The 71105-nt window shown below is 42.8% G+C and overlaps 3 protein-coding genes and 2 pseudogenes across 3 annotated transcripts; 4 read left to right on the top strand and 1 right to left on the bottom strand.

Moving 5' to 3' along the window:
* Positions 1–14921: 14921 nt before the first annotated feature.
* LOC142853562 (protein LSM12 pseudogene) lies at positions 14922–19743 on the bottom strand (annotated as a pseudogene).
* A 2520-nt stretch (positions 19744–22263) lies between these two features.
* LOC142853595 (putative HLA class I histocompatibility antigen, alpha chain H) lies at positions 22264–25875 on the top strand. The gene is made up of 6 exons (XM_075978757.1): positions 22264–22433; positions 22640–22909; positions 23207–23482; positions 24046–24321; positions 24445–24552; positions 25813–25875. Exons 1-6 carry the CDS (start codon positions 22349–22351, stop codon positions 25854–25856), a joined length of 1059 nt encoding a protein of 352 aa, XP_075834872.1. The 5' UTR covers positions 22264–22348; the 3' UTR covers positions 25857–25875.
* Positions 25876–41822: 15947 nt separating this feature from the next.
* On the top strand, positions 41823–43948 carry LOC142853561 (class I histocompatibility antigen, Gogo-B*0102 alpha chain-like; annotated as a pseudogene).
* Positions 43949–49874: 5926 nt separating this feature from the next.
* On the top strand, positions 49875–51949 carry LOC142853560 (class I histocompatibility antigen, Gogo-B*0101 alpha chain-like). The gene is made up of 5 exons (XM_075978720.1): positions 49875–49956; positions 50151–50420; positions 50577–50852; positions 51401–51676; positions 51786–51949. The coding sequence occupies exons 1-5, from the start codon at positions 49875–49877 to the stop codon at positions 51947–51949; spliced, it is 1068 nt and encodes a 355-aa protein (XP_075834835.1).
* A 7676-nt stretch (positions 51950–59625) lies between these two features.
* On the top strand, positions 59626–63312 carry LOC142854119 (patr class I histocompatibility antigen, A-126 alpha chain-like). Its single transcript, XM_075979218.1, has 5 exons — positions 59626–60148; positions 60382–60660; positions 61356–61631; positions 61745–61855; positions 62917–63312. The coding sequence occupies exons 1-5, from the start codon at positions 59854–59856 to the stop codon at positions 62961–62963; spliced, it is 1008 nt and encodes a 335-aa protein (XP_075835333.1). The 5' UTR covers positions 59626–59853; the 3' UTR covers positions 62964–63312.
* The last annotated feature ends 7793 nt before the right edge of the window (positions 63313–71105 follow it).

Genomic DNA, 71105 nt, shown 5'->3' with positions numbered 1-71105 from the left:
AGAACTGGCCGGCAATCTAAGGTCACAATCTAAGGCTGGCCCTCCAGTTGTCCTAATCTCATTTGCTTTGATCCATGTAAATCCAGGGAGATATTTTTCTTTCATTTTATAGGTGGTTTAATGGCACTACATAAACTTCTTTCTGAGGTAGAAACTCTGGGGGTAAAACCAATTTCTTTAGCCCCTCAACTATGAGGAGCACATACATCCTGTTTTATAGAAGACATGTGCAATACAAAACGTTAAAGGTCACAGAAGCCCATTTGGGCAGAATTTGCAGTCATTTATCCTTCTCAGAGTGTGGAACAAGGATAGTATTAGTCAGAGATAAAGACAGGCTTATGAATTGGGTACAAAAACAATGGGGGCATTTGAGGATGCGTGTTTACTATCTGCCAATGCACATATTTTTTTTCGGGGAGGGGGAGTTTCAAGATAGAGTTTCTAGCCCTAGCTATCCTGGAACTATGTAGGCCAGCCTAACCTCAAACTCAGAGATCCTCCTGCCTCTACCTCTGGAAAGCTAGGATTAAAGACCTGTGCCACCATCACTCAGCAATTTTAGCTTCTTGGCTGTAGCAATCTTAGTGGGAAGGTGAATAACCTGTAAGAGAGTAATCATGACAAAATCTACTGGTACATGGAGTACCAGCTGAAGGTAAGAATATGTAGGTACCAACCAGATTGTGCAAATTTTTTTGGCAAACTCCATACTCATTATTGGGAGTAAACCTTATAGTGTCCACATTTTCTTTTGCCAAAATATAAGTTCTAGAAAGAGCAATGTTCTTAACAGCCTTAATAGAGCATTTAGCAGGACAAATCACTGGGAGAGGAAAGGAAAGAGTTAACTTCCAACTGCTTGTGGCCACAGATATCAGCTTTGCCAAGCTAAAGCTAAAGCTGTTGGATTAACCCTAAAGCAAGCTTCTCTGACAGGCTGACCGCGTCTGCTGTGCTAGCCAAGCCACTTATGCTAATTGGAAACTAAAAGATGATCCTTTCCTTTTATCCCAGCACTCAGGACCTATTTCTTCAGCTGTCTTCTCCAAGCCCTAGTCTCTCTCTCTCTCTCTCTCTCTCTCTCTCTCTCTCTCTCTCTCTCTCTCTCTCTCTCTCTCTCTCTCTTTCTCTCCTTCCCTCCCACTCTCTGTCTCTGTCTCTCTCAGTGTAGCTACGGAGCTCCCTGTTTCATTTACGAAAGTCGTGCGCATTTCAGGAAGTTTTCATTAATCCTATGGGGGGGGGGCATCATAAAGAAAAGGACGCGTTTCTTCTGTAATTTGGAAAATTCCAACAGGCCTTTCAATCCATTTGGAGACGTCCTAGATTAAAAGTCTTGTTTATCAGAACACTTATTCTTTGAGTCACTGCCTTTTCCTCTCCGCTCCCCGTTTAAAAATCTCTCGCTTTCTCTTGATTTCTGCCCGCGTCTCCATCCCTCCCCCTTCTTTCCCTTTTCCTGCGAACTGCATCAGAAGCGGCACCCTGTCTTGGCATGCCTCTGAAATTTGAACTCTCCAGTTCTCATCTAACCAAAAAAATTTTCTTCTGTACAGCTTGGAATAAACCTCCCCCACCCCTGTCACTCATGGAACTATTATTTTGGTTTCTTTATTGCACCTATTTTATTTCATAATATACGCTGTAAAAAGATTTATAAAATTAATAGTCTCCCTATATATTATATTTATGATTAAGAACTTTGGTTTCCATTTTAAAAGAACCTCAATTCAAAATTATTATTTTTAAGGATAAACCTAACAGGGATGGAACATAAAGTTCTAAATTTATAAAAGCAACTAAATTAAACTATAAACTGTTAAGGATAAATTTACTTGAATTATAAACTATTAAAAATAATTAAGAATATAAGTTAACGGGGCTGGAGAGATGGCTCAGAGGTAAGAGCATTGCCTGCTCTTCCAGGGGTCCTGGGTTCAATTCCCAGCAACCACATGGTGGCTCACAACCATCTGTAATGAGATCTGGCGCCCTCTTCTGGCCTGCAGGCATACACACAGACAGAAAGAATATTGTATACATAATAATTAAATAAATATTTTTTAAAAAGAATATAAGTTAACGACTAATAATCTAGTCACTAATTTACACTACAAACTGTTAAGGATAAGTTTTATTTAAATTGTAAGTTATTAAAGATAATTTAAAAATACAAACTAATGCTTGATCATCTTATAAATTATCAGATTCTTTAGTGTATTCAAAATATATTTGTAAACATGCTAAGTATTAATATGATCAATTTCTTACTCAGCCTCCCTTACTTAGCCTTCGGGATCAATTCCTCTGTCTGGTAAAAAGTGGGGTCCATTCCCCACGTTACTCCTTAGGAAAGTCTCAGACCTAGATTTAATAGCTAAAGAACATACAGACCTATGGGGGGGGGGCAAACATCTTATTAGCAAAGTGATTTGAGGTATATAAAGAAAAAAATAAATAAAACTTTAATAAGATACTAATCTGGTTCTCAAAAAATGTCACCACTATTATCACATGCATGAGCTCAGGATTTTATATTCCCTTTGGTTTTTTTTTTTTTTTTTTTTTTTTGGTTTTTTTGAGACAGGGTTTCTCTGTAGCTTTGTTGCCTGTCCTGGAACTAGCTCTTGTAGACCAGGCTGGTCTCGAACTCACAGAGATCCGCCTGTCTCTGCCTCCCGAGTGCTGGAATTAAAAGCGTGTGCCACCACCGCCCGACCCTTTGGCTATTTTTAAATGCAGAATTAAAATGCTTCTTACAATAAAAACATCTTCCCAATCTATAAACATCTACTCTTCTAGACACACACACACACACACACAATTAAGATGTTACTGGTCTATCTATCTATCTATCTATCTATCTATCTATCTATCTATCTATCTATTATCTATATATCTATCTATCTTTTTTTTTTTTTTTTGGTTTTTCGAGACAGGGTTTCTCTGTGGCTTTGGAGCCTATCCTGGAATACACTGTATAGACCAGGCTGTACTCAAACTCACTGAGATTGCCTGCCTCTGCCTCCTGAGTGTTGGGATTAAAGGTCTCTGTTACCCCTGTCCAACGATATTACTGCTTTTAGTCAAAATTATTTTTAGGTTTCCAAACTTTTAGTGTGACTGAAAATATGAATCTCCTCGTCTCTTCTACAGCATGGATTTCAACACAGCTACAAGCAATAATAATGCTAATTTATCTGACATTTTTGTCTTTTAAAGATGGTTCTTACAAGTTTCAGGAGATCAACCTGGATCCACCTATGCCCACAGGTCAAGACAGACTTGAAAAAAGTACTGCCAATCTATGGTTTGTTTCCCCACAGGCCTGTTTTCTTGGGTGAGTACCTCTCCCTCTCTGCCTGATTATTGGGATACCCCTCTCTTATCTGCTAGAACCATGGACCTGAAAATTCCTAATGTACACCTAAGAAAATAATTTTCACCCTTTAAAATTCCTTACCATCATGTTCTGACCAATAATATATATTTATTCCAGCAGATTTCTAACTATGTAAAAGTTACAGACTACTCTGCTGTCTTCTCAAGTGTTATGCCACCTGCCCTCTGCCCTGCAGTTCTTATTTTTTCTTTCACTTATTTTTTTGAAAAAAGAAAACAAATTATCTTTTTTCATTTTACACACAAATCCCAGTTCCCACTCTCTCTCCTTCCACCTACCCCTCAACCTCACCCCCATCCACTCCTCAGAGAGGGTTAAGCATATTGCTTTGGGGAAGGTCCAAGGCCCTCCCTTTGGTACACTTTAATATCATTGTCCCTAGCAGAGTGCCAAACACTGCACTATTACACCCATACATGCGTGCGCATGCACGCGCGCGCGCACACACACACACACACACACACACACACACACACACACACACACGTCCTTGCTTTACAGCCTGCACACCAAGGAGCCTCCCAGCTGCCCCTTGAAGTCCTGACTCACTCCCAGCTGTGCAGGCTGCAGTTTGCACTTCCCTGTCAGTCAGAGCTCTATGTTCAAGAGAAACTGACATTTTTATGAATGCCAATCACAAAATGTTAGTTTAAAAATGTTTATTACACTTAGAAATATAGAATATAGTGCACGATTTCTCTATTTTCTAGACTTCACGATAGTTGAACTTTATAGCCCCCTTTATAACCCTTTATAGGCTCTCTCCTTAGAGGATAACAGAGTGGCTGGATCTTCTTTACAGCTGCAGCTGCTCCACTAATTAGGAACCTGATAGATTTATCACACATGTGTTATCAGAAACTCTGCTCCTTATCATTTACTTTAGAAATGAAATGTAAACTTCAAGTGAACCTTTTATTGCCTAAGAATTTCTGTTGAATATATATTAGTTGTGTGTGACAAAGAGAGGGATGGATTCGGAGAAAGAAAAAAGAGAGTGACCGTTAGTACACATGCGCATCTCATTCCCTTTCTAAGACCCTCAAGAAAAAAAAATCCTAAGTCCTGCTACTCTGTGGCATTCTCCTGACAACCCAGGAGCAGCCTGGGAAGCTGGTCCTTCTGGTTGCATTAGCATAGGCTGACTCCCTAGAGGGCTTAGTGTGTCCTAGGGAAACTGTGGCATAGCCAATTATAATCTGTCTTCTAAAACTGCTTTCTAAGAGGCATCACCACAGAGAAATAAATCTGGGTTATTTGAAGAGGCATCCAAGAGCCTCTTGTTGCTTCACACCATTTTTATAACATTCATGCTGCGGGAAAGAGGATCTAGTCTAAGAGATGGATACAGACAGATGTAAAGTGTTAGGTGATATAAGATGATGAGGGATGTTGACAGGACCTCTTCACAGGAGGTCTCCTGGCCCATAGATACTTTGTCTTAAGGACTTGTAAGGGAGTAGACACCACAGCAGTAGGAGCTGGGGGGTGAATGAGGATCCTTGTATAAGAGGCTAGGGTTGTCAATCAGGATGACTGTTGCTGCCACTGCACACAGACACTGGGGTCCATTGTTGTGTTGGGGTCCAATCGTTGTGAAAAGGAAGGCACTAGATGGACCTGATAAGGGAAGGGCTGTCCAGGGAAGCTTTCAGCAATCATTTTCGTGGTAATATAGCTGAGAGGCTTATTATCAAAATCATTCAAACTGCAGTTCAGAGATATGGACGGTGCTGGACGTAGAGTTTCACAGGAAGCAGAGCTCCTGAGGGAGAGAGAAAAGATCCTGAAAGGGTGGGTGAGGGAGAACAAGAGAAAGGAGGCTTAGGAATCCATTAGTGGCAGCCAGCGTTTCCTAGAAATGAACCTGACTGCTTGCTGTTTGGGAGAATAGAGTGGACAGAAATATTCAGTGCTAGGCATTTTGAGGTGAGCTTTGGAGCTCGCCATGGTATGTTCTAAGCTAGAGCAGGGTTTGCAGCCACTGACTTTAAGATATAGAGGCTTCAGGGCCTCCTCATTCAACAGGAGCTTTCTGAACAATGAGAACATGTTTATCTTGTTATAAAACAAGAAATTATCATTGTATTATACAAAACTGGACCCTTGGGTTAAAACTGTAGAATCTGAACCATATTTAAGTATTGGTGAAAATACTGAGGGAGATTCATGGTATACCTGGGGTGTTCAATGCCAGGCTAATTTTCTCCCTCTAAATACAAAGCAAAGAGAAATGACAAGTAAGGGCCTAAGGGAATCTAAGAAAGATGAACAGAAGATGATCACTGTAAATCACTACACAGCAATAAGTGGGGATAAACAGAATTTATGGCACTTAAATATTTTATAATTAATGGACTTGTATCCATTTGTTCATCTTCCTTTGTTGAAAATGTTGGGGTTACAGGTGAGGAAGTGAAATTAGACATCCTGTTGAGAAGGGGAATTTTCTTCATCTTGTGAGAGGTGACCCTGGCTTCTAAGGGGAAAGCTTTGTTCCTTTCCTAGGCACCACTCATGAGTCTGTGGTCAGTGATGGTCTCACCCCCATGTGTGTGAATCCCATGCTGGACGATACTTCCTATAAGATGTCATTCTCTTCAGAGGGAATGTAGGAAGCTTGAGGTTGGTCTAGGGGTACAGAAATAAAATACTATTCTTTTTAAACAACTGGGATGTGAATTCAAGATGGACTCTGAGATGGACTGTTACTAGGATAATGAACTTGTTAAAAGGGTTGTTAATGTCATGGATAGACAGACAACAGCATTGTGGGTTCTGAGAGGAGTTCAGGCCCCAGCACCAGAAACAGATGACATGTCTGAGGCTTCTGAAGAGAGGAATAAGTGCCCACGTGGCAGAAGCAGGTGTACCATTTTATAGTTCTCTGAGAACTGAGATGGTTCCACAGCACAAACCTGCAGCCAGTCTCTGAATCCCAGCAAGAGGCAGAGAAGGAAATGGGGAAACAGAATGTGTGGCCACCAATACCTACTTTGACATAAACTCACTTCCTCCTGTGAGAAATCCTGATACCTGAAAGTCTATTATCCAGAGATTCACAGACAGGGTCTTGGTGGTACCTGGGGTGAGGATGGGGTTGGGGATGCTGCAGGAATTGTGGCCTGGAAGTAGCTGGATTCTAACGAGGCTCACTATATAGCCCTGGCTGACCTGGAAATTGCTATGTAGACCAGACTGGTCTGGAACTCACAGACCTCTGCCTCCTATGTTCTGGGATTAAAGGTGTGTGCCACCAAGCTTGGGCCTAATGTGACATTCCTACATCCTTATGATACTACCCTGGTGGCATTAAACTTCCATAACAAAAATGTTAAATGTTTAAATTTGTCTAAGAGTTGTGCTGGTGAGGCCGGGCGGTGGTGGCGCACGCCTTTAATCCCAGCACTTGGGAGGCAGAGGCAGGCGGATCTCTGTGAGTTCGAGACCAGCCTGGTCTACAGAGCTAGTTCCAGGACAGGCTCCAAAGCCACAGAGAAACCCTGTCTCGAAAAACCAAAAAAAAAAAAAAAAAGAGTTGTGCTGGTGAAAATCCAGAAACCTATGAGGCATGATAAGGGCCTATTGATACAGAGGAGATCTTACCTCAGATATCTTAACTGTCCTAACCATAGTCCATGTACTTCCCAGCAAGGGAATTCAGATGAGGGGCCAATGAGCTGGATCAGTAGGTGAAGGAACTTGCTAGTAGCACAAATAATAAAAACCTAGAGACAGCTATTGTGGTTCAACCTGAAAACCAGAACAACAAAGCAGCCAAGCCACTAGAAAAGTCTTACCTCTACCAAAGCTGGGCGACTGCAGACTAAGCTGACAGAGCCTCTCTCTCCTCTCACTTTATCTTCCCTCTAGTGCTGGGATTAAAGGTGTGAGACACCACCACCTGGATTTGTTTCTGCATCAGTATTGTGTAGCTCAAGGTGGTCTTGAACTTACAGAGATCCTTGAGGTGGAAGGGGAGAATCAACTCCCAAAGGTTATCTTCTCACATCTGCACATTGAGTGTGTACACACAGACACACATACACACTAAATTAAAATGTAAGGGTCCAGCATGGTGGCAGAGGAAGACTGATCTCTGAGTTCAAGGCCAGCCTGGTCTACAAAGCAACTTCTGGGCCACGTGGGCTCCACAGGGTTCCTATAAAGGAACCATTGTGCCACTTTATAATATAGACAGACTTTATGTGTTTCTATAGTCTCCAGAGAAAGCAGCTTTTCTGGGAGGCCTTTTCTTGTCAAAGTGGTTGGCAGGTTTGTATTTCTACCCTTACAGAAGCAGGCAATTGCACGTCTTTGTTCTTTATCAGAAATCCTCCTTCAATACATATTCATACAAGGTTGATACAACTAAGTGTTAGAGTAGAAAAAAATTCCTGGCAAGAGAGCAGAATCTCTGGGCTGGACGGAGACCCAGGATTACAGTTGTTCAGGATCGTTCCTTGGCCTAAGGACACACCTAGGAAGGTGTGCTCACCTTAATCCATGCTAAAGAGATAGGAAGAAAAATTAGTCCTCTAATGAGATACCATATATCTTTCTACCTAGAACCCTAACCCTCAGTGCAATAACTAATGGGCCACAGCCATGTAGGTTTCTAAGTTTGCCCGATTTCTGAATTAGTCCTTTTTCCTTTCTCTACCTCTTCTCCAAGCATTCTTTCCTTAACACTTTGGGTCTTCCCTTCACCATTTTCAGCTTCCTTACTCTTTCTTTAAAGCCTCCTTCCTTGCCATGTGACTGCTTGTCTGCCATGTGTCTGACCTCCATGCCAGTTTAAAACATCCTTTATCTCTTCTATGCTCCACTCTCCTCAAGGAAGCTTTTGAGGCATTGCAGTTTGCTTAACCTGAGATTCTCCTTTTTAACTGATATAATTGTCCCTGATCTTCTTTTTGCTTCTATTCTTAAATGAATTTGTTGTTGAGACCAAGAACCTCAATGGGGACCCCAATTCTGCCTATTTCATTGGCATACACCTACAATCCTAACACATGAGAGGTGGAGGCAGACGAATAAAGAGTTCAGCATTATCCTCAACTACATAGCAAGAGTCTGAAGTCAGCTTGGGTAATGGTAGCACCTGGGGACAGAGGCTAGCCTGGTCTACAGAGCTAGTTCCAGGACAGATGGGGCTAAGCAGAGAAAACCTGTTTCAAAAACAAAAACAAACCAAAAAAAAAAACCCCAAACTAAAAAACAAACAAACAAAAAATAAAGGAAGGAACAAAGGAAGGAAGAAGAAAGAGAATAAAAAACACAGCAAAACACAGGAAGGGGAACCCATGAGGTCCTAGCAACAGCACCATCAGCACGACAGTGGAGCAAAGGAGTGACTAGGGTAAGATGAAGGAGATCCAGGTGTCTGCATGCCTTGCACCAGGTAGAACAGGGGTGTAGGACATTTGTCTCAAAGAAAATTGGTAGAGTTCCAGATGTGTTTGAACGCAATGTTCACATATACAGACATGTTTGGGTGCATGTGGTACATATGTTCATTTGTTTGTTTCCTTGCCTGCCTTTAGACCAGGTCTCACATATCCCAGCCTGACCCGGAATCTTCAGTCTTCATGCCTCAGCCTCCTGGGTGCCAGTATTACAGGCATTTGTCACCAGGACTGGATTATGGAGATCTGGATCCTGGGGAATAATTGTTTGAGAATGATTTTGTAGTAGGTGCATTGTGGATAAGGTTTATTTGTTTGTGCTGCTACAACAAAATACCAGGGACTGCATAGCTCACACAGAGCAAAAGTTTATTTCTCATAGCTCTGGAGGCTGGGAGATCAAAGACCAGGTACTGGCTAATTCAGTATCTGGAGAGTGCCCTCTACTGGTTGGTACAGGACACTGTCCGTTTGCTAAGTTCTCAACATGCAGACATGGTAAAGGAACTCTCTGGGTTCTCTGGAGTTTGAGGACTAATCCTACTCATAAAGGCTCCCCATCCTGATCCCATTATTTCCAAAGTCCCTAACATCAAATACCATCATATCCAGGATTATGTCTAAATATAAAGTTTTGGATATACCTGGTCTGCAGATACTCTAAAGACGCTTGTGTCCTTCCTTCTGAATATGAATATGTGACTGTGAATTAAGGTACCTCGGGGAACTGAAATTGTCTCAGGAATCTCATGTTGAGAGACATACACTGAAACCTGGTGCCATCCAGAGGAGGAACTTGTCCCTAGAAAAGGTCTTTCACATGCTTCTAATAACATGTAGGACCACATTGTGGGGTGAAACTGCAGACCAGACGATGGTGGGCTAAAGGACCACACCCTGGACCTGGGCATCCTAATTAAACACATCCCTCTTGTCTTCTACTCAGAAGGTAGACTTGGGAGCTGCTGTTGTCCTATCAATATGACCAAATTAAATGAATTTCCTTTCTTCCCCTGTTTTGTGCTGCTTGGGTCTTTTAATTACCTTGTTGAACAGACAGCTATGGGGGATCACAGGCTCTGACTGTAACTCTGGTAACAGCCTAGGCTAGCCTTAATCTCCATCTCTCCTCTCTCTCTCTCTCTCTCTCTCTCTCTCTCTCTCTCTCTCTCTCTCTCTCGGTTTTGAGGTAGGATTTTAGTATCTAGCCTTAGCTGGCCTGGCTAACCATAACCCTTACTTCGTAGACCAGGCTGGCCTCAGATTTACAGAGACCTGCCTCCAAATTCTGGGATTAAAGACATGTTCCATTGTGTCTGACTAGCCTTAATATCTTAACAACCCTCCTGGGCTGGAGAGATGGCTCAGTGGTTAAGAGTATAGCCTGCTCTTCCCAGCAACTACTTGGTGGCTCACAACCATCTGTAATGAGGTCTGGTGCCCTCTTCTGGCCTGCAGGTATACATGTAGACAGAATATTGTATACATAATAAATAAATAAATATTTGAAAACAAAAACAAAAAATAACCCTCCTGCTCCATTGCTCTCCAGGTCTGGGATTAGAGATATATGGCAAGATACATGACCTACAAATAAATTATTATGATGATTTTATGTTTTCTGAGATTTATATGTACTTTATGTGTATGGGTGTTTTCCCTGAATGTAAATCTGTGTACCGTATGCTCACAATGCCAGAAAAGGGTGTCAGACAACCTGGTCCCAGGTCCAAGGACCTAGATCCTCTGAAAGAGCAACCCAGGCCCTTAATTGTGTGTGCATGTGTGTGTGTGTGTGTGTGTAATAGTGCAGTGTTTGGCATTCTACCAGGGACAGTGATATTAAAGGTGTACCAAAGGGAGGGCCTTGGACCTTTCCCAAAGCAATGTGCCTCACCCACTCTGAGGAGTGGATGGGGGTGGGGGTGGGGGGTAGATGGCAGGAGTGGGACCTGGGATTTGTATGTAAAATGAAAAAAGATAGTTTGTTTCTTTTTTAAAAAAAAAATAAAGGAATTATTTTTAAAAAGTGTACCTGGCTCCTGGCTAGCTTTGCCAGAAATAATTACACAGAAACTGTATTCATTTAAAACACTGCCTGGCCCATTATCTCTAGCCTCTTCTTGGCTAACTCTCACATCTTAATTAACCCATTTCTAATAAATCTGTGTATCACCACATGACTGTGGCTTACCTGCAAGATTCTAGCCTATGTCCATCTTGGAGAGGAGATCCATGGTGTCTGCCACACTGCCTTCTACCCAGGATCCTGTTCTGTCTACTCCGCCTACCTAATTTTCTTTCCTATCAAAAGGCCAAGGCAGTTTCTTTATTTAACCAAATCAACATAAAACAGAAGACTCTCCTACATCATCTTAAAATATATTCCCCCATCCTGTGTGCAACCCCAGATCATAAGAAGGGAAACTTGTAACTCTTTCTCAGGGCTGTGAAGTTAGATTATCCTCTGTAGCCCTGGCTAGTTGGGAAAGCTTTCCTTGTGGAGTAGCTTGTTGAAACTGTTCCTCTCTGGACCTTGGTGAATTACTTCCCTGTCACCCATGTAAATTTCAGGACCCAACCTAAACAGTTAGTTGGCTGAACCTTGAGTCTTGCATCATAAAACGGTTAGGGGTTTGTGAAGAAAATTAATTGCCAAGGAGTTTTGTGCAGGGCGTTAATCATGGGTCTTATGCTATCAGTCAGACTTTAGCAAGAGAAAAGCTGGCACCAAAGTTGCTTTATACCTATAACCTTGGTTCAACAAATCAGACACCTGGCAACTTTGCCCATGTGAAACCGAACTGCAATTGGCTATCTATCCTTGTGTTCAGGACTGCATTCCTCTGGAAGGTTTATACTTTGGACCAAGGCTGTAGCTGAAGTTGACGTATATCTCAAATTTGTAATAAAAGCAATTAATAAACCATTTTGGTCATGTGGGGGGCAGTACCAACCTGTCTCAATTTATACATAAAAAGATTTTCATACCAGAACAATTGTCAGAAGTGCACTGTAGCCAGAAGCTTTATACCTGTCTTCTGGGCTCACTGGAACTTTTTCTCTCTCACCCAGAGGTTCCCGCAGCCACTTATAAAAATCACTCAGAGACTAATATTAATTATAATTGCTTGGCCGATGGTTCAGATTTATTACTGGATAGCCCTTACATCTTAAGTGTAAATGTTAATTCAGTTCATGAAATAACCAGGCCAGCTTGAAGATAAACAATATATTTTTATTTATTATAAGGGGAAACTCATGCCAGGATAATGGGAAGCCCAAGCTCCACTGTGTCCCTCAGGAATCACCCAGAGAGAGCAAGCACCTGGTCCATCCCTGGTTATTCTTCCTGGGCTCCAGGTAATCATGCCTTAATTAGGTCCCACTTCTTAGAGGTGATTGGTTAACAAAGCTTCCCCCATCACTTGAGCTGACCCATTGTTATTAATCTGTGTATTACCACGTGGCCATGGCATGGTACTCCAGCATCAGCTCCCGGCGTCTCTCTTGACTGCCCTTCTTCACCTGTATCTCTGCTTGGATTTCCCACCTGACTCTATCCTGTTTTGTCAATGGCCAAATAACTTTATTCGTCAACCAATAAAAGCAACAGTGCACAGAAGGACTTCTCACAACAGTACATATGGAAATTGTTTGATAAAATATACATATCAAAATCATGGACTGTTGTGGGAACTCCTTCAGCCAATAGCCTTTAAGGCCAGTCCACTTTGGGCGTGGACTCATGTACTGTAAGTACAGATGAAAAGTGTGTGTGGTCCCCAGCGTTTCTTTCTGCTGGATTCGGTTCCAGGTCCCAGCACACACTGTGGATCACTACCCTTACTGTGAGTTTATCCCCAAATAAATAAACCTTTGTTAGCCTCCATTCCGGGCTATTGGGGAACTCTTTGATACTACTTCAATGAGCAGAATTTATACAATTAGCAATGGATTATTTGGAGCAGTCAAGGCTCCTGAGCTGGAGAGTTCAGTACAAAAAGAGGTGAGTGACAAGGGGTGTTTAAATGTTTAATGGTTACTTCCTGCTGACATGGGGGCAAAGCGTGTTGGGTCCATAGGCTGGAACGCAGCAGAGGCCTGAGAAGAGTAGACTGTTTCATTGTTGTCCAGGCTCTATGAGATGTGCAGGCAGCATTTGGAGCAACCTGTGATGGAAGAGGACCAGGGGAGTTCAGTGGAGACCCCCAGAGCGTGGACTGCAGGGCAGAGGGCAGGTGGCATAGCAGTTGAAAGATAGCACAGTAGTCTGAAACTTTCAAATAGTTAGAAATCTGCTGGAATAAATATATATTATTGGACAGAACATGATGGCAAGGAATTTTAAAGAATGAAAAGTTTTTTCTTAGGTGTGCATTAAGAATTTTCAGGTCCATGGTTCCAGCAGATAGGAGAGGGGTATCCCAATAATCAGGCAGAGAGGGAGAGGTACTCACTCAAGAAAACAGGCCTGTGGGGAAACAAACCATAGATTGGCAGTACTTTTTTCAAGTCTGTCTTGACCTATGGGCACTGGTTGATCCAAGTTGATCTGAAACTTGTAAGAACCATGTTTTTTTTTTTTTTGATGGTTAAAAAAATTTGAGTTTTAATGTTTTTGCTAAACAATACTAAAAAAAAGTTTTTTTTTTCCATTTTGAAGGCAGAGCTTGAATTATTTAATTTTGATCCATTTATTTAATTTAAAAAAGGGAAAAGAGATCATGGCCAAAAAAAAAATTAGCCCCACCCTACCCCCAAAGCTCTAGCCAGTCACATGAGCATCACCCATGTCCCACTCAGTGCCTGATATTCAGGTGGTAGCACTCTGCCCCATGAGACTACCCTGGAGGTGCAGGGGCATCAAGTACCAGTTTCGGCTCTCAGCAGGTTAGTCAAACCAGGCAAACTGGTGAGCTAAAGTCCAGAAATTCTTTCAAGGTATTCTGCTCATTGGCTAAGCACATACAAACTGTCATTAGCTTGTAAGATTTCAGGGCGTTGGAGGGGACCGAAGAGTTGGAGGATGGTAGAAGAGAAACTAGAGATTATTCAAGCTTTTCCTGGGCTAGAGGCTCTGGACATACATAGACTTAAAAAAGGTCGGGGTAGATCAAGTCCAGGTTTCATAGAAGAGAAAATCAGCCCGGAGGAGGAAGAGCCATTTCTTCCTGCAGGGGAGGCACAGGGGAGGGGGACTGACTCCCAAGTGGAGATTGCTGAGGGTTCGTCCAGTACCATGAAGACAAAGGCAGAGGGAGTCCTGAGGTTGGGACCAAATGTGAGACAGGTGCATACAGTTAAAGACCAGGAAGCCATCAGGACCCTCAAGGTCAATCCCATCTGCACACTGTCTCTGCAGGGCTGCAGGAAGTCCTCGCTGTGAACTAAGTCAAGTTAATCTGAGTGGTAGAAAGGACAACACATTTTTGTTTTCAGAGGGATGAGGTGGGAAGAGTGGCCATGATCTAGTAAAAAAGAAACCTGCAAGAAGCAGAAAATACTTAGAGAAAATTTTAATATATATTTCCATATATATATATGTATATATATATTTAAAGTTAAGAAAAATAAAGCTAATTCAAGCCATGCCCTGTGCCAAAAAAAGGGGGGGGGAAGTCAAGAAAAAAATGAAAAATTTCAAGTGAGACCTCTGTCTTCTGCTCTGGTCTCAGCTTCAGAATCACAGTCAGCTTGTTACTTTTATTTTGGAAGAAGAGATGTAAAAGTTTCTTTCAATCATTCAGAAGGCAAGTATATCCACTTATAAAACCAGAATGGCAGAAACAGACTAGGAAGGGAAAGTCACAGGTGGAAAGGAATTTGCAAAAATAAAACTAACAAGATGACTGTTTCAGAAGGAGCTGTGAAAAGGACATGGTGGGCCGAAGTCTGTTAGTCAAGTAAGGATTCAACTTTTAAATTATTCTCTTGTTCTTTTTTTGTTGGGTGTTTGTTCAAGTCTAGGTTTTCTGAAACACTGACTCTTTAGTAAGAGTCAGCAGGAAATATAGGAACCCTTCCCTCCCCAGCCCTGCCTCCGCTGAAGCCACCACCTCTATCTCTATGGCTGGATGCTGAAGAGTCCCTCCATGTCTGTGGACTCAGGATGACAGGGCAGCCTCCTGTGGTTGTTGGGCTTGTGAACGCTGCAGTATCTTTTGGCTTTCCACATCTCTAAAATGTTTTTCAACTATTTTTCATACATGGCTCAGTGCACTCCCCTCTTTGCCTTTACAATTTTCCACTTGATGTGGGGTGTAATAACAACTTCTTCCACGACTACGATGTTTTTTCTTGCCATTTACAATCTTTAATGGTCTTGTAATTGGTCTGGGAGAGCTGCTGGCCCTCCAGGGAGACTGCCCCGCTGATTGCATAGGCCTGGCTCAGCTTCTCCTCCTTCTCCGTCCCTGCTTTGCTGGCAAGCTTACTAACATTGAGTGAAGCTAGGGGATGAGGGGTTTCTGTTCGATCATTAATTATTTCCACTTCTGAAACATACTGTAAGTTTATAAGCAAGATGCCTGCGTGGTTGGGCTTTCCACTGGAAGAGGGACATTTTAGAGCCAGCATTTTGGACTGGTAGTCGAAGGGTACCACCTCGCCTTGCAGCCGCTGCTCCTGGCACGTCCGGCAGGACACCTGGCTCCAAACGCTGAAATTCTCGCCAGGAGGAGCTGCTATCTTGGGAGAGCGAAGGCCGGGCACCGCAATGCATGGGCAAGAACCATCTTTAAGAGGCAAAAATGTCAGATATGTTAGCATTATTATTGTTTGTAGCTGTACTTAAATCCATACTGTGGAAGAGGTAAGGAGACTCATATTTCGAGTCATGCTAAAAGTGTGGAAACCTAAAAATAATTTTGGTTAAAAGCAGTAATATCGTTGGACCGGGTTGGCACAGGCCTTTAATCCCAGCACTCAGGAGGCAGAGGCAGGCAGATCTCTGTGAGTTTGAGTACAGCCTGGTCTACAGAGTGTATTCCAGGACAGGCTCCAAAGCTACACACAGAAACCCTGTCTTGAAAAACTAAACCAAACCAACCAACCAACCAACCAAACAAACAAACAAAAATCAGTAACATATTGTGTAGAGAGCTGCATGGAGCTGCACCTGATGGTGCTGGCTTCCGCCCTCCACGATCCCGAAAGCGAGTGCTCTCTGTCATAATCAACTCCTAAGATGGCTAAGGCCTGACTCATGCTATTATCACGAAATGATCGTCAGCTGCTTGCATATGTGTGGACCTATGGGCAGTGCCCACCTGGCAACCCAGGGTTGGTGGCGTGCCTTTTTAAGGGCTGGGAGAGGTTTGCGGGGGGGGGGGGGGTGTAGTAATATGGAGCGGCGTTGGGGCTGTGTCCCCAACACCCCAGCCGCCTGCCCGGCTAGCTTTACCCAAAATAATTACACACAAACTGTATTCATTTAAACACTGCTCTGGCCCATTCCTATCTAGCCTCTTCTAGGCTAATTCTCACATCCCGATCAACCCATCTCTAATAATCTGTGAACACCGGTCTTACTGGGAAGATTCTAGCCTAAGTCCATCCTGGGTCGGAGCTGGGGCATGGCGTCTCTCTGAAGCGTCTGCTCCGGAGAGGAGAGCTGCGGAGTCTGACCTCACCTCCTCTTCCTCCCAGCGTTTTGTTCTGTCTACTCCTCCCACCTATCTTCTAACCAATGAAATGGGCCGAGGCAGTTCCTTTATTAGCCAATGACCTTCCTCCATGGGGGGGGGAGGAGAAGGGAGAGGGGAGAGGGGACAGGGGAGAGAGGGGAGGGGGAGAGGGAAGAGGGGAGAGAGAGAGGGGAGGGAGAGAGAGAGGAGAGAGGAGAGGGGGGGGAGAGGGGAGAGGGGAGAGAGAGAGAGAGAGAGAGAGAGAAAGAAAGAAAGAAAGAAAGAAAGAAAGAAAGAAAGAAAGAAAGAAAGAAAGGTCCTGAATAAAACTGCTTGCAAGAAGAGCTCCGGTGTTGCGTCTTCCTTGCTGGTCGAGGCGGGTATGACAATATTGTGTGTGTGTTTCTGTGTGAGTGTGTGTAGAGGAGCAGATGTATATAGATCGAGAAGATGTTTTCATTGTAAGAAACATTTTTAAGTCTTCATTTAAAAAATAACCAAAAGGAATATAAAATCCTGAACTTGTGCCTGTGACATTTTTTGAGAGCCAAATCAGTATCTTATTAGAGTTTTATTTATTTTTTCTTTATATACCTCAAGTCACCTTTGCTAATAAGATGTTTGGCCCCCTCCATAGGTCTGTATGGTCTTTAGCTATTAAATCTAGGTCTGAGATTTTTCTGTAAAGGAGTAACGTGGGGAATTAACCCCACTTTTTACCAGACAGAGGAATTGATCCTAAGTGTACACAGCACAAACAGAGCTCCAGCAGCATTGAAGGCAGAGCATAGCTTTGTCCTTTGTAAGAAGTTTAAACATTCTAGATGCTAGGAGGCTGAGTAAGGAATTGATCATATTAATACTTAGCATGTTTACAAATATATTTTAAATACATTAGAGAATTTGATCATTTATAAGATGATCAAGCATTAATTTGTATTTTTAAATTATCTTTAATAACTTACAATTTAAATCAATCTTATCCTTAACAGTTTATAGTGTAAGTTAGTGACTAGATGATTAGTCATTAACTTGTATTCTTAATTATTTTTAATAGTTTACAATTCAAGTAAACTTATCCTTAATAGTTTATAGTTTAATTTAGTTGCTTTTATAAATTTAGAACTTTATGTTTCATCCCTATTAGGTTTAACCTTAAAAATAATAATTTTGAATTGAGGTTGTTTTAGTATGAAAACAAAAGCTTTTAGTCATAAATATATAGGGAGACTGTTAATTTTATAAATCTTTTAATAGCGTATCATGAGATAAAATAGGTGCAATAAAGAAATCAAAATAGTTCCATGAGTGACAGGTGTAGGGGAGGTTTATTCCAAGCTGTGCAGAAGAAAATTTTTCAGGGTTAGATGAGAACTGGAGAGTTCAAGTTTCAGAGGCAGGCCGAGGCAGGGTGCCATGAGGCCAGCCTGAAATGGGAGGGAAGGGGAGAGATGAAGACACTGGCAGACATCAAGTGATAGTGTGAGATTTTTAAGCTGGGAACGGGAAGGAAAAAGCAGGGACTCAATAAGTGTTCTGATAAACAAGACTTTTAATCCAAGGACGCCTCCAAATGGACTGAAAGGCCTGTTGGAATTTCCCAAATCACAGAAAAAGGTGTCCCTTTCTTTATGATAGGGGCCCGATAGAGTCAATGGGAACTTTCTGAAATATGCACGATTTTGTAAACAAAACAAGGAGAGAGAGAGAGAGAGAGAGAGAGAGAGAGAGAGAGAGAGAGAGAGAGAGAGAGAGAGAGAGAGAGAGAAATCGATTTCGAGTGAAACTAGGGTCCTGAGTGCTGGGACAAAGGGGGAGGATCTTTTAATTTCCAATTAGCATAAGTGGCTTGGCTAGCACAGCAGACACTGGCAGCCTGTCAGGGAAGCTTGCTTTAGGGTTAATCCAACAGCTTTAGCTTGGCAAAGCTGAGATCCCTGGCCACAAGCAGTTTGGAAGTTAACTCTTTCCTTTCCTCTCCCAGGGATTTATCCTGATAAATGCTCTGACTATTAAGGCTGTTAAGAACATTGCTCTTTCTAGAACTTCTATTTTGAAAAAGAAAACACAGACACTATTAGATTTACTCCCAATAATGAGAATATAGTTTGCCAAAAAAATTTGCACAATCTGATACCTACATATTCTTACCTTCAGCTGGAACTCCACGTACCAGCTGATGCTATCATGATTGCTCTGTTACAGGTTGTTCATCTTCCCACTAAGATTGCTACAGCCAAGAAGCTAAAACTGCTGAGTGATGGTGGCACAGGCCTTTAATCCTAGATCTCCAGAGGTAGAGGCAGGAGGATCTCTGAGTTTGAGGTTAGGCTGTTCTAAAGAGTTCCAGGATGGCCAGGGATACACAGAGAAACTCTATCTTGAAACTCACCCCCCCCTGGAAAAAAGTTAAAACTATATGCATTGGCAGACATTAAACACACATCTTCAAATGCCCCCATTGTTTTTGTACCCAATTCATAGGTCTGTATTTATCTCTGACTAATACTATTCTCGTTCCACACTCTGAAAAGGATAAATGACTACAAAAGTCTGCCCAAATGGACTTCTGTGACCTTTAACGTTTTGTCTTGCACATGTCTTCTATATAACAGAATGTATGTGCTCCTCATAGTTGAGGGGCTAAAGAAATTGGTTTTACCCCCAGAGTTTCTATCTCAGAAAGAAGTTTACGTAGTACCACTAAACCACCCATCAAATGAAAGAGAAGTATCCCCCTGGATTCATATGGATCAAAGCAAATGAGATTAGGACACCTGGAGGGCCATCTTTAGATTGTCAGGCCAATTCTCAAGCCCCAGAGGCAGACAGCACCATGGAGTAGACAGCCATTTCCCAAGGTCATGGATCAGGATCCATCTACTTCCCTTCTCATAGGGTTCTTTGAGAAACCCTCCTAAAGATAAAGCTATTGCATTATTATTATTATTATTATTATTATTATTATTATTATTATTATTATTATTATTATTAAAGACAGGGTTTCCCTGTGTAGCCATGGCTGTCCAGGAACTGCTCTTTATACCAGGCTGGCCTTGAACTCACAGATCTGCCTGTCCCTGCCTTCCGAGAGCTGGTATTAATGGCCCATGCCACCACTGCCCAGAAAGATAAAACTTTGAAACACTTTCTTTGTGCTTTTCTCTTTGTAGGTCATTCATTGATCCCCCTCATTGTAATGTCCAACACACACACACACACACACACCAGTCAGGCTGGACTCACCTTTCAAGTGCTGGGATTTCAGGTCTCCGTCACCACACTGAGCTTTGGTATGCATTTCTTAAAACAAAAGATTCATCCGAAAAATGAGGCTAAACCATTTGTGACTTGTAGTTGGTTTAATGGGATTTTGATGAAATGTGCTTAGATTTATTGTTTTCTGATTACTTAGTCTTATTCTAACTTACTCTTTTTTCTGCTTGAAGATTTATTTGATTATTTGTCTGAGTTTCCTTTTCTCAGCTACCAACTTCTGTGTGAAATTTGTAGGGAAATTTGAGATAGGGGAAGCGACAGAGTCCAGGAACTATAACTCTGGAGCTCACTATGCACTCAAATTCGTGGTAATCTGCCTGTCTCTGCCTTCAGAGTACTGGGATCAAGGCATGCCCCATCATGCTTAGCTTACACTGTTTTTGTTGTTGCTGTTTATTTGTTTTGCTTTTCAATTGTTTTATTTACTTTACATTATTTTCCTTGCAAATGTGCAAAACTGCACTGTTCACAGAAACTTACACAGAATAGGAAGGCAGTCTCCAATTAGAGCTGACAACACAAGACCCATCTGGCACACAGAAATAACACAAGGCTCAGCACAATCAGATCCATAAGGGCTTTTCAGGAAAACGCAAGGAAGAAGAATACAGTAGGAATCAGTGTGTGAATCTCATGGAAAGTTGTAGAAGTCAGGCATAAGTCAGAATTCACCATGATGATCTTAGAGAGCTCCTCCTTAAGAATACAGTTTCTCAGCTGCACCTGCCACAGTTTTCTCCTGCTTCTTCTCATCTTTTCCATCATATCATCCATATCCTCTCCATCCATATATCATCCTAAATCTGCTATTGGTTATGGCTTGTAGGAAATTAGGCAAGTCGAGGAGCCTCTCCTCTTCTCTTGTTTCCTGAAGGGCAGCCTTCTGTCCATTCTGCAGCAGCTACTGTGTTTCTTCCTTTTCCTGGGGTATCCCCTGCCATGTCCTCCTCTTCTCAGTTCTCTCTGCAACACGTGCTACCAGCAGACATGTTCCCCTCAGCCGGGCCTGACGCCAGCCTGCCATGTGCAGGGCAGCATGGAGTTGGTGTTCAGGTGCCAGTGATGACCGTGCCCAAGGCTGTGTTGCTCTGCAGCCTTAGTTAGGCTGGTTGTTTTTGAGTAAAGGAACTAGCAGCCGATGTTGGACAGGGCTTTACTCTTCTCCCCTCTAACCTGCCTAATGTCCTGAATCACAAAGGAAGAAAGTAATTACCTCTGGTCTTCTCCCTCAGTTTTATTAAGAGTCTCTTAGGGCAAGAAGCCTGTCAGCATCCAGGACATATTTGCCACATCCCATCATCATCTACTTCAGTCCCATCCATTGCTCCAAAGAAAATAATTTTCAAACCATTTACAAACTGTTCTCTGGGTCCAACGGGGTAATTACATGTTCTCCAAGCACACTGACTTCCGCTAAAAAAAATATTTACCATTCCCCGATATTCTGCATTCTTGCCCCCCCCCACAAAAATTATATGGTTTAGGCTATTCTTCAAATCCTGGAAGCCCTCCTGCTTCAGCCTCTTGAGTGGGGGAAACAAGCCACGTGCCTCCAAGACCAACAAATAACAATAGTGTTTAAAGCTGGATGGAACTCATGAAATCACTTAGATATTTGCGTGAGGTAACTGACATCAAAAACACTTTTGTGCTTCTCAAATTTCCTTGACATATTTATTGTAGTGTGCTTGACAGTGAATTAATCTGTTGACACCTTAGTCTGAATCAAGACTGAAAAACTAATTAGGAGTTACTGCATTCTTCACTGTCACTAATTACTGGCAGAATATAAGGGCAATCTGACTTTTTAAAAGTCTTTTTAAAGTCAAAATATCAAGGGACTGAAATGAAGAGATGGTTCCCTGGTTAAGAGTGCTCACTGCTCCTGTAGATGACCCCATTTCAGTTTCTAGCACCCACCTCACGAATACCTGTAGTTCCAGTTCTAGGGACTCTGACTCCCTCTTCTGACCTCCATGACATCCTCATACACTGGTCATACACCCGCACAAATTAACACACCACACACACACACACACACACAAACACACAAGTCTTTTTTAAATGTCAGTGACATGTAGCTAGACTGGACTTAAACTCATTTCAAAGCTCTTGCCTCAGCACAGCCTCCTAAGCGATGGGATTACAGATGTCAGACACCTTGAGCCGTTTTTAACGCAGCAAATATTCTTGGATTTAACCTACATAAAACTTTGATGTACTTAACAATGTGCAAGCACAAAGAAGAGATCCTGAAACCAAAACATTCAGAATCTCAGCATTCCTCCTGATCAGGACTCAGAGAGAGCAGATGTGACAAAGAGCACCAGTTACAGGAGGAAGAGGTCTCTGTAAGTCCCTGGTCTGAGGTTTTGCCTTCAAGGTGTTTGAGGTGGGGAAGCCATAGGTTGGGAATTCCCTCATTGCCTCTGAATTCCTTTCTGTTGCTTACAACCCGAGTCAGCTGTCCTGTCCTACGATCTGGACACATATTCTCACTCCAATGCAGGTCGGGATTCTGGAGAAAGCCACTCACAGCCACTGTGGTATCTCCCCACAAACCACAGCGCTATAAAACGCCACAGAGAAGAAATTCTCAATCCCTCCAGGTTTTCCAGACAACAAGGATGGGTGCTATGGAACTGCATCCCACCCTCCTGCTGCTCTCAGTACTCCTGGCTCTGACCCAGCCCAAGACCCTGAGTGGCGCTGGTGAGTTTGGTTCTCAAAGAAAAGGGCCTCTTGCCTGGAGTAGCCAGGTTGCCTGGCCCAGCCAGCGTCCCAAAATCCATTTCTCATCACCTCTCCAGCCCCTTCTACTTCCGCGTCGTGAGCCCCGCGCCCTGATCCCCGCCTGCCCATGCATGTTTCCTGGGGTCCCCGGAGGAGGGTCGGGTCTCACTGCGTACCGCCCCCAGGCACACACTCCATGCGGTACATGGTAACCACGACCGCGTCTCCAACGGGTCTCCAAGATCTGCAAGTCTTCATTGTTGCCTATGTGGACGACACGCAAATCCTGCGCTTCCACAGTAACACGAAAACTACGATGGAGCCGCTCGTGCCATGGGCTAAACAGATGGGGCAGGATTATTGGGAGTGGGAGAGACAAGATCTGGAGGATTATTCACAGACGGCCCGAAGAAACCTGCGATTTGCAATCCGAATCTATAACCAGAGCGATGACGGTGAGTGAGTGACCCTTAATGTCCCCTCAGACTTGCCTGAATCGTCCCGGGTCCCAGGTCCTAGGCTCATTCAAGGCTGCGGAGTCCACAGAAGAGACCCTGGACCCCGGAGGGCATGGGGCTGAGACCCGGTTTTCAGTTCAGTTTAGGTGGAAATTCTGTGTGTGTGTGTGCGCGCGTGTGCGTGTGCGTGTGCGTGTGCGTGTGTGTGTGTGTGTGTGTGTGTGTGTGTGTGTGTGTGTGTGTGTAGGTGGGGCAGGGCCCTGTGGACGGAGCTGACTTTGGGGGCGGCTGCAGGCTCTCATACCTTCCAGTGTTTCATTGGTTGCGAAGCGGGGCCAGACCGACTCTTGCTACGTGGGCACTATAGACATGCCTTTGATGGCCGTGATTACATCAGCCTGAACGAGGACATGAGAACCTGGACTGCTGCAGACAAGACAGCTCAGATCACCCAGCAAGAGTGGGAGGCAAAACTTTTAGCAGAGTCCTGGAGGATATACTTGGAGACTCCCTGTGTTGCCTGGCTGCACCGACATCTGGAGATGGGGAAGGGGATTCTGCAGCGCTTAGGTAAGAGGGGCTGAGAAGCCATTCTTACATCTCCTCTCAGGCAAGCCTCCAAGAAGGGAGGAAATGGTACCAGCTGAAATACGAGTTGGCTCTTGTGTCTGAAAGAGGGAGGAATGCTCCTGTTTTTTTCTGACCCAACATCAGAGTATGACTCCTTCAGGACTTGCCCTTCTCTCAGGACAGTTTAGGGGACTTGAGATTATAGGAAAGAAGATCTCTGAATAACCAACAGCAGCTCCATTCAGTCTGGAGCCCTTTGTTAATCATGGTCTCCCAGAGACTGAGTTCTCTGCCTACATGCAATGTCTTTGGAGATCTCACTCAAACGATGATGAGGCTCTTACTCTATAAGTCAGGACCAGAATTCCTCCATTCATGGTGGGAAGCTTGGGAATATTCCTTTTGCAAGAAATAGATTATACTAGTGCCTGAGTATAAGACATCTTGTGTGGGGTTTGCACACATCTTGATTCTTCTGTACATTGCCAAGACAGACACACAAATACTGCTTAAGACCCCAGAAAAAAATATAAAGTATTGAATTTTCCAACTCTTCTTCTCAGACCCTCCAAAGGCACGTGTAACGCATCACCCTAGACCTGAAGGTGATATCACCTTGAGGTGCTGGGCTCTTGAATTCTACCGAGCTGAAATAACCCTGACCTGGCAGAGGGATGGGGAAGACCTGACCCAGGACATGGAACTGGTGGAAACCAGGCCTGCAGGGGATGGAACCTTTCAGAAGTGGGCAGCTGTGGTGGTGCCTTCTGGAGAGGAGCAGAGATACACATGCCATGTGTACCATGAGGGGCTGCCTGAGCCTCTCACCCTGAGATGGGGTAAGGAGGGAGTGGGTACACAAAACCTGATGTCAAGGAAAGCAGGTGATCTTCTGGAGACCCTAAGTAGAATCAGTTCTGAGTTGGGGCTTAGGGCCCCTCAATTTTAATCTCTCTTCCCAGAGACATCTCCTCAGCCCATAAATGGAGTGATAGTTGGTGTGGTTCTCCTTGGAGTTGTGGTCCCTGTAGCTGTGGCTGCCATTGTGATGCTGAGGAAGAAAAGCACAGGTAGGTTGGGGATTGGTGTCTGAGGGTTTTCTGTAGAGATGAAGCCCTGGATGGAAATGTGCTCATCTCCTGTCTTGTTACTGTGAGACACACCCCTGTGTGACTGGTTACCTAACCTGGGACTCAGTGTACTGGTAGGTTTTTGTTTGTTTGCTAGCTAGCTTGCTTGTTTTGAAGCCAAGGTATCTTTACATAGCCCTGGCTGTCCTGGAACCTACAATGTAGACCAGGCTGGCCTCAAACTCAAGTTCCTTCTGCTTCTCCCTCCCAAGTGCTGAGATTAAAGTTGTGTGCCACCATGCCCTGTTGTGCTATCACTTTTTAAAGTCCAGGGCTATGAGGACGCTAGAACATCTTTATCCTGGATCTATCAGTCATTTATTTCCCTGATGTAGTCACTCAGATAACTTTTCCAGGAATCTCCTTTCATCATTGTATTTCCACCTTCTCCCATCTTCTCCCAGCTCTGAGCTCTCTCTGCACATTAAGGGAACACCTGGTAAGGGTATAGAAAGGAAGCAGAGCAAGTCCCTCAGCCACTCTCCCTTTCCCAACATTCCTGCAGCTGAGCACCACAGGAGTCCTCAGCTCCCCCAGCATGGTGAGAAGGAAAAGCTGGAACCGCAGCAATGAATTGGGCTGGGGTATCACTGGTACATACAGTTCCCAGAGTAGCAGGAAAGCTGTCCCCCAGAGACCAGCTCCAGGGCATCAGTGATTCCTGTGCTCAGAGGATCCTGTGGGACCTGATGTTGATGGACTTGCCAGTTCTGTTCCCAGCTGTGAAACCTGGGATTTGGTTCATTGGCTTTTTCCAAAATAAAATAATCACCAATCCTCCAATACCACATATTAAATTCTTTTGTTTTTAAAGGACAAGAGTTTGGATTCTATTATTTAATATCTAAAAGTAAGAAATCAGTCTAGGGAATTTTCAGATAGTAGCTAGTCAGAGTCTCTATATAATTGCTTCCTGTATTTCCTCTCTGAGGCTGCACCCCATGGGAGAGAAAAAAGTATGTATCTGTCAACATGACAACTCAGGAATGATCATGTGTATTCTCCCTTGTCTCTCTCAATCCCTCCCCCAATGGAATGCCCACATAAACCCTTTTCCATCATGGATGCTGTTCTCAGTACTACCATCAGTGGCCATAAATCTTCTGCTAAAATACTCAGACTCTTTCCAGACCCCTCATTTACATTGCTCAGTATGTAGCCCAGGACTCACTCTTCCCTTTTCTGTTTCTCTGTTAACAGCATCTCACACTGTGTCCCGTGCTGGCCTAGAACTCTCTAAGTAGCTGTGATGGCCAATCTTCAGTGTCAGCTTGACTGGATTTAGAGTCTCCTAGGAGATCCAATTGTGGTCACATCTGTAAGAGTGTTTCCAGAGATTAATTGAGGTTGGAAGATCCAACCTGAGCCCCAAGGATAAAGGAAGAAGAGAAAGCCAGATGGGAGGATCTCTATACTCCCTGATCTACTAAAGTTTGTGAAATCCCAGCCACATGCTCCTGCTGCCATGTACTGCATTAGGCATTATGCTGAGAGTGACTGTGCCGTCTTAAATCATGAATCAGAATAAATATTTCTTTAATTTGTTTTAGCTGAGTATTTTGTCACTCAATAAAAAATAATAAAATTCATATGGGCTTTTGTTTTTGTGAGGTTTTGTTTTGATTTTTTTTTTGTTGTTGTTGAAACAGTCTTACTATGTAATCTTGACTGGTCTGGAACTTGCTATACTTGTAGACCAGGCTGACCTTGAACTCAGAGAGGTCCTAGGAGAGGAGGCACCAATCTTTGCCCAGAGTGCTGTGATGTGGGATTCCACTCTGTATGTTGTGATATGCTTTTTTCCCTCACTGGTTAATAGAAATTGCTTGGTCCTATGACAGGGAAGAATACAAAATGGCAGGAATTCCAAACAGAGATAGAGGGAGAAAGTAGGCAGAGTCAGTGATAAGCTATGTGCTTACTGCAGGAGACAGATGCCAGACACTAGATAAAACCTTACAGTAGGCCACAACCATGTGGTAATACACAGATGAATAGAAATGAGCTAATTCAAGATTTAAGAGCTAGCCAATAAGAAGCATAAGCTAATAGGCCAAGCAGTGTTGTAGTAATACAGTTTCTGTGTGATTATTTCAAATCAAGGTGGCCAGGAATGACTAAGCAGCCTTTACCAATGTATTGGCATGCCAACATGGGTAACTACATCCACATAAAAATCTGAGAGATCTTGAAAAGAAATTCTAGACACAAGCACACACAGAGTATAGCGCAGCTTCCTGGTAGCTGCATTTTTTTTTTCAGATGGGCTCTGCTGATTTGAAGCAAAGACACGGCTCCTTGAAAAAGTATCCTGACTTAGCTTTAGCCTCAAGAACTGCATGGTTTAAAAAAAAAAAAAAAAAAAGAAAGAACTGCATGGTTTCTTTAAAGGAAGGCTTCATTCTAGTTGGACAAACCAGCCCTGGCTCTGTCAGGAGGCTGAGCACTTAAATGGGGTCTGTGAGCAGCGTGTTACAGATTGCTTAATGATGGCATAGACCTTCTGTAGCAATGGAGCAGGGGCAGTATGCATAGCTCTCAGAGGTAGTGAACATGCCTCCACCATGTTGGACTGGGCAGAGCCAACAGGCAGGGCCCTAGAGTTGGTCCTAGCTATGTCTGCTTAGCATTAAAAAAATGTCCCTGGTCAAAAAAATAATTACAGATATGCACACAATAATGACAAATTCAGATAAAAAGACCTCTAAATAGGTCACAGTGTTGATAAGTGTAAGTAGGCTTGAGAGAGAGAGAAAAAAGAGTACAGATAGTTATAATATAAAAGAGTACGGACAGCCATAGATTAAAAGAATAAAGATAATAAAATAAATATTAAACTTGTAGAAAAGCAATAAAGAACAATAAGCCATGTAAAGATAGAAAATACACAGAGAGTCTGGATTATTTATATTATTGTGTTTTATTTAATTTTTTGGCTACAGAGAGACATTTGATTCTGGAGGCTGCTAAGCTAAACCAATACACACACACACACACACACATACACCACACACACACATATATACTTTAAAGGTATCTTGACTTCAAAATTTGGGTTCAAGGATATGTTGCTTTGAAAAGAGGGTCTGCTTTTGTTTCCACAGAAGACAAGAACCTGTGGATTCTTTCCAGACTAATGTGGTTTGATGGAACAAAGCCCCCCAAAAGGGCTCTGTAAACTCCTAAAATTACTTCACGCAGCAGGAAGCAGTTTGGAAAGAACGATGCTCAAATTTCTAAATACTGTTTATAAATGTTTGTTTGCATTTAAAAGGGGATATGATATAGAGATGAATACTTTGCATTGATATGGACCTTGGTCTATTGATACAAATTTAAGATCAATTATGTTATATGTATACTTCGGCTCTTGATTAAGGTATTGATTTTGTACAGCTCATTTAAAAATGTAATGTATATTTAAGAAATACAGGTTAATAGATAATCATCTATAATAGTCAAGTGTGTAGTCATGTTAGGTTTTCAAAACGTACAAAGATATATTTCAGTTGGATAGATAATCTTCAACACTTTCTTTTTCGAGACAGGGTTTCTCTGTGGTTTTGGAGCCTGTCCTGGAACTAGCTCTTGTAGACCAGGCTGGTCTCGAACTCACAGAGATCCGCCTGCCTCTGCCTCCCGAGTGCTGGGATTAAAGGCGTGCGCCACCACCGCCCGGCCAACACTTTCAAAGACCTACAGAATATGGAATTTAAAATGTTTTAAGAACTTAGGACTTTTCATGACAATGAGAAACATCTGACCTTGGCAGCACCAGTCTACTTCATTAGGATGATGAGCATTGAAGAGGCTTCTTAAAGAGTTACTTAGCCCTTTTGGGCAAGGAACTGCTCTTGCCTGGACTACTTGATGTTATACCGTATGAACTGGACATTCAGGACCCACAGAAAAATGACTGCTGAACTTGCCTAAAGAAGGTGAGTCAGTCCTTCAGGGTTCCTGCTTTATGAAAGAGTATGTCAGACATTCTGCAAGACACAGAAGAAAGTGACTGACAAACTGCTAATACAGGCAAAACTGTCTTTGAAATTTCCTGCTTTGTGGGAAAGTCTACTCAATACTATGTGCCTGTAGGCTGAAGATTGAATACCCCAATGGTATAGAAGATCTCTGGGTGACTGTCCAGACAGCAAGATGTCTCTGTCAATTCTAGAGTTTTGGGAGTTGCTTACAATGTTCTTCCTGTTAACATAGAAATAATATATCCGTCTGGAGTCTTTGATGGAGTTGAAGAATAGATAGTTATAATAATAGTTTTCTTTAGTTATAATAAAATATAAAGTAGATATAAATATTGTAACTGTAATTGTTGCTTGATACCTGTTTTGTTATATGTAATTTTACTATGTTAAAGTTAAAACTTTCTTTTCTTTTTAGACAGAAAAGGGAAAATGGTGTGGGAAGTCCTTGAATATATGTACTACTTTTATTGGTTAATGAATAAAGAAGCTGCTTGGGCCTATCATGGGCACAATAGAGAAGGGCAGGAATTCCAAGCAGAGATAGAGGGAGAAAGTAGGCGGAGTCAGTGAGAAGTTGATGCTGGACAGAACCTTACTGGTAGGCCACAACCACATGACGATACACAGATAAATAGAAATGTGTTAATTTAAGATGTAATAGCTAGTCAATAAGAAGCATAAGCTAATAGGCCAAGCAGTGTTGTAATAATACAGTTTCCCTGTGATTATTTCAAATCTGGGAGGCCAGGAATGAACGAACAACCTCAGACAACAGAGCAAGGATTAAAAGCCTGTGTCATCAAGCCTGACTATTTTTCTCATTAAGATAACCGAAGGATTCCTCTGCACAGGAAAGTCTGGGAGTCTGTGGTCTAGGAGCCTTCTAGACACAAGCCCAGAGCTGTGCATACATCCAGATGTGCGCTCTAATGAGATCACTGAGCACTGGAGAGGCCAGTTTCAGTTCTGTTCTGTTTCTCACCTACTATTAACATTCCTTTGGTGATTTTTATTCATCTCCAAGGTTTTAAATACCATTTATGACCACCTCCCAAATAATTTCTCCAGCCCAGGCATATCTCATCTCCAGGTTCATCTGTCCCAGTCAACCTAGTTGCTTTATGTGCATTTCCCTGTCTGCAAACAGCAAATCTACTCTGCTGCCTCTGCAGTCATGAATTTTTGTTACCACCTTACTTCACTCTGTAGTTCAGATTTATTTAATTCAGTAGGGAATATTGCAATGTCCATGTTTTAAATGAATCCAAAATTCAATTTCTTTTGCACTGTTTTCTCTGCTCATACCTTAAGAAAAAGTAGTTTGAGCCATGCGATGGTGGCGCACGCCTTTAATCCCAGAACTTGGGAGGCAGAGGTAGGCGGATCTCTGTGAGTTCGAGGCCAGCCTGGTCTACAGAGCTAGTTCCAGGACAGGCTCCAAAGCCACAGAGAAACCCTGTCTCGAAAAACCAAAAAAAAAAAAAAAAAAAAAAAAAAGTAGTTTGAGTCCCTTGCCTGAGCTACTACTAAATGAATTTCCAATTGCTTACTCCATTGACTGACTTGAGTTCCACAAATTCATTCAGTTCTCAACCAGAATGATCCTTTGTTTGTTTGTTTGTTTGTTTTTGCAACACAGTCCATAAAGCTGAACTTGTAGACTTGTGTCTGCTTCCCAGTTCCTGGTCTGTGCATCTGTCAAAAGGGTTTTCCTCTATCCAGTTTCAGAGTTTTGTGTTACATGTATGATCTTTGAGATTATTATTTTTTTTAACAGGGGGAGAGATAGAGATGTAGCTTTGTTCTTCTATATAGGACTATCAAGTTTTCCCAAAACCATTTCCTCAATAAATTTGGTTTTTTTTCCAACGAATGTTTTAGTCATTGTGGTTAAAAATAAGACAACAGCGTATAAGGATTTCTGTGGTATCAGGGGGCCAAGGAATGACATAGAAATCGCACCATGTAACGGACTTCACACAAGTGATTAATGGGGGGTGGCAAAAAGGCTGCCTCTGAGTGGGGATGTGAAAGAGAGAGTGGGCTAGGGAAAGTATCAGAGAGTGGGAGAGAGGTAGGAAGGAAGAAGATAGGGAGAAGGAAAGGAGAGAGGGGAGGGAGTGAGGGAGGGGTGATGGCTCAGACTTTACAGGGGGGGGGTATGGAGCATGAGCATAAGGGACCTTGGCACAGTGGAAACGTGTCACATTGTGACGACAGGGACACTGACTCTGAGTCCTTGAGGCTTGGTGGGAGCTGAGGATGGGGGTGGTTCTGAAATGTGGGTCGTTCTAACATCGCAGCTATAGATTGTATCTGAGTCCTCTATTCTATTATTCCATTGGTCTGTGTCTATTTTTGTGCTAGTACCATACCTTTTTCTTTCTTCTTTTTTAAAACCATGTCTCTGTAACAGAATTTTAACACATCTAGTATTGCTCTTCAAGTTTAGAACTGCTTTGACTATTAAGAATTTTTTCTACATCTGTATAAACTTATAATATTTTTTTAGTTCTTTAATAATGTTATTGGGTATTGCATTGAATTTCTAGGACTATAGCCATATTCACAGTATTAATTTTGCCTATTCATGAGCATAGTAGGCCTTTCTATGTCTTCTAGTATCTTAGTCCTTTCTTTCCCTTCCTTCCTTCCTTCCTTCCTTCCTTCCTTCCTTCCTTCCTTCCTTCCTTCCTTCCTTCCTCTTCTTCCCTCCCTCCCTTCCTTCCTTCCTTTCTTTGTTGATGCTTGGTTAGTTTTGTTTTTTGAGACAAGGTCTTATTATGTAAACCAGGCTGGCCCCAAAGTTGCAGCAATCCCCCTTCTTCTGTCTGTTGAGCATTGGATTACAGACATAAGCCATCGTGCCCTGCCTTATGTAGTGTTCTAAAGCTTTATTGTAGATGTCTATCCTCCACATGTATATTCTTAGATATCTAATTATTTTGTTTTATTTCTGAAGCAATTTTGGCTGGGAGTGTTTTCCTGATAATTCTTACCATGCTTGTTTTTGTATGTTGAAAAGCTGCTGCCTTTTGTATGTGACTTTGTATCCTGCTACCTTGCTGAAATGATTTTACATTTCAAACATAGGGTCATAACACAAATAAGGATCATTTAGCTTCTTGTTTTAAGTCTGGTTTCCCTTTCCTTACTTTCTCTTGCTTTACTGCTCTTAAGACATCAAGAACCATATTAAACATGAGTAGAGAAAATAGACAACCTTTGTCTCATCTTAATTTTAGAAGAAATATTGCTTCCCTTATTTAGCATAATGCTGAGCAGAACTTTCTTATATATGGCATTTATTATGTTGAAATACATTTCTTTTATCCCTAGTTTCTTCAGGGTTTAACTTTATTCTAAAAGATGTTGAACTTTGTCAAAGACCCTTTCTGAATATGTTGAGGTGACCCTGTGATTTCTGTCTTTGCATCTACTTATATGCCATATCACAGTTATTGATCAAATTGAGTCATTCTTAAATCCTTGGAATGACATCAATTTTGTCATGGTATATGACAATTTAATGTGCTGTGGACTCTTGCAAGTATTATATTGAAAATGTTCATATCATGTTCAACAGAGATTAGCCTATACTTTTCTGTTTTGTGTCTTTACCCAGTTTTGATATCAGGATAATGGTCTTAAAAATGCTTTAGGTAGTATTGTTTCCCTGTCACTTTTACGAGATGATATTTGATAGACTGATGTTAGTTCATATCTGAGTCACTGATTTGCCTAATTGAAGTAGGAAGATCATAAATTTGAGGCAATTAGGCAAATCAGTGAGGTGGTCTCAAAAAAATAGCGTGTTGGGGATGTGGCTCAGAGTAGAGCATTTCCTGCCACAGACCAGGCCCTATATTTATTTCTCATTATGAAGCAACCAATATTGAAAAGTGCCCAGTAAGATTTCTTAGGAGGTAAGGGTGTTTGTTCTGAATTAAAGCTTGATGAACACCCTCCCCCTCCGCCCCAATCCAGGTGTGTTATCTTATATCTGTAATCCCAGCATTCCCATGATGAGCTGAGACACAGAGGATTCTCCTGGCAGCTCAAAAATCGGCTTTCCTAGAGCACACAGAACAGTATAAACAACAAAGGAGGGCCCACCTTAACAATGTGGAAGGAGAGAAGTTGTTAGAAGACCTGAGGAGGATCCTCTCTTCAGAGGAAGGAGCTAGCTGCAGCATCTCCCTGGCCCTGTATCCACCAGAGTGTACTTCAACCAAACACTGACTCTGAAACCTGTAGGAGACAATAATTGAAGCTTTCTCTCCTAAGACAGTAACAGGCAAAAGGTGAAATTATGCACCCAGAAGAAAGAACACCCAAGTCTCTTGTTAAAAAATTTATACAAGTTTTTCAGAGACCTGGTGTGTTAGAGCCTGAAGCACAGAATACAGAAACCTCATTTCTGCTCTGGTCAGGAATTGCCTCTTAACTAAATACATAAGCATAGAACAGCATAATTGGCTGAGATAAACCATATCTAAGAATTATAAGCAACTGCACAAGTCTTAAAAATACTCAAGGAAACAAAAAGGAAGACAAATTCCCTGAATCTTGTCTCACAGACTCTTTACAGATGCAAAGACTTGAGTTGTGTTGCTGTTGCCATTGTTCTTTATACCAGGGTCCAGTGTGGCCAGGCTTCCTTTGAACTCAGTGTATATTCAAAGATGACCTTGAACTTCTGATTCTCCTGCTTCCATTTTGTAAACATACACCTAAAAGATTTATTTACTTTTTATTTGTGTGTCTGTGTGTATCTCTGCGTGGGTATGTACACATCTCTGAAAGTGCCCCTGATGGCCAATTCTTGGAGCATCAGATCCCCTAGAGATGGTTATGAGCCACCCAATATGAGTGTGGGAACTAAATTCGGGTCCTCTTCAAGTGCCCTTAACTACCGATTCATTCAGCCCCTGCTTCCAGGTACGGATTGCTGAGTGTGCACCACCACACCAAGTTTTATGAGGTGATGATCAAACCCACCCAGTTCCTCCACGTCAGGCATTCACCCTGCTGAGTTACAGCTCCTGCTCCAGTTTCTTACTGGGTAGGACAGTTGACCTGAAGCTCTCCATAGTCTTCCTGCTTCAGGTTTAAATACTGAGATTAGAGGTGTGAGACACTCTGCCTGGCACAAACAAAACTCTAACGAAGAGTCAAATTCCCGTCATCGTGTGAGCCACACAGTTTGCTTTTAAACATTTACAGATTCATAAAAAAGAGGTCAGTGGAAGGGTAAACGAGTTACCTTTAAATGAGATGACAAAGATTAGTATAGGCCGTGTGGGTTAAATATGAATCTCAATTACACCCCCAAGACTATTCACAGTTAAAGCAGATTAGGAACTAGAAGTTATAAAGGTGGTGGTGTCTGCTCTGAGAAAAGTTATGACTGTTCCAATTGACCCCATTTCTCTTCTTGTCTGCCAGACTGCTAGACAGGTGGTTAGACTGTAGCAGGATGTCTTCCCTCATAATCAGTGACTTAGAAAACCGAGTACTGAGAAAGAAGGAGAATGGGAATAAAAGGAGGAGGCCGAAAGAGGCGGACTGGAAGATATTGAAGAAGGGGATGAGATTGAAGGTGAAGAAGAGGAAGGTGATGATAAAGACAAGAGAGGAGAGGACGATGAAGGAGGTTGCAAATAAATAAAAACAATTGATTCCAATCTTCAATTTTTTTTCTTTTTATATTTTTATTTTCTCCAATCTCTAGGAGTGAGTCATAGTTATTTCTCTGTCCCTCTTGTTTCCCCTGGGCACACTAAGCCTACTAAGAAGTCAGCTTATGCTTTTGAGAATATTGCTCTTTCTGGAGCTTTATTTGGGAAAAAGAAAACAAAGACAGTATTTTTAAAAACTGGAGTTTGACAAGAAGTAGGCACAACCTGGTACCTACATATCCTTATCTTCAGCTGGTACCCTACGTACCAGCTGATGTTATCATGATTGCTCTGTCACAGGTTATTCACCTTCCCACTAAGACTGCTACAGCAAAGAAGCTAAAACAGCCAGGCAGTACTGGCGCACACCTTTAATCCTGGCAGTCGGGAGACAGAGGCAAGAGGATCTCTGAGTTCGAGGCCAGCCTGGTCTAGAGAGGGAATTCCAGGACAGCCAGGGCTACACAGAGAAACCCTGTCTTGAAACAACAACAAAAGCAAAAAGAAACCAAGACTACTTGCATAGCAAAGTAGAGGCCTGAGGATGTTAAACACACAGCCTCAAATGTCCTCATTATTTTTGCATTATTTTTGTATCCAATTCATAAGCCTGTATTTATCTCTGTACAATACTAATAATCACCCACAGTCTAAAAAGGATAAATGGCTGCAAAAGAGTCCAAATATCATGAGGCATCCTGGCTACACCGCCTTCTTGTGACCTTTAACATTTTGGCTTATGCATATCTTCTATAAAATAGGATATATGTGTTCCCCCATAGTAAAATGACTAAAAAAAATGATTTTGTCCTAGGTTTATATATCAGAAGTAACTTCACATAGTACCATTGAACCACCCAACTGACATCAAAACGAAAGAAAAATATCCTCCTGGATTCATGTGAATCAAAGCAAATCAGATTGGGACTATTGGGGGAAACAACCCTTTAAGTGACTTTAGATTGCCAGGCCAGTTCTCAAGCCCCAGAGGCAGACAGCACCATGAAGTACACAGCCATTTCCCAAGGTCATGGATCAGGATCCATCTCCTTCCCTTCCCATAGTGTTCTTTGTAAAATCCTCCTAAAGATAAAATTTTTAAATTGTATTTTATTATTACTATTATTATTGTTGTTGTTGTTATCATTTAGTTTTTTAAGACAGGTTTTCTCTGTGTAGCCATGGCTGTCCTGGATCTGACTCTGCAAGCCAGAATAACCTCAGTCTTGGAGATCTGCTACCTCTACCTCCTGAGTCCTGGGATTAATGGCATATCCCACCGCCACCTGGAAAGATAAAACTCTAAAACATTTTCTTTGTGTTTTTCTCTTTGTGGGACATTCATTGATCACCCTCCTTGCAATATCCAACACACACACACACACACACACACACACACACACACACACACACACACACCAGTCAGGCTGACCTCACCTTTCAAGTGCTATGATATCCTACTGAGCTTTGGTCTGCATTTCTTAAAACTCAAGATATATATTCATCAGACAAATGAGGCTAAACCATTTGTAACTAAATTATTTTCAGAGTACTTGTTTAATGGGTTTTGATGAAATGTGCTTAGATTTATTCTTTTCAGATTATTTAGTCTTATTATAGTATATTCTTTTCTCTGTTTGAAGGTTTATTGCCATTTGATTATTGGTCTTATCTTTTCTTAACTAACTTCTTTGCGAAGCTTCTAGAGACATTTCATACAGAGAAAGTGACAAATCCAGGGACTATCACTCAAAATATGGAACTCTGGCATGCTGATTTTTTGTCTGTTTGTTTGTCTCGTTTTTTGAGAAAGGGTCTCTGTCTGTCTCTGCAATCCTGGCTGTCCTAGAGCTCACTGTGTATTCATGGTGATCTGTCTGTCTCTGCCTTCAGAGTACTAGGATCAAGGCACGCACCATCATGTTTGGCTTATACTGTTTTTGTTGTTGCTGATTATTTGTTTTGCTTTTCAATTGTTTTATTACTGTACATTAGTTTTCCATGAAAATGATTAAAACTCTACTCTTCACAGAAAGTTACACTGAGTGGGAAGGTAATCTCCAATTACAGGCTGGCAACATAAAACCCAGCCAGCACATGGAAATAACACAGGTCTCACCATAAACAGATCAGAAAAGGTTATATCAGTAAAATGAAAGGAAGAAGAATAGAGTATGAATCACTGTATGAATCTCATGGAAAATTGTAGAAGTCAAGGCATAAGGCAATATTCATCATGATGAGCATGTTGATTAAAGAGCTTCTCCCTGCCAGGTGGTGGTGGCACACACCTTTAATCCCAGCACTCAGGAGGCAGAGGCAGGTGGATCTCTGTGAGTTCAAGGCCAGCCTGGTCTACAAGAGCTAGTTCCAGGACAGGAACCAAAAGCTACGGAGAAACCCTGTCTTGAAAAATCCAAAAAAAAAAAAAAAGAAAGAAAGAAAGAAAGAAAGAAAGAAAGAAAGAAAGAAGGAAAAGAGCTTCTCCCGAAGAATACATAGTTTCCTGACTCTAACTCTCTAAGTTTTCTCTTGATTCTTCTCATATTTTCCATCATATCATCCATACCATCTCCGTCTCCACCCATCTCACCATTAATCTGCCTGTTGGGTACAACATGTAGGAAGTTAGGTCCATATTCCCTAAATGATTGTTTATACATACTTGTTTACATTTAAAGGGGAATATGATATAGAGATACACTTTGCATTGCTATGGATCTTGGTTTATTGTTACAAATTTAAGGTCAGTTTTGTTATATGTATATTTCTGATCTTGATTAAGGTATTGCGTTTGTGCAGCTCATTTAAAATGTAGTGTATAATTAAGAAATACAGGTTAATAGATAGTCATCTATAATAGTCAAGCGTGTAGTCATGTTAGTTAGGTTTTATAAATATACAAAGATATATTTCAGTTAGACAGATAATCTTCAACACTTTAAAAGACCTACAAAATATGGCATTGTAGTAATAAGGGGAGCGGCGGGGCTATGTCCCCAAAACCCCAAGCCACCTGCCCTGCCCGGCTAGCTTTACCCGAAATAATTACACAGATACTGTATTCTTTTAAACACTGCTCTGGCCCATTTCTAATCATCTGTGTAGCGCCCCTAGGTGCGCTTACCGGGAAGATTCTAGCCTAAGTCCATCCTGGGTTGGAGCTTCATAGCGTGCGTCTTCCCTGGAGCAGGTAGCATGGCGTCTCTCTGAAGTGTCTGCTCCGGAGAGGAGAGCTGCGGAGTCTGACCTCACTTCCTCTTCCTCCCGGCATTCTGTTCTGTTTACTCCACCCACCTAAGGGTGGGCCTATCCAATGGGCCTAGCAGTTTCTTTATTGCTTAACCAAGGAAATCAACAGATTGATATATGACACTCCCCCATCACTTCCCCTTTTTCTGTTTAAACAAAAAAGAAAGGCTTTAACTTTAACATAGTAAAATTACATATAACAAAACAGTTATCAAGTAAAAGTTACATCAGAAACATTTATACATATAACAAAATTGACCTTAAATCTCTATAAATAAAGCAAAATCTATACTAATGCAAATTATTCATATCTATATCATATCCCCCTTTAAATGTAAAAGAACGTTTATAAACCATATTTGGGAACATGGGCGCAGTTTTTCTCTCCAAACTGCTTCCTGCTGAATGGGGGCGTCGTTAATTAGGTCTTTCTTGGTATAACCTGTGTGCTAGTTTCATCTCAGTTGGCAGTTGAGCAAAGCAATTTTCTGAAGATGTTCACAGCAACCCTTCAGGAGGACGTGGTCCATCATACCAAATCGGAATAGAAGAAATCCATAGAGTCTCATCCTCTGTGAAAACAAAAGGAGACTCTCTCCAAAGCATCATATCCTTAGACCCAAATTCTGAAATCGTAATACCCTTATATCCATTCTGGTTTAGCTTGACAGCCCATGTAATGAAATGTCTCTCTGTACTTAGCTCCTTCACAGTCAAAAATTTTAAAGAAAACACAATAATACAAAGAATCCAGACTCTCTGTGAATTTTTCATCTTTACGCGGCTTATTTTTACTCTATCACTTTACTTTATTCTGTCTCTTTAAAGACTTTACCTTTTTTTTTTAAACCATTAACTTTATTCTCTATATTCTTTTTCTTCTCTGTCCCAAGCCTACGTACATTCATCCAACAGTGTGACTCATTTAGTGGTCTGAATCTGTCCTATTGTGAATCTGCAATTTTTTACTATCCAGGAGCACTTTTGATTTGCGCCTTTAAATCACTAGGCACTTAAGAATCTAAGCTGTGACATTCCTACGTTAACTTTTTGCTTTTTGAGCATATATCTGTAGACCAGGCTGTCTTTGAACTCTCAGAGATCCGCCTGTCTCTGCCTCCCAGGCATTGGGATTAAAGGTGTTTGCTACTACACCTTGAACTCACAGAGATCCGCCCATCTCTGCCTTCTAGGCACTGGGATTAAAGGCGTGTGCTACCACACCTTGAAGTTTACTTGAGGTTTACTTTAAGAATTTTAACTTTTAGTCTGCATATATTTTTAACACACAGTAAACCATTCAGAAATTTTCTCTGTCTTTGAATCTCTCTTTACTGTATATCTCTCTTTTTCTGACCACGTGAGTCTTTAATTTGCCAAGCAATCTCAGTAGGACTAAAGCCGTGGCTTTGCCAGCTAGATCCAGTCCATTCCTTAGCTTTCCAGCCTCATGGCGGATATACAGGCTGCAGCCATGATTATAGCATTTCAAGGTCCCTGCCAGCCAGCAAGCTACAACAGACACTCAAGTCCTCTCTCGGTAGCCGGCCCTCCTGCCTCAAACAGTCAGAGTTTGCCCTGGCAGGACAGCCCAGAAAGCCGGCATTTTTAAACAGCGCAGCTTTTTTCCTGCTACGGCTGAAAACTGAAAAGCATGTGTTCAGCTTTTCGTCAACACCGTTTAAGTGTTTCGTGGCAGGACCTCTTAATGAGCTGCAGGGTTTTGCAGCTGAAGCTGAGTCAGTAAGCCTCTCTTAGATGAGAGCGCTTGCTTGCCTCTAGCAAGCAGAGCAGACCCAAGAAATTGCCATAAGAAACACGCTTTACTCTATTCTTTTCCAAGCTTTCTCAGGCTTTCTGTGGACTCAGTAAGCCACACGTCTGGGCGTCATTTGTAGTAATATGGAGCGGCGGCTGGGCTGCGTCCCCAATACCCCAGCCGCCCGGCTCCGGCTCGGCTAGCTTATGCCCCGAAATAATTACACAGATACTGTATTCTTTTAAACACTGCTCTGGCCCATTTCTAATCATCTGTGTAGCGCCCCTAGGTGCGCTTACCGGGAAGATTCTAGCCTAAGTCCATCCTGGGTTGGAGCTTCATAGCGTGCGTCTTCCCTGGAGCAGGTAGCATGGCGTCTCTCTGAAGTGTCTGCTCCGGAGAGGAGAGCTGCGGAGTCTGACCTCACTTCCTCTTCCTCCCGGCATTCTGTTCTGTTTACTCCACCCACCTAAGGGTGGGCCTATCCAATGGGCCTAGCAGTTTCTTTATTGCTTAACCAAGGAAATCAACAGATTGATATATGACACTCCCCCATCATGGCATTTAAAATGTTTTAAGAACTTGGGACTTTTCATGGCAATGAGACACATCTGATCCTGGCAGCACCAATCTACTTCAAGAGGAAGATGGGCATCAAAGAGGCTCCTTATAGAGTTCGCTAGCCATTTGGGTAAGAAAATGTTCTTGCCTCGACTGCTTGATGTTATGCTGTATAAACTGGACATGCAGGACCCACAGAAAAATGACTGCTGAACTTGCCTAAAGAAGGTGAGACATTCATTCAGGGTTCTTGCTTCACGGAAAAGTCTGCCAGATATTATAGGCCTGTGGGTTGAAGAGGGATTCTAAAACATTACAGAAGAACTTTGGGTGACTGTCCAGGCAGCAAGATGTCTCTGTCAATTCTAGAGTTTTGGAAGTTGCTTACAATGAACTTCCTGTTAACATAGAAATAATATATCCTTCTTGAGTCTTTGATGGAGTTGAAGAATAGTTATAACTTTCCTTAGTTATAATAAAAGATAAAGTAGAAATAAAACTTTAGACTCATGAAGGTAGGGTAGATATAGAGTATTTTCCTTAATTTGTCAAATGTAAACAGACTAAATATTGTAACTATAATTCTTGTTTGATAATTGGATATGTAATTTTACTGTTAAAATTAAAACCTTTATTTTTATTTGGACAGAAAACAGGAATGATGTGGGAAGTCCTTCTGTATATATGCTTTTATTGGTTAATGAATAAAGCTGTTTTAACTTATGACAGGGCAGAATAGAACCACATGGGAAAACTAAGCTGAATGGTGGAAGAAAGTAGGTGGAGTCAGAGAGATGCCATGTAGCCCGCAAGGAGAAAGATGCCTGTGCCCTGTACCAGCAAACCATGAGTCTCATGGTAAAATATAAGATAATGGAAATAGGCTAATTTAAGATATAAGAGCTAGCTAGCAATATGCTTAAGCGATTGGCCAACCAGTGTTATTATTATTATTGTTTATATTATATTATTATATTATATAATATATAAATATTATGATTATATTATATAATATTATAATTTATATATAGTTATATTATATATTATAAAAGAGGCTGGAGAGATGGCTCAGTGGTTAAGAGCACTGACTGCTCTTCCAGAGGTCCTGAGTTCAATTCCCAGCAACCACATGGTGGCTCACAGCCATCTGTAGTGAGATCTGGTGCCCTCTTCTGGCATGCAAGCATACAAGGAAGAAATGTTTAATACATAATAAATAAATCTAAAAAATATATATTATAATATTATTATTTATATAAACTATTATTATAGTTTCTGTGTGATTACTACAGATCTATGCAGCCAGGAACCAACAAGCAGCCTCTGCCTACATATCTCAAAACAAACTGAACAAAAGCTTCCAAAAATACAATGCCAAGTGCAAATATCTGATTCATTAGTTTTCCTGGTTCCCCTTAACCAATGTAAAACTTAACCAAAGTTTACATTGACTTTGTTTCAATGGGAAACTCTCAGATGAGAGAGGCAACAAAAGGTAACACAAAGGATGGGTGAAGGCTGGGTGTTAATGCCAGAAATAGGCCAGGTATGACCCAGTAGAGTTTCATGCCTAGTGGAGGCTGATTGCTATCTCTCTGGCACCAGGCCAGTAGGACATTATGCCACAAGATCCTGAAGTCAAAACATCCAGAATCTCAGCATACCTCCTGATCAAGACTCAGAGAGAGCAGATGTGACAAAGAGCACCAATTACAGTAGGAAGAGCTCTCCATAAGTCCCTGGTCTGAGGTTTTGCCTTCAAGGTGTTTGAGGTGGGGAAGCCATAGGTTGGGAATTCCCTCATTGCCTCTGAATTCCTTTCTGTAGCCTTCAACCCTTGTCAGTTGTCCTCTCCTTCCATCTGGACACGTGTTCTAACTCCCACTGCAGGTCAGAATTCTGGAGAAAGCCTCATAGTCACTGCGGAATCTCCCCACAAACCATGATGCTATAAACTCCACAGAGAGGAACAAAGTCTCAATCCTTCTAGGTTTTCCAGACACCAAGGATGGGTGCTATGGAGCTGCATCCCACCCTCCTGCTGCTCTCAGTACTCCTGGCTCTGACCCAGCCCAAGACCCTGAGTGGCGCTGGTGAGTGTGGGTCAGGAAGGAAAGGGCCTCTTCCAGGAGGAGCCAGGATAGGGCAGCATCCCAAAAGCCATTTTTCATCACCTACCCAGATCCTCCAGCCCCTACTCTACCCGCGTTCTGATACCTGCGCCCTAATCGCCTCCTGGCCCATGCATGTGTCTGTGGTCCCTGGAGAAGGGTTAGGGTCTCACTGCCCACCGCCCACAGGCTCACACTCCTGGAGGTATTTAGTAACCACGACAGCGTCTCGATCGGGTCTCTGAGATCTCCAAGTCTTCATTGTTGCCTATGTGGACGACACGCAAATCCTGCGCTTCCACAGTGACGTGGTTACTAAGATGGAGCCACGTGTGCCATGGGCAAAGCAGATGGGGCCCAATTATTGGCAGTGGGAGAGAAATGGCCTGGAGAGATATTCACACACTGCCCGAGAGAACCTGAGATTTGCAATCCGGATCTATAACCAGAGTAATGATGGTGAGTGACCCCTACATGTCCCCACGGACTGGCCCCAGTTTCCCCTGGTCCCAGGACCTAGACTTCATCCGAAGCTGCAAAATTCCTGGACCCGGGAGAGCATCGGACTGAGACTCGGTTTCCGGTTCAGCTTAGGTGGAAATTATGTGGGTGGGCAGGGCCCTGTGGACAGAGCTGACTTTGGGGGTGGCTGCAGGTTCTCATACCTTCCAGTGTTTCATTGGTTGCGACGTGGGTCCAAACGGACACCTCCTCCGTGGGCACTATAGACACTCCTTTAATGGCCGAGATTACATCAGCCTGAACGAGGACATGAGAACTTGGACTGTGGCAGACACAACGGCTCAGATTACACAGCGTCGGTGGGAGGCAAAAAATTTAGCAGAGCACTGGAGGATCCTCTTGGAGGGCTTGTGTGTTGCTTGGCTGCTCAGGCACCTGGAGATAGGGAAGGCAATTCTAGAGCGCTCAGGTAAGAAGGGCTGAGAAGCAACTCCTCCATCTGCACGCAGAGTAGGGCTCAGGTCTCCAAGGTTGGAAAAAAAAAAATGGGACTAGTTGAAATACTGTAGCTCTCTCTTGTATATGAAGGGGAAGTCATGCTCTGGTTTTCCTGGCCCAACAGTGGAAAATGACTCTCCCAGGACTCACTTTCTATCAGGACAGTTTAGGTTCCCTTGAGATTATAGGAAAGAAGATCCCTGAAATAAACAACAGGAGCCCAGTTCAGTCTGCAGCCCTTGTGAACAATAGCCTCTCACCCCTCCATCCAAGTCAAAACCAGAAATCCTCTTTTAATTGTAGGAAACTTGGGAATCTTGTTTTTTCAAGGAATAGATTATACTAGTGCCTGAGTGTAGACCACTTGTGTGGGGTTTGCATCACCCTCCTCCCCAAACATCTTGATTCTCCTGTGCTTTATTAGAATAGGCAGATGAATACCACTTAAGTCCTTGGAAAATGCTATAGAATGCTTGAAATTTCGAACTCTTTTCCTCAGACCCCCCAAAGGCACATATAACCCATCACCTGAGACCTGAAGGTGATGTCACTTTGAGGTGCTGGGCTCTTGGATTCTACCCAGCTGAAATAACCCTGACCTGGCAGAGGGATGGGGAAGACCAGACCCAGGACATGGAGCTGGTGGACACCAGGCCTGCAGGAGATGGAACCTTCCAGAAGTGGGCAGCTGTGGTGGTGCCTTCTGGGGAGGAGCAGAGATACACATGCCATGTGCAACATGAGGGGCTGCCTGAGCCTCTGATCCTGAGATGGGGTAAGGAAGGGTGTGAGCACAGAACCTGATGTCAAGGAAAGCAGGTGACCTTCTGGAGACCCTAAGTAGATCCAGTGCTGAGCTGGGGGTAGGAACTGGTCCTTAACTCTACTCTCTTCCCAGAGCCATCTCTTTGGTCCCCAACTGGAGTGATAGTTGGTGTGATTCTCCTTGGAGTTGTGGTCACTGGAGCTGTGGCTGCCATTGTGATGCTGAGGAAGAAAAGTGCAGGTAGGGGAGGAAGTGGTTTCTGAGGGTTTTCTGTGGAGATAAAGCCATGGATGGAAATGTGCTCACCTCTTGCTTTGTTTCCATGAGACACACCCATGTGTGACTACTTACCTAACCCAGGACTGGGTCTACTGGCAGATTTTGTTCTTTTGTTTGTTTGTTTTTGAAGACAAGGTATCTTTACATTGCCCTGGCTGTCCTGGAACTTACCATGTAGACCAGGCTGGCCTCAAACTCAGAGATCCTCCTGCCTCTGCCTCCCAAGTGTTAGGATTAATGTTGTGTGCCACCATGCCCGGTTGTGCTAACACTTTTTAAAGTCCAGGGCTAGAGGACACTAGAACATCATTATCCTGGATCTATCAGTCATTTATTTCCCTGATGTAGTCATTCAGATAACATTTCCAGGAATCTACTGTCATCATTGTATTTCCACCTTCTACCATCTTCTCCCAGCTCTGAGCTCTCTCTGCTCATCAAGGGAACACCTGGTAAGTGTACAGAAAGGAAAGAGAGCAAGTCCCTCAGCCACTCTCCCTTTCCCTACATCCCTGCAGCTGGGCACCACAGGAGTCCTCAGCTCCCCAGCTGAATGAGCACATGGTGAGAAGGAAAAGCTGGAACCGCAGGAATGAACTGTGCTGGGGTAAAACTGGCACATCCAGTTCCCAAAGTAGCAGGAAAGCTGCCCCACAGAGACCAGCTCCAGGGCATCAGTGATTCCTGTGCTCAGAGGATCCTGTGGGACCTGATGTTGATGGACTTGCCAGTTCTGTTCCCAGCTGTGAAGCCTTGGTTCATTGGCTTTTTCAAAAATAAAATTATCACCAACCTTCCAATATCACATTAAATTCCCTTGTTTTTAAAGCATAAGAATTTGGTTTCTATTATTTATATCTAAAAGTAAGAAATCAGTCTAGGGAATTTTCAGATAGTAGCTAGTCAGAGTCTCTATATAATTGCTTCCTGTATTTCCTCTCTGAGGCTGCACCCCATGGGAGAGAAAAAAGTATGTATCTGTCAACATGACAACTCAGGAATGATCATGTGTATTCTCCCTTGTCTCTCTCAATCCCTCCCCCAATGGAATGCCCACATAAACCCTTTTCCATCATGGATGCCGTTCTCAGTACTACCATCAGTGGCCATAAATCTAGTGCTAAAATACTCAGACTGTTTCCAGATCCCTCATTTACATTGCTCAGTATGTAGCCCAGGACTCATTCTTCCCTTTTCTGTTTCTCTGTTACCAGCATCTCACACTGTGTCCCATGCTGGCCTAGAACTCACTAAGTAGCTGTGATGGCCAATCTTCAGTGTCAGCTTGGCTGGATTTAGAGTCTCCTAGGAGAGCCAATTCTGGTGACATCTGTAAGGGTGTTTCCAGAGATTGAGGATGGAAGATTCAACCTGGGGACCAAGGATAAGAGGAAGAACAGAAGAAAGTCAAATGAGAGGATCTCTAAACTCTTCTTCCTGATCTACTGAAGTTTGTGAAATCCAAGCCCCATGCTCCTGCTACCATGTACTGATCATGCCTCATGCTGAGAGTGACTGTGCCCTCTTAAATCATGAACCAGAATAAACTTTTCATCGTTTAAGTAGCTTTTGCTGAGTATTTTGTCACACAATGAAAAAAGTGATTAATAAAAATCTGTAAGGGTTTTGAAAAAAAAAACCCAACCCTCTTTCCCTTTCTTGCTGAGTTAGAATTACATATATGAGCCACCACACCTGGCAACAAGAAATTTTATGTAATCTGCCTTAAGTGTGGCTGATACACAGCCTGGGAGCTCCTGTCTACATCCTTGTAGCTCCATGATCAGAATAACAGCTGCCTCTGCACCCACTTTGTTATAAATACAGAGATTTTTGGCTCTCCACCAGACTTTGTTTGTGAGTTTTGTTTTGATTTTTTTGCTTGTTGAAACAGTCTCAGTATGTGGCCTTGACTGGCCTGGAACTTGCTAGACTAGGCTGGCCTTGAACTCAGAGAGGTCCTAGGAAAAGAGGCCCTGATCTCTGCCCAATTTCTTTATGCTGTTTTCTCTTCTCATACCTTAAGGAAAAGCAACCTCTGTCCCTTCCCTAAACTATTGAATGAATTTCCAATTCCTTCCTCTGTTGTCTTGCTTACATCTAACGTAATTCATTCAGTTCTCAACCAGAATGATTTTTGTTTGTTTGTTTTTGCAACACAGTCCCTGAAGCTGGACTTGTAGTCTCATGAGTCTGCTTCCCAGTTCGTGGGATTCCAGGTACACACCACAACACCTGGCTCTTGGTTTTGCTGTTTTGAATAATTTGTGTATTATAAACATTAATCCTGTTTCAGATTTAGTTGGTTTATATTTTCTCCCTTTCCTTAGACTGTCTTTATACCCTCTAATTGTTTCCTTTGCTGGACAGAAGCTTTTCATTTCACGCAATCCCACTTGTCAACTCTTGTTATTGTTTCTTGAGCTGTAAATCATTTCAGACCACCCTCACAGACAGTCTGTGCATCTATCAAAAGGTTTTCCTCTAGCAGATTTCAGAGTTTTGTGTTACATTTAAGGTCTTTGAGATTAATTTTCTACAGGATGAGAGATAGAGATGTAATTTTGTTCTTCTACATGGGGTATAAAATTTTCCCAACACCATATGCTGAATGGATTTGTGTGTTTTCCTCAATGACTGTTTTAGGCATTGTGGTTGAAAATAAAATAACGGTGTATAAGGGTTTTTGTGGTATCAGAGGGCCAAGGAATGTCACAAAAATCACACAGAATTCTCACAAGGGGTTTATTGTGAGTGGGGCGGCTGCCTCTGAGTGGGGATGTGAGACATAGGCAGGGAGGAGAGAGAGGGAGTGGAGGATGGAGCTAGGGAGGGAGAAGGGAGAGATAATGGAAAGGCATATGGAACATGAGCATAAGGGATCTTTAAGCAGTGGAAATGTGTCACATTGTGATGACAGGGATGCTGGCCCTTAGTCCTTGAAGGATGGGTGGGGGATGGGGAAGCACCTGCTTCTGGAATGTGGGTTGTATCTATCTATCTATCTATCTATCTATCTATCTATCTATCTATCTATCTATCTATCTATGTATCTATGTATCATCTATCTATCTATCCATGTATCTATCTACCTATTTATCTATCTTTCTATCTATCTATTATGTATACAATATTCTGTCTGTGTGTATGCCTGCAGGCCAGAAGAGGGCACCAGACCACATTACAGATGTGAGCCACCATGTGGTTGCTGGGAATAGAACTCAGGACCTTGGAAGAGCAGGCAATGCTCCTAACCTCTGAACCATCTCTCCAGCCCAAATGTGAGTTGTTCTAACACTGTAACTATAGATTATATCTGAGTCCTCTATTCTGTTCCATTAGTCTGTGTCTATCTCTGTGCCTGTACCACACTTTTTTGCTTGTTCTTCTGTAAAACCATGTCTCTGTAACAGAATTTGAGATAATATTTTAAATGTTCTAGTATTTCTCTTCCAGCTAAGTACAACTTTGGCTATTAGCAGTTTTTTCTGAATCCACATAAAATTAGAATTTTTTGTTGTTGTTCTTAAAGAATGCCCTTCTTTTTGAGATAGGTACTAAATAGCCAGAAGTGCATCCACAGGACTAGGTTGGCTGGCAGTGAGTCTGAGGACCCTCCTGTCACTATCTCCACAGTGCTGGACTACAAGCCATACCACACGGGCTCTGGGGTTGATCTCAGGATCTCATGCTTGCACGATAAGCACATCACCAATTCCCAGGCCCACAGTAAACAGCAGAGTCTCAGTGTGTAGCTCTAGCTGTCCTAGAACTCATTATATAGACCAGGCTGCCCTTGAACTTGTGGACATCCTCTGCCTCCACCTCTGCCTCCTACCCCAACTCCCACATCCCCATTTTCCATATGAAGAGATGAAGGTATCAGGGCTTTGGGTTAACTTCTATTTGGTCCAAAGAATGGAATCTAATTTCCATATCCGACCAAGGGTGGAGACTATACACACACACACACACACACACACACACCCTACATGCACATACATATGTGTACACACAAGTATACTCATCAGGCTCACCTTGCCTTCCAAGTGCTAGACTTTCAGGTATGTATCATAAGACTTAGATTTGATCTGTGTTTCTTAAAACACAAGAAACATATTCATCATCCACACGAGGCTAAGCCACCCATGACTAAATTAGGACTGTGATGATGGTTTAGTGACATTTGGGGAAATGTGCTTAGATTTGTCCTTTTCTGTTTAGTCCTATTCTAACTGATGATCTTTTCTCTCTTTGAAAGTTTATTGCCACTGATTACTGATCCGATTTCCTTTCCTCAGCTACCAACCTCTGTGTGGAACTTCTAGGGAAATTTCAGGTAGGGAAGTGACAGAGACCAGGAACTGCCACTGGAGACAGGGATCTCTGGCATGGTGATTATTCTAAGTGATGGAATTTGGTAGTAACGACTTCTCTGCTCCACCCAACTCGGCCTAATGTTCTGAATCACCAAAACAGAAGACAATTACCTGTGCGTCTCTCAGTCAGTTTTGTTAACTGACTCTTACAGAAGGAAGCCTGTCAGCATCCTGGACAGACTTGTCACATCCCATCATCCTCCACTTCAGTCCCATCCAATGCTCCAGAGAGCGTCATTTCAAACCGTTTACAAACCAGCCTGTTTTCTGGACCCAACAGGCATTCTGCATTCTAGTTCTCCTACTTAAAGGTCTATACAAACTTTTATATGCTAGCCTGAAGTCTCAGCAGTTCCCCTGCCTCGGCCTCTTAAAGTAGCCTGAATAAAGGCAAGTGTCACTAAACTCAACTAAAAGTAGTAATTCTTAAAGCTCAGTGAAAACATGAAGTTACTTAGATACTTTCATGGGGTGCATGAAAATAAAATAAAAAGGTTGTAGCTTACTTGCCATATTTACTGTATTGTACTTGATAGTGAGTTCATCTGTTGACAGCTTAGTATGAATCAAGGCTGGAAATTCAAACTAATTAGGGGTTGTTACATTTGTTTTTAACCACCACTCACTTGCAGAATAAGAGGCAGATACACTTGTAAAATCTCTCTCTCTCTCTCTCTCTCTCTCTCTCTCTCTCTCTCTCTCTCTCTCTCTCTCTCTCCCCCTCCCTCCCTCCCCTAACCCTAACTTTAAAACAGAGTCTCAAGGGGTTGGAGAGATGGTCCAGTGGTTAAGAGTGCTTGCTACTCTGATAGATGACCCCAGTTTGGTTCCCAGCATCCAGGACTCCCAGCTCACAACCTCCTGATCCTCCTGGAACTGGAGTTACAGGATTGTCTGACCCCCTTATTCTGGCCTCCATAGGCATCTTCACGCTTCTGGTATACATTGACACAAACTCACATATATACACATAAGTAAAAATAACTTTTAAAAAACGTCAGTCTCATGTAACCCACACTGGCCTCAAACTTAGGTCAAACTTTCTGCGTCAGCCCAGTCTCCTTAGTGCTGGGTGTACAGGCAAGCAACAGCCACATGACCAATTAAGCTTCAGTTTCTAACAAGGTAAATGTCGTTAGATACAACCTACATAAAAATTCTTGGAGGTCCTCAATAATTTCAGAGCACAAACGAGGTCGTGAACCCAAGCCATTCATATTTCAGAGCTTCTGAACAGGATTCAGGGAGCAGATGTGAGAAAGGGCACCAGGTACAGGAAGAAGGGGGTCTCTATAAATCCTACGTGAAGACGTGTTTGGGGATTCCTGCTGGCCTCGGAGTTAATTTCTCAAGCTCACCACATGGTCAGCTGTTCAGTCTTTCCATCTGGACAAATGTCACTCTATTGCGTGCCCGAATTCTGGAGAAAACCACTCACGGTCACTTTGGTATCTCCCCACAAACCACGACGCTATAAACTCCACAGAAAGGAACAAGGTTTCAATTAGCCCAGATTTTCCAGGCACCAAGGATGGGGGCTGCAGAGCAGCTTCCCATTCTCCTGCTGCTTTCAGTCCTGGCTCTAACCCAGACCGAGACCCAGGCCAGCGCGGGTAAGTGCAGAGTCCGCAGGGAAACAACCTCTGAGGCGAGAAGGACAGCTCCGGGGAACACACAACGCCTGCACCCCGCGCCCCCCCCCCGGCTTCCAGTGCCCCTAGTCGGGTGTCCCACTCCCCTCCAGGTCTGTGGACCTGCCCGCGGATCCCGGGGAAAGGGTCGGGGTCTCATGGCAAGTCGCCCCCAGGTTCGCACTCGCTGCGCTATTTTGTTACCACGACGTCCGGTCCCGGGGTCCGGGAGCCCCGAGTCATCATCGTTGGCTACGTGGACAACATCGAGTTCATGAGCTTCGACAGCGACGCGGAGAGTCCGAGGACAGAGCCCCGGGGGTCGTGGGTAAAACGAATGGGTCAGAAGTTTTGGGAAGAGGAGGTAAAATATGCCGAGAGTTATGCACAGAGGGCCCGAGAAAACCTGCGGTTGGCATTGAGCGTCTACAACCACAGCAGTAACGGTGAGTGATCCCAAGCCAAGTTGCCTCAGGCTTCTATGTCCCGGGTTCAGATCACCAGGAGACAGGGACCCGGTTTTGATATCAGTTTTGGTCCAAATACCGGGAGTGAGTGGGTCGGGGACTTGTGGGCAGTTCTGACTTCAGGGGAGGGACCAGATTCTCACACCATCCAGTGTTTAATTGGCTGCGAAATTGGACCGGACGGGCGGCTCATCCGAGGCGAATATGCGCACGCTTATGACGGCAACGATTACCTTAGCCTGAACGAGGATCTGCACTCCTGGACCGCTGGCGACACCTCGGCTCAGATCGCTGCCGATAAGTGGAAAGCTGATGGTGTAGCAGGACGCATCAGAGCCATTCTGGAGGGGAGATGTGTAGAGACACTCCTCAGACATCTGGAGATAGGGAAGAAGACACTGCAGAGAACAGGTAAGAGGGAGAACGAGGAAATTCCTCCCTCTGCGCTGGAACTGGGCCTCAGGTCCCTGGAGGTGGGAAAATGCGATCAGATGGGAGATTGCGGTGAGAGTACTCCTGTGTTTACTAACCCAACATCAGAGAGTGACACTCCCAAGTGCCCACCCTTCTCTTCTGAATGTTTCTTGAGATGGAAGAGAGACCTCAGAAATAAGCCACAGTCATTGCGAACCATAACTTCTCCCAACCTGCGGGCAGGCGCTGTCCCCAGCCAGTGTTTGTGGAGGCCTGATGGAGTCATGATGGGTCTCTTAATGCCCCACCCACTCAAGATCTGAAATCCCTTTCTCATGGTGGCAAACCTGGAGTCTCTACTGGACTTGATTATACAATTTATCAGGGAATGGTTTATACTGAATCCTGAGTCCAGGCTACTGTATGGGACTGGTTCCGTTGTAGCATCTCAAGTCAACTGTCCATTGCCAGCACGGTCACAGGAATACTGCTTAAGTCTCCAGAAAGAATATAAAATACCTGAACTTTCCTACTCTTCCTCTCAGATCCCCCGAAGGCACATGTAACCCATCATCTAAGACTTGAAGGGGATGTCACCCTGAGGTGCTGGGCCCTGGGCTTCTATCCAGCTGAGATCACCCTAACCTGGCAACGTGATGGAGAGGACCAGATCCAGGACATGGAGCTAGTGGACACCAGGCCTGCAGGGGATGGAACCTTCCAGAAGTGGGCAGCCGTGGTGGTGCCTTCTGGGGACGAAGAGAGATACACCTGCCTTGTGCATCATGAGGGGCTTCCCGAGCCCCTCATCCTGAGATGGGGTAAGGAGGGATGTGAACATAGAGTCTGTTGCCAGGAAAAACAGGTGGTCTGGAGCTGGGAGTTAGGGTCCCTCAACTCTATCCACTCCTCCCCACCCTCTCTTCCCAGAGCCATCTTTTTGGCCCAAGATTGGAATGACTGTTGGTGTGGTTCTCCTCGGAGTTGTGATCGCTGGAGCTGTGGCTGCCGTTGTGACAATGAGGAAAAGTAAGGGAAGAGATTGGTGTCTGAAGGTTTCGTCTCCATTGAGTCGAAGCCCTAGGTGGAAATGAGCTCATCACCTGTATGGTTATTGTGAGATTTACTATACAGGCATATTTACCCAACCTGGGACTCTGTGTACTAGTGCATTTAAATCCAGGGCTCTAGGAGATCATTATCCTGCATCCCTATCAGTCTTTTTCTTTCACCAGATGTAGTTACTCAGATAACTTTCAGAAATCAGTTTGCCCCATTCTATTTCCATCCTTTGGTCACATGTTCCAGCTTTGGAACTCTTCACACACTAGGGAAATACCCACTCACAGTGTAGAAAGGAGGCAGAGACCAAGTCCCTCACCACTTTTTCAAACATCCCTGCAGCTGGGCACCACATGAGTCCTCAATTCCATCAGTTCAATGACCACATGCTGGACTGTGACTCAGAACACGGTCATGAGGAAAAGCTAGAGCTGCAGGGATTGCATTTGGGAAGGATGACATTGTCACATGCAGCGTCCAAGAGCAGCAGGGGAACTGTCACAGTGACCAGTTCCAGGGTCTCAGTGGTCCTCTGTCCAGTTTATCACACGTGGGACCTGATGTTGACGGTCCTATCAGAATTTCGTTTATTGGACTTTTCCAAAACAAAATAATCTCCTATTATAGAGCATCACATAGAAAATCATTTTATGTTTAATTGATAAGGATTTACACTTCCTTATTTGTACCTAAAAATAAGGAATCAGGGCTGGAGAGATGGCTCAGAGGTTAGGAGCACTGCCTGTTCTTCCGAAGGTCCTGAGTTCAATTTCCAGCAACCACATGGTGGCTCACTACCATCTGTAATGAGATCTGGTGCAGAATACAGTATATATAATAAATAAACAAATCTTTAAAAAAATAAAAATAAGGAATCAGTTCAGAAAGATTTCAGATAACAATCAGAGTTTTTCCCTATATAACTACTTCTTATGACTTTCATCTGAGGCTATATCCATAATAGAGAAAACAATATACATTTCTGAACATGCTAGCTTGAGTGATGATATATGCTCTCCCTTTTCTTTCTTGGGCAGCAACAAAATGATGATAATAATAATGCCCATGCAAGACCCTTCTTCATTATTCTTACTACTAACATCATGGTCACCAACCTTTTCCCACAATGCTCAGGCCTCCTTCACTCATCATTTAGATTGTTGAGTATGGAGCACAGGACTTACTTCCTCATTTATTGTTTTGTTTATTTGTTTTTTTTTTTGACAGGGTCTCGTACTGTATCCCAGGCTGGCTTTGAACTCACTGTGTAGCTGGGATGGCTAATCTTCACTGTCAACTTGACTGTATTTAGAATCTCCTAGGAGATGCAGTTCTGGGTATGTCTATAAGATTGTGTTCAGAGATGATTAAATGAGAAGGGAAGACCCACTCTGAATGTGGGTGGCGCCATCCCTTGGGCTAGGGTCAAGATTGAACAATACAAATGGGAAAAAGCCAGCTGAGATCTCTGTGATCTCCTTCCTGATCCATTGAAGTTGGAGGAGTCCCACCACAAGCTTCTGATGCCGTGAACTCCACTACGCCTTATGTTGAGATGAACTGTATGTACCCACTTAACTCGTGAATCAGAATAAATATTTTTAAAGTTGTTTCTCTCAGATATTTTGTCACAACAATGAAAAAAAGTAACTAATACAGCAATTCAGACTGACCTTGATGTCCCCGAAATACTTTTGCCCAATTTTGGGAATGTTTGTATAGTCAACCATAGATAGCCTCAGGAGTGACTCAGCCATGAGTGAGGCTGATGTATGGAGTTTGGGGCTCTTTGTTTACATCCTTCTTGCTATATTATCTGAAAAAACAGCAGTTTCTGCAACAAACACCCAGAGTCTCAGCTCTCCACTAAAATTTCTGAATTTTGAGATGCCCAGGGGACTCCTGGATCCAACAAAGTCTGGGACTTTCTAGTCTATGGACCTTCTAAACACAGTTCCAGAGTTGTGTGCTCCAGGTAGATGCTCTATTGAGATCACTAAGTACTGGACCAGGACTCAGTACGTCTTCCTTCTTTCCTCCAGCTAATCACTCTGTTGGTGATTTTCTTTATCTCCAATGTTTTAAATATTATTTACTATTACTTCCCAGATAGATTTCTTCAGTCCAGATATTTCTGCCAAATACCTCCAGACTCATCTGTCCCAGTGCTAACCTGACTGTTCGTATGCATTTCCCCATTTCTGTTAATGGCAACTCTGTCCTGCTACTTAGACTGTCAAGACCTTTCTATTGTCAACTTTACCTTGTTTTCATAATCCATATTTAACTGAGCAGGAAAAGTTTGAGTTATATATGTACTGAAGATATTAATCTTCTTTCAGATGTATAGCTGGTAAAGTTTTTCTCCCATTTCTTAGACTGTCTTTCACGCTCTTGTTTTTTTTTTATGCAGAAGCTTTTCAATTTCATGCAATGCACTTGTCAATTCTTGCTATGATTTCTTTTCTTTTCTTTTTTTCTTTTTTCTTTTTTTTTTTTTTTTTTTAGTTTTTCGAGACAGGGTTTCTCTGTAGCTTTGGAGCCTGTCCTGGAACTAGCTCTTGTAGACCACGCTGGCTTTGAACTCACAGAGATCCGCCCGCCTCTGCCTCCCGAGTGCTGGGATTAAAGGCGTGCGCCACCACAGCCTGGCTTGCTATGATTTCTTGAGCCATGCTTTCTCCACGTGGCAGCTGAGAGTTGCACTGCCCTTGGAATGGATGATAAGAATTACCTCTGAGACTGCTCCGTCTAAGGTGGATGGATGTCAGTGCTGAGAATGCAGGATAGTTGTCTTCCTCTACATGGCATGAGGTCTATCACATGAGCACCACCAACAGCAACTCCAGGATTAACACCTGTGGGGCTCTGGGCAGGGTCCTCAGCAGACAGTGGCAGCAGCTGTGTGGCCTTTTCTGTGGGCAGAGAGACTTGCAACTGAGGCTGAGTCACCTACCCAGAAAGGACTTGCCTGCCTAAGGGAGGAAGGACAATGAGAAAAGGACATGCAAATGCTGCCTTTGTGAGAAACTGGCTCACCATTTCTGACACCTGGGGAATGTGAAGGAGGCATAAAGGAAAGAGCAGGAATCAGATCTGTGCTTCTGCAATCCCAAAACCTGGGAATGATGGTAAGAAAAGACAGTAAAGAGAGAGAAAGTGAAATAAAAGTAATGGAAAACCCCGCAGGCCAACTTTTAACTCAGGGAAAAGACTGATTCAGCACACATACAGGACCTTAGCAGTGATTCAGTTTGGGAAACCTTGATAATAAGGAATATTCTCCCACTGAACTTTTTGAAACAAACAGAAAAGAAAGAAATATTTTAAATTAAAATAGCCCACTCACAGGGTACCCAAGACTGTGCGACATAGATGTAGATAAGGTCTGAGCTATGGAAATAGAGAAATTGAGTAGGGAAATTGAGCACTGTAACTATTCACCCACCCCTCTAGGAGACAAAGGCTGCACAATCTGAGGCAGGATGAAAGGATCATTAGGACAGCAAGAGACTGACTCCCACCAGCTGTCTTCTACCTTCAGATGTGTGTGAACATGGACAGGTTTACACACGCACACACACACACACACACAAGCACAATTTTAATGTCTGGTTTTAAGTGCGGACTGTGTAGGACAGATTAGGAGGGGTGTCACTGGGAGTAAGTTTTGAGGTTTCAAGAGCCCAGGCCATCCAATTAGCTTGTTCCTTTCCTTTATCATTTGCCTTGGTTGTGGTGTGTTGTCACAGCCCTAGAACAGTACCAAGACATTTGTCATTGGTACCATATCTAAGATATTTGTTACTATAAAGTGTGTCCATTCTTGTGTGATTTACCACTTCAGAACTTCTTTTTTACTAACTCTGTAAAAAAAAAGCTAGAAATAGAGGCCAAATTTTAGACTGAGGTATTTATTTATTTATTATGTATACAATATTCTGTCTGTGTGTACGCCTGCAGGCCAGAAGAGGGCACCAGACCCCATTACAGATGGTTATGAGCCACCATGTGGTTGCCGGGAATTGAACTCAGGACCTTTGGAAGAGCAGGCAATGCTCTTAACCTCTGAGCCATCTTTCCAGCCCCCTAGACTGAGGTTTCTTGTGATGTGCCACAAATCTGAAGAAGACTACCCAGGAGAAGGTAGCATCCCCTGGGAGCTAACTTGATCCTTTTCTAATTTTCCCTGACCCTATTCTAGGTCTGTCTGTGATCATCCCCTGGAATAGGATCTGAGATCCAGGACTAGGAGTTTCTTCTGGCACCAACTGGTCCTCCATCCTTCTCTGTCTTTATCCTCCCAGCAATGGAAAAGGGTGTAGTTAATTAACTTTTATCGTTTCATTTCCATCCCTTGGCTTCATATCCTGGCATTAGAACCCCTTCTCCCTAAAAGTCTAGAAAGGAAGCAGAGACCAAGTGCCCCCCCATTGCTCTGCTAAACATCCTTGTAGCTGAGCACAGCTTGAACCCTGGACCAGTGTATACCTGTACCTTGTGCAGGACCTGGTGTGGATGAGCTTTTGTCTTCTGTCCCCACATATTAATACTCCAGTTTGCGAATTTTTATTTTTCTAAGATAAAAAATTTGTAAGCTTCTGATTTCACATATAAAATTAGTTTGTGGATAAATAACAAGAATTTGGATTCCATTATTTTTGTCTATAAGTTGCAAATCAGTCTAGGGATATATAATAATAAGTGGCAATCAGTTAGAGACTTACATTATCTTAATTGCTTCCTATTTCTCATACCTGAGGTTACACCCCATAGGAGAGAAAACAATATGTCCTTGTCTACATGACAACTCAGGGGTGATGATATTTGGAACTGTTCTTCATTGTGGGTGCTACTGTGATGATTGACATCAGTGGCCTCAAATCTTTTTCTAGAATTCCCAAGCCTCTTCTCAGACCCCACTGTCTTCGACTGTAAAACAGGGAGCTCAGATTTTACTTTTTCTGTCTCTCTTTTGCAGGGTCTCATACTGTACTTCAGGCTGTCCTAGAACTTACCATGTAGCTGTGACAGCTAATCTTCAGTGTCAGCTGAATTGGAGTTTGAATCTCCCAGGACTTGCCATTCTGGATTTGTCTGTGAAGGGTGTTTCCAGAGAAGATTAGCTGAGGAGGGGAGAGCTGCACTGAATGTGGGTGACACCAGCCCATGATCTGGGGCCCAGACTGAAGAACAGGGAGGAAAAGGAGAAAGACAGATAAAAGCCAGCATTCCCACATTCTACTTCCTGATTCCTGGAGATGTGAGTCATCCCAGCCACATGCTCCAGCTGCCATAAACCCAGCCATGCCTTTCCTGCCAGGATGGGTTGAACCGTCTTAAATCAAAATCCAAAACAAATCTTTCTTGCCTTAAGCTACTTCCGTCTTTTTTTTCAGATTTTTGTTTGTTGTTTGTTTGTTTTATATGAATGAGAAAACTGAGTGATAGTACATTTGGGTTGACCTTCTACTCCCAGAAATCATCCCGCCTCCCTCTGAGAACTGGTGTTGCAGGTGTGGGAATATAATCTTCTATAAATGTATTGTGATGAATTGAGACTGTGGGAGTATGTCTGCTGCCTCCTTAACCTTTGTATCTATCTATTATATAACTCTCGTATATGCATATATTTACTGTGTGTTGCGTCACATTTCAGTTAATATTAGTAATTAAGATTGGAATAAAAGGGCTGTAGAGATGGCTCAGTGGTTAAGAGCATTGCCTGCTCTTCTAGAGGTCCTGCCTGAGTTCAATTCCCAGCAACCACATGGTGATTCACAACTACCTGTAATGAAATCTGGTGCCCTCTTCTGGCCTGCAGGCATGCATGCAGGCAGAATACTGTACACACAATAAATAAATAAATCTTTAAGAAAAAAAGAGAATGGAATAAAAGAGGATGTGTATTGCTTCAATTAGATTACCATGGAAAGCAGTATTATCTGTTAAATTCCTAAAATGAATACCATCACACTTAGTGAATTTATTGTTACTTAATTGTGACATTGTAGAATGTCAGATGTTCTGTGTTTTGTGTGCTGTTCAAAGAACAAGAGTCACCCAGAATGTGATTCTAGGCTCTCTGACAGCAGGGGGAACAGCTTCTGAGAACTGAACCTCAAACCTCTGCTCAGAAGCATATTTATTGATTGCACACAAAGGTTGTGTTTGGAGGACAGCAAGGTCTTTATACCAAAGTCCCTTTGATCTATATGTTCTCTGAAAAAAAAATCATGCCCCCACAACTTTAATCTTTATTATGTACTGTTTGCAATACCCAATAATTCAAGACCTGCAAGTGTGCCCAGATAGTCTTGTGACCAAAGTCATGAAAGAGACTGAAAATTTCCTCAGAAAAAGTTTATAAATCATAGAAAACAATCACTGTACTATGATTTTTTTTCAAGTTCTAGATACATTCATCAAACACTAATACATTCTACTGATACCTTAGAAACAGTGAGAAACAACTATTACATTGTAATGTTTACCCTAGATACAATGACTCTACCAGATTCCCACTACAGTGGAAAGATACAAGCATGACCATCTATGTTTCTTATGTAAACAGAATACTCCTGATACACCGTGAACGTAAAAAATAAAGACAGAGATCACAACTTAAAGAGAACTTATTCTGGAGTCAAATGTGACAATAGCCTGGAACACAGATTTCAGTTCCTATAAATTCCATGTCCTAAAGTGGTAACAGTTTTATTGTTTTCATAGTAACAGAACAGCAACAACAAGGCACAAACAACAGATCTTAGAAATACAATGGTGGAAACATCAGGCAGGCAGGTTGTATCCATGCAGGGAAATCTGTTAGACCTGAGATGCTCTCTGATGACATGAGTTGGTAGAAGCTAGGGGTCTGTTTGTACATTCCAAAAGGGTTTACCTAATAGTCACAAGGATGTCAGGTCACACAGGGAGGAGTAATAATAGATATTTAAGGGACTAGGACATATTTATTTATTTATTTTGTTTTGCTTCGGTTTGGATTGGTTTAGTTTGGGTTTTTGGTTTTTAGAGACAGGGTTTCCCTGTGTAGTCTTGGCTGTCCTGAAACTCTCCCTGTGAATCAGACTGGGCTCAAACTCACAGAGATTCTCCTGCATCTGCCTCCCGAGTGCTGGGATTATAGGCCTGTGCCACCACAGCCTGACTTGGTGTTCTTTTAAAAAATTTATTATTTTTATGTTAATGTTGGTGTTTTAACTGCATGTTTTTCCCCCTCCACACTTTCTACAGCTGCTTAAAATCCTCCATTACTGACCCTAACTCAAAGGCATTACTTTCCTCTCTATATAACTGCAAGATTAAGGCTTGCAAGAGCTGTTCTCGTCCTACCCCTAACCCCTGCTAAAAGTAATGAAATGGTGCCAGAGCATCTTCTGAGTCTGGTTTTATTATTGTTTTTGTTGTTAGCCTTATTTTTTTCTTTTTAATCAAGAAGAATTCACAGATTGGAACCCTTTATTCCCCAGTAATGTTTGGACACCCACGCGTTCATTTCTGCTGTATGTAGGAATTTCGGAGAACCCACTCAGACTCATCGTGATCCTTCCCCACACACCCACAACGCTATAAAACTCCACAGAGAGGAACAAAGACCTAATCTCAAGTTCTCCAAACACGGAGGATGGGGTGCACAGTGCCAAGAGCCCTCCTTCTGTTGCTGGCAGCCACCCTGTCCCCAACTCTGGCCCTCTCGGGTGAGTACCAGGTGGAGAGAGAAACCATTTTTGAAGGAAGAAACGGGGTGATCGGGTTGGGACCGCACCCGGAAAGCCGTGTCTCTGCCCTCGCCCAACGAGCCCTCCCATCTCCTGGAGATGGGCAGTCAGTTCCAAGCTCCCTTCTCTCCGCGTTTGGACCCGCGCCCCCTGCACACCTCCCGAGGGGTGCACCTGTTCCTCGATCTGGCCGGATGCAGGGTCACCGCGCGCCACTCGTAGGCTCACACTCCCTGCATTATTTCTCCACCGCCTTCTACAATCCTGGCTACGGCAAATCTCGGATCAGGATCGTCGGCTACGTGGACAACATACAGATCTTGAGTTTTGACAGTGACAATAAGAGTCAGCGAGTGGAACCGCGGGTGCCATTTATGGCGCAGGATCCCGAACATTTAGAGGAGCTGACGCTTTTCACCAGGCGCTTCTTATTAATTGGCCGAATCGACCTGAGGACCCTGTTCGGCTTCCGTAGCCAGAGCGAGAATGGTGAGCGACCCTAGATTCGTAATGCTAGTATACAGTCTCCAAATATTCTGAGGAACATAGGTACATATCTTGGATTAGTGAAATCCGCCAAGTTTCAGCCATCCTGGGGAAGCTTGAGGAAATTTATTGGGGTTTTATTTCACTGTGAAATAGGCTTTAAGCAATCATGCACAGGCTATGTGTATTGAATGGAGCTATCTAGGAGACTGTACTGATCTCCCTGGCTGCAACAGGGTCTCACACTATCCAGGACATTTGCGGCTGCGACATAGGGCCAGACCACCGCCTCCTCCGTGGGTATAAGCAGATCGCTTATGATACCCAGGATTACATCTCTCTGACTGAGGACCTGTGCTCGTGGATAGCAGTGGATACCGAGGAGGCTCAAATCACCAGGCGCAAGTGGGAGACTGCTGGGTTTGCAAGGCCATGGAAATCTTTCTTGGAAGGAAGGTGTGTGACGTGGCTCCTTAAATACCTGGATAAAGGGAAGGAGATTCTGCAGCGTGCAGGTAAGAGGGTTAGGGTAGTTTCTGTCCGCCTTTGAGCAGAATTTCTGGGGAGAAAGAACAAATTCGTAAGCCACCTATTGGAAAAGAAGGTTCTTCTCTGTTTAGCTGGTCCCCCTGGACCGGTTTCTCTCTGCCTGCCTGTTTTCAGAGGCTTAATATCAGTTACAATTGTCTGGCCTATCTATGGCTTAGGCCATTACTGGCTAGTTCTCTCTATAAATTAACCCATTTCTATTAGTTTCTGTTTCATCCTGCGGCTTCTTGGGTGGCTACTTGGAGTCTTCTGACTCTGCCTTCTCTCTGTGTATCTTTGTTTGAACTTCCAGCCTAGCTTTACTATGCTAAGCCATTGGCCGTAACTGCTTCCTTTATTCATTAATCAATAAAAGCAACACATGTACAGAAGGACATCCCACGTAAGGTAATTCCCTTTTGATCTCAGTCCCTGTTTCTGCCATTGCTCACAGATCAGGTGTAGCTACTCAGTCACTGGGTTTTTGCCCACTCAGAGGTATACAATTTCACACCTTTATCGTAGAACTTACTGTAGGAATAGATAGGTCCTCATTCTGGGCCCATGAAGTTTAAGTGCTGCTCTCTAGATCCCCAGCCCAACTCTGGGGATGATCACATGATCAGTGCTCAAGTTGTCCACGGGAAGGAACAGAAATTTGTTCTTCTCTGACTCTTCTCAGATCCTCCAAAAACAAATGTGACTCATCACCCCAGACCTGAAGGAGGGGCCACCCTGAAGTGCTGGGCCCTGGGCTTCTACCCTGCAGACATCACCCTGACCTGGCAGAGGGATGAGGAGGACCTGACGCAGGACATGGAACTTATTGAGACCAGACCTGCAGGGGATGGAACCTTCCAGAAGTGGGCAGCTGTGGCGGTGCCTTCAGGAGAGGAGCAGAGATACACATGCCATGTGCTGCATGAGGGGCTGCCTGAGCCCCTCGTCCTGAAATGGGGTAAAGGGGTGTGTGTAGGCCCAGAGTCTGTCTTAGGGAAAGCTGGAGCCCCTTGCAGACCCTGAGCAGGGTCAGGGTCCCTCACCTCTGTCCTCTCCTACTCTCTCTGGCAGAGCCTCCTCCATCTCCCACCACCCCCATCATGGGGATCATTGCTGGGCTGATTCTCCTTGGAGTGTTGGTCGCTGGAGCTGTGGCTGCCATTGTGATGCGGAAGAGTACAGGTAGGACAGGACAGTGTCTGAGATCTGGGCCTTCCTGAGAAATTTCAAGCCCTGGATGTAGATGTGTCCATGTCCTGTTTTGTTACTATAAAGTGTGTCCATTCCTGTGTGCTTAGCCACTTCCAGACAATTATTATTATTATTTATTATTATTATCTCTGTAAGGAATACCTGGAAGTAGAGGACAAAGGATTCATATTGAATATTCTCGTGATGTGACACAAATCTGGGGTGGAGTCTCTAGGGGGGAAATGGCTGGGAGGATAATTGATCCTTTTCTCATGTTTCCTGACCCTGTTCTATGTCTGTCTGTGTCCATACCCTGGAATATTATCTGTGGTCTAGGACTAGGAGTTTTCTCTGGCACCAACTCATTCTGCATCTTTCTCTGTCTTTATCCTCCCAGAGATTGAAAAGAATGCAGTTCGATAACCTTATTAGTTTATTTCCACCCCTCATGTCCTGGCATTAGAATTCCCTTTTTCTTAAAAGTGTAAAAAGGAAGCAGAGACCTAGTCCCCCATCACTTTGCTAAATATCCCTTCAGCTGAGCACAGCTTGCGTCCTTGGCTCCACGGGCTCCACGGGCTCCTTGTATAGGACCTGGTATTAATAGGCTTTTGTGTTCTGTCCCTCGATATGAAGACTCATTTTGGGTTTTTTAAATTTTTCTAAATTAAAAAAAAGTAAGGTTATAAATTCATATATAAAGTTTTTTATGGTTAAATGATAAGAATTTCCATTATCTTTGTCTATAAGTTGGAAATCAGTCTAGGGAATGTTCAGATAGCAATCAGTCAGAGACTTCATTGTATAAACTGCTCACTATTTCTTATACCTGAGGCTGAAGCCCATAGGAGGGAAATCATATGTTCCTGTCAACATGACTTCTCAGGGATGATGATGACATTTGGGACTGTTCATTGTGTGGCTGCTTCTCTGATGGTTGACACCAGAGACCTCAAACCTTGTTTTAGAATTCTCAGGCCTCTTCCCACATTCTTCCATCTTAGAATGTAAAGTAGGGAGCCCAGATATTACTTTTCTCTCTCTCTCTTTAGTAGGTTCTCACTCGGTACCCCAGGCTGGTCTGAATCTCACCATGTAACTGCAACAGCTAATCTTCAGGGCCAGGTGGATTGGATTTCGAATCTCCAAGAACTTGCAATTCTGGAAATGTCTGTGAAGTTGTTTCCAGAGAAGATTAACTCAGCAGAGGAGGACGCTATTGAATGTGGGGTGACAACAGCCCATGATTTGGGGGTCCAGACTGAAGAAAGGAGAGGAAAAAGAGAAAACCAAATGAGAGTCAGCCTCTCCACACTCTGCTTCCTGATGCATGGAGATGTGAGTCATCCCAGCCACAGCTCCAGCTGCCATGAACTCCACCCTGCTTTTCCTCCCAGGATGGGTTGAGTTTTCTTAAATCAAAAACCAAAATAAATCCTTCTTGCCTTAAGTTGCGTCTTTCAGGTTCTTTTGCCCTTGTTTTTGTTGTTTTACATTAGTGAGATGAGTGAGTGGCACGGCTTCTACTCCCATAAACCATCCTGCCTCAACCTGAATGCTGGTACTGCAAGTGTAGGGGAATACAGTCCACTTGAAGAATGACTCCTGTTGCCGGCTGTGAGGGAGACTCAAGCATTGACCAGGGGATCCTGGTCTACATTGTTGCAGCTTGTGTCTGAACATCAGCAGGGACTCACTAACAGAACCTCAGTCCAAGCTTATTATACAGAATCTCAGCCCAGACACTGAATCTTGAGCTGTCCCAGGGACTCCTGTATACAGGAAATTTGAGACTTTCTGTGCCTTTTTTTTTTTGTCTTTTTCTTTTCTCGTACAATACATCCCAACCAAAGCCTCCCTTGCCAGTCACCCGCAACTTCCCCTTCCTCCCAGTTCCCTATAACCTCCCCTTTCCCTCAGATCTACTCTTCCCCCAGTTCACTTTGTACAAAAGCGGGCCACCCAATGATACCAACCAAATATCATAAGAAGGTGCATTAAGCCAGGCAGTGGTGGCGCACGCCTTTAATCCCAGCACTCGGGAGGCAGAGGCAGGCGGATCTCTGTGAGTTCGAGACCAGCCTGGTCTACAAGAGCTAGTTCCAGGACAGGCTCCAAAGCCACAGAGAAACCCTGTCTTGAAAAACCAAAAAAAAAAAAAAAAAAGGTGCATTAAGATTAGACATAAACCATCATATCAATGTTGGAAAAAGCAGCCCAGTAGAAGGATCAGAGCACCACTAGCAGGCCCCACACCAGGTAAAAGAGTCAGAGACGCCCCCACTCCCACTGTTAGGAACCCCACAAACAACCCAAGATAAATAACCACAGCATGAATGCAGAGGACCTCGTGCAGATCCATACAGGCTCCATGATTGCCATTTCACTCTCTGTGAGGCCTATGATCCCTGCTTAGCTGATTTTGTGGCTGTGTTCTCCTCGTGTCCTTGACCCCTCTGGCTCTTGGCTCTTAATCCTTCTTCCCCCTCTTCTTCGAGATTCCCTAATGTTTGACTGTGGGTCTCTGCAATTGCTTCCATCAGCTACTGGAGGAAGCCTCTTTGATGCCGACTGGACTAGGCACCAACCTATGAGTATACAAAAATATTATTGGGAATCATTTCATTTGCTTTTTTATATTTTATTTTTCATTTGTGTTTGGGTCTACCCTAGATCACAGAGCTATCCAACTTCTGGGTCCTGGTCATCCAGGCAGTGTCAGGCTTGAGCTCCTTCTCATGGCTTGGGCCTCAAGTTAGATCAGTCACTGCTTGGGCCTATCTGCAAGCTCACTTATAAATAAATTTTAGCCTCCTTTCTCTTGTTCTCCGCTCACCCACCCTTTCAGGATCTTTTCTCTCTCTCCCTCAGGAGCTCTGCTTCCTGTTAAACTCTACGTCCAGCACCGTCCATATCTCTGAACTGCAGTTTGAATGATTTTGATAAGAAGCCTCTCAGCTATATTACCACGAAAATGATTGCTAAAAGCTTCCCTGGACAGCCCTTCCCTTATCAGGTCCATCTAGTGCCTTACTTTTCACAACGATTGGACCCCAACACAACAATGAACCCCAGTGTCTGTGTGCAGTGGCAGCAACAGTCATCCTGATTGACAACCCTAGCCTCTATACGAGGATCCTCATTCACCCCCAGCTTCTAATGCTGTGGTGTCTACTCCCTTACAAGTCCTTAAGACCAAAGTATCTATGGGCCAGCAGACCTCCTGTGAAGAGGTCCTGTCAACATTCCTCATCATCTTATATCACCTAACACTTTACATCTGTCTGTATCCATCTCTTAGACTAGATCCTCTTTCCCGCAGCATGAATGTTATAAAAATGGTGTAAAGCAACAAGAGGCTCTTGGATACCTCTTCAAATAACCCAGATTTATTTCTCTGTGGTGATGCCTCTTAGAAAGCAGTTTTAGAAGACAGATTATAATTGGCTATGCCACAGTTTCCCTAGGATACACTAAGCCCTCTAGGGAGTCAGCCTATGCTAATGCAACCAGAAAGACCAGCTTCCCAGGCTGCTCTGGGGTTGTAAAAAGAACACCACAGAGTAGCAGGACTTAGGATTTTTTTTTTCCTGAAGGTCATAGAAAGGGAATGAGATGCACACATGTACTAACGGTCACTCTCTTTTTTTCTTTTTCCAAATCCATCCCTCTCTTTGTCAAACACAACTAATATATATTCAACAGAAATTCTTAGGCAATAAAAGGTTCACTTGAAGTTTACATTTCATTTCTAAAGTAAATGATAAGGAGCAGAGTTTCTGATAACACATGTGTAATAAATCTATCAGGTTCCTAATTAGTGGGGCAGCTGCAGCTGTAAAGATCCAGCCACCCTGTTATCCACTAAGGAGAGAGCCTATAAAGGGTTATAAAGGGGGCTATAAAGTTCAACTATCGTGAAGTCTAGAAAATAGAGAAATTGTGCATTATATTCTATATTTCTAAGTAATAAACATTTTTAAACTAACATTTTGTGATTGACAATCATAAAAATGTCAGTTTCTCTTGAACTTAAAGCTCAGACAGGGAAGTGCAAATTGCAGCTGGCATAGCTGGGAGTGAGTCAGGACTTCAAGGGGCAGCTGGGAGGCTCCTCCTTGGTGTGCAGCTCAATAAAAATCAATAAAGAAGAAGAACAAGAGATAAACTCAGGGACTCAATCGACTACCCCCTCCTAAACATTCTGGATACTGCCCAAGACAATACAAGTAGGATTTGTTAAAGTAAAAATCTCAAGAGACAACACAGATAAAACTCTTGAACAAGACAAAAAGGCCTTGGTTGAGTCCCAAGACATTTCATCCCAATTAAATGTAATCTAATCCAAGTCAGTTAATTAGACTTTTCGATTCAAACTTCAACAGTTGAAGAACTGCAACATTTCCACTCATTTCATAAGCTTATTGCTCAAGTAGGATAATCTTGATGAAAGTGTTAGAAAGGGCCGGGCGGTGGTGGCGCACGCCTTTAATCCCAGCACCCGGGAGGTAGAGGCAGGCGGATCTCTGTGAGTTCGAGACCAGCCTGGTCTACAGAGCTAGTTCCAGGACAGGCTCCAAAGCCACAGAGAAACCCTGTCTCCAAAAATCAAAAAAAAAAAAAAAAAAAAAAAAAAAAAAAAAAAAAAAAAAAAGAAAGAAAGAAAGAAAGAAAGAAAGAAAAAAAAAGTGTTAGAAAGGCTAAAACATTCCAGGTGATGCAGAACATCTATACCAACGTGTCATACAAAACAAATTCAAGAGTTCTCTTCAAGTAAAGAAACCTTTCAGTCCTGAATACATCAATAACAAAAAACATGGAAAAGAAAAAAATCTTTCTTCATAAATAATTACTGATACCTGGCAATATCTTTTCCCCAAAGCAAAAAAATACACCAAAGATCAATCATTTATAGTTGATAATAACAGCAACAAAATATTAGTTTCCAAGTATTTTTATCTATAATTTCTTAGAAGGTCAAAAAGTAAAAACCACAGCAAACAAATAAACAAATGCACAAAATATCATGTCAGAAGGAAAAACAAATTCTTCTTAGAGACATGATTACTTGCAGGGAAAAATTTCTCCAGTTACTAACTTTAGAGTCTTTGGGGCACTAGTTTATGGCGCTTTCCTACCAAAGTCTTTATGTCTTAAAAGAAAGAAACAATAAATCTTTGTCACTCTAGAGCCCACATGTAACAAAGAGCAAAAATGTATCCATCCCCAAACGCCTTTTTCACAAAACCTGCAGTAGACCCCACAAATTCTTAAAACTAGGAAATCATTTACCCATTTACCCTTATCATCCACCTCCAAAACCAAGAATGACTTTTAATCATCAGTACAAAGCTATGTTCAGTTTGTTTTCATTTCTCACTAACTTTCTCCTGTTTTAAAGATAAAAGGCAGAACCTTGACTTCTTTTGATGAGAGATCAGTCATGGGTTCTATTGGGAATACAGATGTTTCTGTTTATATACCATATAACTGTCAGCTTTGTACTAGATACTAAAAACTATTATTGCATTTTAACTGTCTGTCAATAAACCCAAACTCCAGTACACTCAGGTGTCATTTAACATCACTGGGTGATTATTTCTGACCAAATAGAATATTCTGTAGATATCTATTAGATCTATTTGAGTTATTCTATAGTTTGATTTTGGAGGGTTATTTTTATTATGCTATTGATTTTAGGTTTGGATGACCTATGTATAAAAATAAGAGTGGAATATTGAAATCAGCCACTACTACTGTATCAGGAACTCTGTCAGACCTTTTATACACTCATTAATGTTTGTTTTAGGAAATAGTCACTATTCAGAGCATATGTGGTATCATCTTTCTGAATAAACCACTTTTGAGTAATTTTGCTTTGAAATTTATCAAATATCAGAATAGCCATGCCAGCTTTGTCTTCAGTTTCCATTGTCTTGACTCACTGTTTTCTGCACGTTCACCACATTTCTGATGATGTTTTCTGGGAGAAAGCAGATAGATGAGTCTAGTGTTATGATCCAGTCAGCCACTATATATGTTACTTACAGGTCAGCTGAAACAATTACTATCATCAAGGTAGGTGCTAGGAGAGTTTACTAATTTCTTTGGCTTTTCAGGCTATTTCCCTGGTTGTTTGATCATTATGTGCTCGGTTCTTTCACCCCTACTAATATTAGGGATTTGCTATTTTATGTGTTAGACCGGATAGATTTCTTTCTAACTCTCCCTTGTCTGTTTCTTCTATTAATTTTATGTTTTCTTGTCTTCTCACACTTAAAACCATCTTTCTACTTCCTCTGTGTATACTATTCTTTTAGGTTTAGTATTTTTTGGAATACTGGCTTGGTTTTGTCAAGACCTGCTTAGTCTGTGCTATTTGAATCCTTATATTTTATCATTAATTAAGACAGATTAAATAAATATGATATTCTTAGATATCAATTAACTACTTTTAATGTTTAAAATAAATTCTTCCATTCTTTCCATGCTTTTTGGATGGCTGAAAAGGGATTTGATGTTATTCTGATCTGTCTTTGTTGGATAAACTATTTTTTCATTAAAGTTTTAAAATTAAAAAAAGAAAGAAAACAGATGTAGAGAACCACAGTCAAACATTAGGGAACCTCAAAGAAGAGGGGGAAGAAGAAATAGGATTGTAGGCGCCAGAGGGGCCAAGGACACCAGGAGAACACAGTCCACAGAATGAATTATGCAGGGCTCATAGGCTGAAATAGCAATCATGGAGCCTGCATGGATCTACACTCAGTCCTCTGTGGTTGTTTAGCTTGGGTTGTTTTGGGGGCTCCTAAGTGGGAATGGGGTGTCTCTGACTCTTTTGCTTGCTTGTGGGACTTGCATGTGGGGCTTCATTCCGTCTACTGGGTTACCATATCCAGTCTTGATGTGATTGTTTATACCTAGTTTTATTGCAACTTTTTATGATGTTTTGTTGGCATTATTGGTAGCCCATGTTTGTCTGAAGGGACTGGAGGAAGAATGGATCTGAGGGGAGGGGAGGTTATAGGGAACTGAGAGGAGGAAGGGGAAGTTGTGGGAGACTGGCAGGGGAGGCTTTGGTTGGGATGTATTGTATGAGAAAAAAAAGACAAAAAGAAAAAGGCACAGAAAGTCTCAACTTTCCTGTGTACAGGAGTCCCTGGACATCTCAAGATTCAGGGTGTCTGAAGTGAGATTCTGTATAATAAATTTGGACTGAGCCTGCTGATGTTCAGCTCACAAGCTGCAAAGATGTAGACCAGGATCTTCTAGGCAATGCATCAGTCTACCTCATAGCTGGTAACAGGAGTCATTCTTGAAACAGACTTGAATTACCACTTGCAATACCAGCATTCAGGATGAGGCAGGATGATTTATGGGAGTAGAAGCTGTATCACTCACTTTACTCATTAATGTAAAAACAAAAAACAAAAACAAAACAAAGACAAAAAACAAAACAAACAGAAAACAAAGACAAAATAACCTGAAAGAAGCAACTTAAGGCAAGAAGGATTTATTTTGGTTTTGATTTAAGACAGCTCAATCCATCCGGGCAGGAAAGGCCTGGTTGGATTCATGGCACCTGGAGCTGTGACTGGATTGACTCACATCTCCATGCATCAGGAAGCAGAGTGTGGGGAGGCTGGCTCTTATCTGGCTTTCTCCTTTTCCTCCCTGTTCTTCAGTCTGGGCCCCAGATCATGGGCTGCTGTCACCCACATTCAGTGCAGCTCTCCCCTTCTCTGTTAATCTTCTCTGGAAACACCCTTCACAGACATTTCCAGAATTGCAAGTCCTGGGAGATTCTAAATCCAGAAGAGCTGACACTGAAGCCCTCACAGCTTCATTTGAGCTCCAGACCAGCCTGAGGCACTGTATGACACCCTGCCAAAGAGAGAGAAAAATAGTAATATCTGAGCTCCCTGCTTTACAGTCTAAGACAGTGGGGTCTGAGAGAGGCCTGGGAATTCTAGGAAAAGGTTTCAGGTCACTGTTATCAATCATCACAGTAGCTCCCACAACAAACAAATGTCATCAGCCCTGAGTTGTCATGTTGACAGGTACATATCGTTTTCTCTCCTATGGGGTCTGGCCTCAGGTATGAGAAATAGGAAGCAATTAACACAATGTAAGTCTCTGGCTGATAGCTACTTATATATTATATATTCCCTAGACTGATTTACAATTTACAGACAAAAAAATGAAACCCAAATTCTTATCATTTATCCATAAACTAATTCTATATGTGAAATTGGGGGCTTAAAAACTTTTTATCTTAGAAAAATAAAAAGCTGCAAACTTGAGTCTTCATATTTAGGGACAGAACACTAAGATTCATCAACACCAGGTCCTGTACAATGTGCAGGTACACACTGGTGGAGCTAAGGACTCAAGCTGTGCTCAGCTGCAGGGATGTTTAGCAAAGTGATGGGGGGTGGGGGGGACTGGGTCTCTGCTTCCTTTCTAGACTTTCAGGGAGAAGGGATGAGGTCATGGGGTGGAAATAAGATAAAAATTAACTAACTACACCCTTTTTTTATTTCTGGGAGGATAAAGACAGAGAAGATTGAAGACCAGTTGGTGCCAGAGAAAACTCCTAGTCCTAGACCACAGATAATATTCCAGGGTATGATCACAGACAGACATAGAACATGGTCAGGAACCATGAAAAAAGGATCAAGTATCTTCCCAGTCATTTCCCCCTCCTGGAGACTCCACCTCAGATTTGTGTCACATCATGAGAATATTCAATATGAATCCTTTGTCCTCTATTTCCAGGTGTTCTTACAGAGTTAGTTTTTTTCTGTTTTTTTTTTTTTGCTTGTTTTTTTCCCCCCTTTTTAAAAAATGGTCCCAAATAAAATGGCTGAAAGACACTTAAGGTAATGCTCAACATCCTTAGTCATCAGAGAAATGCAAATCAGAACAACTCTGAGATTGCATCTTACACCTATAAGAATGGCCAAGATTAAAACACTGATGACAACATATGCTGGAGAGGTTGTGGGGTAAAGAGAACACTCCTGCATTGCTGGTGGGAATGCAAGCTGGTACAGCCCATTTAGATATCAGTGTGTTGATTTCTGAGAAAATTAGAAAACAACCTTCCTCACGACCCAGTAATACCACTTTTGGGTATATAGCCAAAGGATGCTCAATCATGCCACAAGGACATGTGCTCAACTATGTTCATAGCAGCTTTGTTTTTCATAGCCAAAACCTGGAAACAACCTAAATGCCC

This window comes from Microtus pennsylvanicus, chromosome 7, assembly GCF_037038515.1.
Source record: "Microtus pennsylvanicus isolate mMicPen1 chromosome 7, mMicPen1.hap1, whole genome shotgun sequence".
Taxonomy (NCBI): Eukaryota; Metazoa; Chordata; class Mammalia; order Rodentia; family Cricetidae; genus Microtus; species Microtus pennsylvanicus.
Note: the sequence above shows the minus strand (reverse complement) of the source record. Positions and strands in the feature narration are given on the sequence as shown.

What these genes read in the sequence shown, in the direction of transcription:
- LOC142853595 (XM_075978757.1), top strand. Translation starts at nt 22,349, where the DNA reads ATGGGTGCTATGGAACTGCATCCCACCCTCCTGCTGCTCTCAGTACTC. An exon ending in CAAGACCCTGAGTGGCGCTG is followed by an intron (nt 22,434 to 22,639) that starts GTGAGTTTGGTT and finishes TACCGCCCCCAG; the next exon opens with GCACACACTCCATGCGGTAC. An exon ending in CTATAACCAGAGCGATGACG is followed by an intron (nt 22,910 to 23,206) that starts GTGAGTGAGTGA and finishes GGGCGGCTGCAG; the next exon opens with GCTCTCATACCTTCCAGTGT.
- LOC142853560 (XM_075978720.1), top strand. Translation starts at nt 49,875, where the DNA reads ATGGGGGCTGCAGAGCAGCTTCCCATTCTCCTGCTGCTTTCAGTCCTG. An exon ending in GAAGACACTGCAGAGAACAG is followed by an intron (nt 50,853 to 51,400) that starts GTAAGAGGGAGA and finishes TCTTCCTCTCAG; the next exon opens with ATCCCCCGAAGGCACATGTA. An exon ending in GCCCCTCATCCTGAGATGGG is followed by an intron (nt 51,677 to 51,785) that starts GTAAGGAGGGAT and finishes CTCTCTTCCCAG; the next exon opens with AGCCATCTTTTTGGCCCAAG.
- LOC142854119 (XM_075979218.1), top strand. Translation starts at nt 59,854, where the DNA reads ATGCAGGGTCACCGCGCGCCACTCGTAGGCTCACACTCCCTGCATTAT. An exon ending in CCGTAGCCAGAGCGAGAATG is followed by an intron (nt 60,149 to 60,381) that starts GTGAGCGACCCT and finishes TGGCTGCAACAG; the next exon opens with GGTCTCACACTATCCAGGAC. An exon ending in GCCCCTCGTCCTGAAATGGG is followed by an intron (nt 61,632 to 61,744) that starts GTAAAGGGGTGT and finishes TCTCTCTGGCAG; the next exon opens with AGCCTCCTCCATCTCCCACC.